Below are 65,013 nucleotides of genomic sequence, written 5' to 3' on the forward strand. Positions count from 1 at the left end.
AGAGAAGATATATGAATTCTTAATATAATTATGGCTACCATAATATATATTAATTGTGATCTACTCCTATCTGATTGACAAACAAATCCACCTCTATTTGGATGTTGTGTGATCTAGGTCATCAAACTGTGAAATTTTAGTAGGAATCAACGATCATTAATTGGTCCTCTAAACTACATGCAGAGTTATATATGCCACGCACGAAAATAACAAAGTCGAACAGCTTAATTAGTTCTTTTCTCGGCGAACAACTAAATTATTAGTTACCTCACCTTCCATATTCACGGCGGCATTACCTTGACCGCACCTTGATCATAGATGATATATTAGTGTACTACTACATATATATATATTGATCTATAGATAGGTGATTTGGTTTGTGGGCAAAAATGATCTGGTTGCAACGATTGATCGGACGAGGGGGTGAGGCGGTACGGCGCCGGCCCAGTGCAAAGCGAGCGAGCGTGGCCCAGCGTGGACAGAAATGATCCGGTTGCACGCGATTGAGTCATGTGCCTTGCGCTCAAGTTCAGAACAGATTCGCTTCATAACCCGATGGATAATGCAATTAACTAATTAAAATTTATATATATTAGTCCCAAACTAATGTTTTTATTTGTTATAAATTTTTTTACCAAATATATTAGACAAAATAGATTGTAAATTTTACGCTAAAATTTTGTCACCTAAATATATTCTCAAATTAAATCATTGTTATTGTAATTTTAGGATAGATTATTTTGATTGTTGTATAAAGTTGACGAACAAATGTATTTCTACGTATTAATATTTCATTTATGTATAAAGTTCATGAATGGAAATATTCTATTTATGTTTAAAGTTATGAATACCTATGCATGAAGTTTATGACAAGAAATATTTTATGTATGTCTAAGGTTTATGAATGGACATATCACTTTTTTAAAAAAATCGTATTATAAATACAATTAACAATAAAACTAGAATCACAATAGCGTATGATTCCATTTCTAGTTTTTAAAAAATAAAAACAAACCAAGCATATGCTTCTCCTGACTATGATGTGAAATTTATGCTCAATCCAGATTTCAATCCGTCGTTGCAGAATTGCACGATTTATAAGGTTTATAAGGCTTGCATGAGGAAAGGAAAAAATTCAAAAATAAAAGTTTATTAATAGTTCGAAATTGAATATTTATATCAAATAAGAATAATCAAAAGGAGTGGAACTCAGATAACTTGTTGAAAATGACACAACAGGTTTTAGTGCCTCTTTCTCTCTTCGTTGTCGAAAGACCAATCACCTTATTTAATTTATTTATGATGCTAAGCATAACTTACTATTCTCAATTATAATCATTCAAAATTACGCTTCCCAAATCAATTATATGTTAATCATAATTTACTATTTTTGACTCGGCGCACAATTTATTTTTAAAACTTATCAAAATTTATTTTAATTTGCACAACTGAAATTAACTTAATCTGGTGCAAAGTAGGGACATTTAATACTTAATTTATTCATATGTTCTATAATCCAAATTGCCATTATCTCTACTATTATAAAAATTGATAATGTTTCTGTTATTTTTTTTTGTCCGTGTCGCCTACATCACACACATTGCATGGGTCTTCGGTCAGTGCGAGTGGTCTTGCATGAGTGGATTGTGATATGTAGAACAGTGTATTCGTTTTGTAAGTGAAATTGGGAGTTCTATCATCGTCGAGATCATGTTTTATGTTTTTTAACATACACTTCTCAAATTAATCATACGTTGATCATAATTTACCATTTCTAACTTGACACGTAATTTATTTTCAGAACCTATTTTAAAATTTGTTTTTATTTATAAAATTAAAATTAACTTGACCTAGTGCAACGCAGAGTATTTTTTCTAGTATAATACAAAGGAGATACTTCACTTACTTTGCACCAAATACAATTCAATACAAAACAAATGAGCTTTTAACCTGACACTGAACAGTGAATCCTGGCATGATCGTAACCATGCAGCCACGTGGCACGAAGCCCGATCGATGGAGCTACCGGCGCTGGCCGAGAAGCTGCTCGGCCGTGCGCTGCAGCAGCTCCCACGCGTCGCGGACGTGCCTCATCTCCGTCATGGCGCCGCCGACGGCGAGCCGGATCACGAACTTGCCGTCCACCACGAAGGGCGTCATGAAAGCCCGCCCGCTCGCGTTCACCGCCGCCACCAGCTCACGGTTCACGCCGCCGTCGTCGCTAGCCTGGTCGGTCGACGGTGGCCGGAGGCGGAAGCACACGAGGGAGAATCTCCTCGGGGCCACCACCTCGAACCGCTCGTCGGCGCTCACCGCGCGCTCGAACCACTCGGCCATCGCGACGTGGCGGCGGATGTAGGCGCGCATGCCGGAGGCGCCGTACCGGCGCAGCACGAACCAGAGCTTCATGGCGCGGAACCGGCGCGAAAGCGAGATCTGCCAGTCCTTGTAGTCGACGCCGGCGGGCGGGGCCTTCGCGCCGCCGGCGGGACCGTCGACGTTCTTGAGGTACTCCGGGTAGGTGGACAGAGCGGCGGTGAGCGTGGCGGGGCTCGCCACCCAGAGGCAGCAGCAGTCCATGTTGGTGAGGAACCACTTGTGCGGGTTCATGCTCACCGAGTCGGCGAGCTCGGCGTCGTCGAGGTAGCCCTGGTACTCCGGGCAGATCGCCGCGCTTCCGGCGTAGGCGGCATCGACGTGGAGCCACATGCCGTGGCGGCGTGCCACCTCCCCGAGCTCGCGGACGGGGTCCACGGCGCCGAGCCCGGTGCTGCCCATCGTGGCGCAGAGGTACAGCGGGACCAGCCCGCGTGCCTCGTCGTCCTCGACCGCGGCACGGACGGCGTTGCCGGTCAGCGCGTAGCCCGACGCCGCCGTCGTCCGGATGACGCGGAAGTTGGCCGGTGGGATGCCGACGAGCCGCGCGCCCTTCTGGAACGTGGCGTGCGTCTGGTCGGAGGCGTACACCACCAGCCTCACGATGCCCTCGTGCCCGATCCTCCTCAGCGCGCGGTCCCGCGCGGCGGCGAGCGTGCACACCACGGCCTCGCAGGTGCTCCCCTGCAGGACGCCGCCGCCGCCGCCGGAGAAGACGAAGCGGTCGGGCAAGCCAACCAGCCGAGCCATCCAGTCCACCACGACGCCCTCCAGCTCGGTGGCCGCGGGCGACGCGACCCACACGAACGGCACGACGTTGAGCCCCACGGACAGCATCTCGCCGGCGAACCCGGCGGCGCTGGCGTTCATCGGGAAGTATGCGAAGAAGGTGGGGCTCTGCCAGTGCGTCAGCCCCGGGAGCACGTCGCGCCGCACGTCGTCCAGTATCCTCTCCATCGGCTCCCCCCACTCCGGCGCGGCGTCCGGCAGCAGCTTGCGGAGGCGGCCAGGCTCGAGGTCGGCCGCCCGGACGGGGTACTTGTCGACGTCGCGGTAGTAGCCGGCGAGGAAGTCGACGACGGCGGAGGAGTCGGCGGCGAAGGTGTCGGGGTCCAGTGGCCGTAGCGTGTCGACTGGCAAGTTACCCATGCGAATATGTTTTGTGTACTTGAGCTGGACGCTAGGGTTCGTTCTCGCGGTAGCTTTATATATATATATATAGCGATAAATTTGCTCAAACTTAATTTAATCGCCACCACTAATTATATATGAGCACCTTTGTGTTTTAGACAAGCTAGCTAGCTGTTAAAAGTTCAACTTTCAAATTTGAGATTTTTCACGTACATTTGATCATTATGTATATATGGATAAATGAGAATATATATTAATTGAAAGATCCAAATACATCATAATAATGTGAGTACACATATGCATCCTGGACTAAAAGTTTTACTAGAGTGCATATCCTGCAAAAAAAAAGGGATAAATGGGAATCTATCCTATGCACAAGAGTTTTCCATGCACACACCAATTAACAAATATTGCCAATTTATTTTAGAAAAGTTATACACACACACTCTTCTAACAATATTACGCTTATGTATAAAGGCACATTTTTAAATCATTATATTCTAACTTGTAGATATATATTTACATGTGACTTTTATATGTATGTATACAACTTGCTGATATGAAAGGATCAATCAGGTCGGTGTGACCTAGTCGGATGAGGGCCGACTAAGTTATCCTACTGTGATAAGTTGACTCTTCGAGACAGTTAAATTTGCCAACATATCTATTTGACTAGAGTTCAGAAGCTATTGTTAGTGTAACAACTATGTGATACCACATAGATATATACTTATTTGGCCAACATCTCTATTTGAGTAGAGTTCGGAAGCTATTGTTAGTGTAACAAATATAGGATACCACATAGATATCTACTTATTTTAGCAGTAGTAGTTTATACCAAGTTCTATATAGAAAAGAAAGCACATATATATAGATAAAGTTCCAAGCAAATAAGGAAATAGTGTTAGATAAGGAAACAAAAGCAGAATCCTACTAATTTCAGATACATCTGACATATATCTACCAAGTAACCAATATTTTCTCCAATTTATTGTACCTTCTTTAAGATTTACTATTTTTACCTAGAATATTTTATTCAATATTTATTTTGCGAGTTCATGTCATATTTTACATCAAGCAATATTTTCTCCAATTTAGTGTACCTTCTTTAAGGACTTGCACTCTTCAATACATGTATAAAATTTGCTCAATCATGGTGATTTTGGTGACAAATATATGATTTGAATATGCTTGATGGACCCTAATACGAGTAGCAGATGTATACATATTATCGACAACATGCTCAATATTTTCTAGAAATTATTTTTAGGAACAATAAACAACATGTTTCACAACAGCTACTGATATCATCTAGGATAGTTGTCAAAGAGTTGCCATATCAGGATGACTTTTTCACTAAAATACTATCTATCATGTTTTGTCGAGATGTTGTCTACCCTATCTACTTAGGACATTGACAACATAAGCATTCTACTCATAAACAGAGGCCTGAGAATATGCTCATGCCATCTACCATGATGACTAAGACAGATACCTCAAATGATGATGTCACCATGTGTCATCACTGTACCATCGAACAATACCTCAAAAAGGTAATCGAGCTGATCGTCCTACATAGTTGATGAGACAATGTTTACGTTATCTATTTCAACTAGTTGGAATTAGGATCGACTAGTTGCAACACTGATGAAAGATGTGCTCCACTATCAAGAGAGGGCCCAAAGCATTTCCTATTACATGTAAGAAGATGATATTGGCATAGACCTTGAATGGCGACAACACATATCATGTTGTTTCTCGAATATAGAAGGCATATATGCAAAACAAGCAATACAATCGGGAGGACATTTCTGACAAAATAATTAAACAAAACCACATCCTTTCAGTATGCTCATGAGTTCAAAAAATAAATTCCAATCCATAATTATCACATGAAAGTGTGCCTCTGACTACTAAGTCGTGTACTAATATACATGGTCAAGGTCTGATTACACAACTGACCTTCGTGAGGCTGGTCAAAAGTCTTTATAGTGTGAATAAGACGTATAAGGGAGACGACCTAAGACTATTCAAAGCCATGGAAAGTAATAGTTTATAATTATGGGCAAATTATACACAAAAATTATTAGGTGTTTCATAATTGCAATCTACATGTTTTTATTTAAATGTCTATATTAAGCCACCTAGCTTGGCTCAGGGGTTAAAATGGTTGCTAATAAGTTTATTCAAGTATTTTAAATAAAAGAAAGAATATACAAAATAAGTGGGTACTCTACTAGAATAATGGACAAAGTTTCGATTGCAAGGACAACTTGCTTGGATGATGATCAATGATGTCAATGTGGTCTAGTTGTATGAAGGCCAACTAGGGGTGGATATCGAGCCAGCTCGGCTCGGCTCAGTCTAGCTCGTTAAGATAATGAGCTGGCTTGGCTCGTCTCGACTCATTATCGTAACGAGCTAGAAAACTAGCTTGGCTTGACTCGTTGGAAAGCTCGAGCTGGTCCGTTAGGCTCGCAAGCGAATGCTCGATTCAGACAGCCGGCTGCGGTGGGAGGTGAAGTGGGCGGCGGCAGAAAGGGTTGAGAGAGTGAGAGATGAGGAGGTGGGCCGGTGGCAGAGGCGGCGCAACGACGGCAGAGGTGGGAGAGTCGGCGGCGGAGCTAGGGGCTTGGTGCTTGGGGCCTAGCCGTCGGGAGGTGGCGCGTCAGGGACGAAGGTGGGAAAGCTGAGTTAGCCGACGGCAGAGCTAGGGGCCTGGGGAGAGCTGGCCAACCAGCGGCGGGGGAGGCGGCGCATTGGCGGCGGAAAAGAGCTGGCCACCTATCACCTCTCACCTAGTCGCCTGTGAGGCCATGATACCCGTCACCAAGAGCCCGAGAGAAGTGTCGCACTATCGCGGCAGCTGCGGTGGGAGTGCCAAGTGCGGTACTAGCTACTGCCCTTGAGTCCTTCACTTTGACTAGGGTTTACTTCTCTTCCTTATTGGGTTGTGGCATATGGGCATGTGGCCTAAGGTTTATGGGCCTGTGGTCTGGACTTTGGCTCGTTAAGGCTCGCGAGCTAGCTCGAGCTGGCTCGTTATCTATAACGAGCTAAAATATCGGTTCGGCTCGTTAGAAAATTGGAATAAGTCGAGTCGAGCCAAGCTGAGCTTTCACGAGTCGAGCGAGCTAACAAGCCACAAGATTCCTGTACATCCCTAGGGCCGACTATGTTAGTTTACTCCAATAAGTTTACTCTTCGAGATAGCTGAACTAGCCGACATCTCTTTTTGAGTAGAGTTCAGGAGCTACTATCAGTGTAATAAATATGGGATATGCCATAGACATGTATTTGCTTTAGCAGGAGTACTACATACCTAGTCTAATATAAAAAGAAAGCCCATATATATGGAGTAAATGCCGAGTAGATAAGGAAGTGGTGCCAAATAAAAAAAACAAATACAAAGTCCTACTTGGTTTCTTCAAGGATTGTTTGTATAGTATCTATACTTGTTTTTCTAGTTTTACTTGGACAAGAGTGCTTCCAAGGGTAAAATATAAGGCCTCACGAGAGGGGAAGACAAGCCAACATAGTAAGGCAATACAAGTTACATTTGATCCCTTTGAGTCAAACATTGTAGAAACCCGATGACGTCTAGCCACTAACAACTATGCGTGAATTCTACACCGTATACTTACATATTAGATTAGAGTTTTTCTTCTCATATGTTGTACTAATTTAAAATCAATATAGTGGCATTATCGACTTTGGCCAACAGAAGTGTGACTATTACCTACCATCACATGGTGAAAACTGCATAAAAAATGTTGTATATTTTCCCTTGCTACGATCTCATGTACAACTTGGCATTGGCCAAACCCTATGTCCTCATATGCCATAGTCAAATCTTGTCCGTCGACAAGTATCCAATCTCCTTCCCTAATCAGTGACACCTACTGACTATGCGTGATCCGAAAAAATCTAGCATCTAAAAATTTCTTTAAAGTTGTTTTGGTTATAAAAACCATATTCATGTTTGGAGTTATCCTCATTTTGTTAATACTATAACTTTATACAGTTCTATATAGAAACACTACAATATGGATTAGGTTTTTCCGTTTTGGGTCAAAGTTGCCATTTAAAGACCATCGTTCAATCAACGTCTAAAATTAGGTTTTTTTTCGTGTTTACGTGGCTGAAAGGGAGCACAAGAGTTAATTAATTAAAGGAGCTTTGTTTAGCACAAGTGAATTAAGTGAAGAACTTGTTAATTACTCTATCTGTTTCACAATGTAAGACTTTCTAGCCTTGTCTAGATTTATATGAATGCTAATAGATCTAGACATATATATATAAATTATATACATTCATCAATTGATATATATAAATAAGGCTTTTACAATATGAAACAAAGTTAATACTACGAAATGATAGCTATGGTAGGTCAGGGACCTAGCCCCTCCTACCCACAACACGAGAAAATGATATAGAGGGACGACCGAGGCAGGGTGACAAATATATTAGTATATATATTATTATATCCGTTTTATAACGTAAGATCATGTAAATATATATATATATATATGCTAATGAATATATATATATATATTATTGATCAATTAATAGATGAATTTAGAGATAGTCACGGTATAAAACTGAGAGAGTATTATACTGTATATGCTTGGAATATGCATCAAATTAACAAAGGGGCGATCGATGTCATTTCATGGTACCTAGTCGGAGCAAATCACGTGAGATGCATGGGACATATTTAAAGAAAACAAATCCATTCTGTGTCTGAAGGAGATCAATCAATGCAATTTGATTAAATTGTAAATTGTAGTGTATTTGTGTACTATATTTTGTTTTTTTAAAAAAAAATGCAAACCAAACGAGAGAGAGAACATTGCAACATTGTGGGAGTCGAACCAAACCAAGAATCTGATCCGAAGAGAATATAAAAAATCGTACGAAGAAGCAGAAATCGTCTTTTCTATATATTTTGTGTTTATGGTATATCAACAATTCTATATATATTTGGCCATGTAAAACTTTCTAGCCTTGGCTAGATTCATATGAATGCTAATTAATCTAGACATATATATAAATTATATAAATTCATCAATTTGTAAATTTAGACAAAGCTAAAAAGTCTTACACTATAAAACTTAATTATTACGATCGAGTAATTAGCAAGGTCATGATCGATCGTTCTAGCTGTCACTATGATACGTAATTAACTTAATGGCACCCCATATGGTGGTTAGTGCTTAATTAAACTTCCTAATGGCTACAGGCTGTTGCCCATATACATAACCTACACGAGGAAAACGTGAAATATATAATAAACTTGTTTCGAGCAAGCCGCCAACACGACGAATAGTCCTTCCAGCTGGAATATAGCCCACACAAGGGTCGACTTGCCCAAAGGCATTTATTATTATCATATATATATATATATATATATATATATGAAAATTAGATTCTACTACCAGGTGTATTACTCTCTACACGTTTATGATAAAAAAAATATTTCCATAACTATTTCTGTTCCCACCCAACAACAGAAAGTATAGACACTATTAAATCTCATGTGAATGATACAAATACATGTATAGAGTTTGTATTTTCTATTAGAGAGAAGAGATAAGTATAGAAGTGTTTCTGCACCTTAGACGTGAAGGGAATAGCTACACCTGGTAGTAGGATAGAGGCATATATATATATGCACACACACCCTAGCATAGTGCCCGTGCTTCGCCACGGGATTAAAAAGAATAATTCCATATAAAATTACATTAAAGCACATATATGTTTCATGTATACATAATTTAATATATAGTCAAGTCTGATAAAAATATATACTCCATATGTATTTTAATAAATAATATTGTTAGTATTTTAGCTCGCATTTAACTATTTTTCTTATTTAAAACTTACAAAATTATTATTTATTTTATAAAATAAATTTTAATTATAACTTATATTTCATATATTTATACAAAATTTGTAATTAATTAAATCTGTGTCAAAAAGTCGCAATGAGAACTACCATACAACTAATTTGAACTACTCACTTTGTTTCACAGTCTAAAAAGCTTAGATTAATATGGATACTAATAAATCTATAAATATAAAAATTATATATATATTAATTAATTAATAAATCTAAACAATAATAGAAAGGCCTCACAACATAGAATGGAAGAAGCGGTATTTTCTTTATTAACTGCCACATGATACCGTGGACAAAATACATGTTTGGGCTTTTCTACCCTAAAATCAAAATAATATAGCTAAAATCACAATAGTAATAATAATTTATTTTTGGAATATATTTAGGTGAAATTTTTGGTTTTATAAAATTTTAAAAACAAAAGGAAAATAATAGGGACCTTTGGGGATCGAATCGAACCCAGCACCCAAACTGTTTGGCGGCGAACGGCCTATCGATTGGGCCAGAAATCTGTTACATTCACGAAGGCACGAATAGCGTAGATACATGGTTGCGAGATATTTTGACGGACACCTAAACAATGCTCACAGTTTGAGCTTTTCTACCCTATAATATCAAAATAATCTACCCTAAAATCACAATAATAATAATTTATTTTAAGAATATATTTAGGTGACAAATTTTTGGTTTTATAAAATTTTCAACAACAAAAGGGTAAATAAAAACAACCTCGCTTCGAACTGGCTAGCGCCGAAAAAGGGGGGAAAAGGAAATAAAAGAACAAGCTAGCGCCGAAAAAAAGATATAAAAACGACCTGGCTGGGGATCGAACCGAGCACCCAACGCTTGGATAGTCTTGGAGAAAGAATCCGATCAAGAGTCTGGAGGGGCGATGGTCGTCTCTGCTGTTGCTGTTGCATACCCACGCGCGCGTACCAAAACCGAGATGCAATTGACCCATGCACGGTGCTGCAGGAGTCTGGACGGGATACGACGTCGCCAAAAATAACCGCGCGTTGCTGCTACTCCTTACCCAAGGCTTTGTCACATTGGAGAAGGAAAGAATAAAGATAACGCCGCTGCCGACGTCATCATGACATATGGATGACGTCACAAACGGACGGAAAAGCTCGGTAGAATCGTTACCGCTTTTTATAATAATATATATATATCCATGTTGATGTGTTTATTTGACTGATCCACATGGCAGAATATCCCTCTTTTGCCCAGCTCTATCTTTTTTCCAAGCATTTTTTGGTACAAGAGTACAACTCAGGATGCACACGAACATACACCACAACATACGCACATACGCGTGCATCCCTATCATCCGCTTAGGATTTTGGATGCGTACGCGTGTGAGGGAATAAATCCCCGGGTAAGACAAGCGAGTTGCGATTCCAAATCAAACTCGCGTGGGCTGCTCGCACCGTTCAGCTAGCCACCCGAGCAACGCATTCTCGCCCAGCTCTGATGAGGGAAAACAAATGCTCTTCTTGTCCGTTGAGGAATCATTCAATTAAGACTTAAACGAGCCCCAAATGAAACGTATTTTTCTCGTCGTCTCCAAAGCTATATATTCTCGCGAAAACTCTAGACATTGAATCAAATTAACCTTAATAAATAGGGTCCATCTCCGGTATATTCTACTATTAGTAAAATTTAATCGACACCGTTAATTTATTTTTATCGAATGACTGTGATTAAATTATACTAAATAATATTAGGTGTAGTACAAATTTAAACGTGTAATATCGTCCTTTTTATTGTGATCTTTATGACAAAATAAAATTATAAAATATTACTAATCAATTAATTAACAAAGTATAAAATTATCTATTTTAATCGATGACTGAGATTAATTCTAATGGTAGTATAACACTAACAGTAAAATATCCCAAAGAAAGACTCATACATAATAATTTGTACTCCAAATTAACCTTATACACATACATTACAAAAACTCATGGGGAAAACACATGGCGAGCGATCATCGATCGAGCGCGAAGTATATACGGCCGGAGACGAAGAAGACGACCGAGAGATGCACCGTGAATCGACGAAAGCTATGTACAGAGTGGCTTATAGCCAATTAATTGATGCACGCCCTGTCCGGTTGCACGCGACGACGGGGCGAGATCGATCAGGAGGACCCCAGCCATTTCGTCGCAGCCAGGCCAGCCATATATGCAGCCGGCCGGTGCACCATACATACAGAGAGAGAGAGAGAGATGGGGCCGGCCGGCGAACAACGACGGTCGGCGACGGCGAGGTGCGCCATATATGAGAAGACGACGAGGACGAAGGCGAGCCAATCCGGCTTCTCTGCCTTTGTTTAGAAAAGACACAAAAATGCACGGTGAAATTAATGAGTCTTTTCCGTATTGTGCAGTTAAACACTGTTGATACAGTAGAAAATAGGAAAAAAATATTGTAGCATATTCGCTGTTCATTGGTCTCACGGGCATTGGTTGCGAATCGAACGGCGGAAAATACTCCGAAAGTCGCAGTACTGCTATCTTTAACTTTTGTGTATTTGAATATTCTTATATTGATTGTGAAAGAGCAAAGGATTAAGATATAAGTAGAGGAGCCCCCACCTCAATAGCTAGCTTTTGGGGTGGGAAAGATCATTTACCATCGTACATTGTGCACAACATTAGAGAATCTCATTTGAAGTCGAGTGTGGCAGGTGATCTCATGCATGTGCCTAGGGGCAGAGACAGGAGTAGGGCAGCTAGGGCTGCAGCCCTACTCCTAATCCTAAATATGCATTGAAATTCAATTTTGAAACTTCAAAAACTAGAAAATAAAAGTAAAATTATATAAATTTAACTATTTGAACCCTATGTTTAAAAAAATTCTGGCTTCGTCACTGATGTGCCAGGACACTGATGTGCCATGACAACGAAGAAGACCCCCAACTGCCAAGCGAATTGAAAGACGAGGGACCGTCGACGGGGACAAAGGTGATCTTGACGTACGTCGTAGCTAGCTAGCTAGGGGTACTACCATGGGAAGAGGTGTTCTACAATGGTGGTATAATGATGGTGTTTAGTTGCCAAAATTTTTTAGCAAAAACATCACATCGAACGTTTGGCCGGATGTCGGAAGGGGTTATCGGGCACAAATGAAAAAACGAATTTCACGGCTAGCCTAGAAACCGCGAGACGAATCTTTTGAGCCTAATTAATCTGTCATTAGTACATGTTGGTTACTGTAGCACTTATGGCTAATCATGGACTAATTAGACTCAAAAGATTCGTCTCAACATTTTTTCCATAACTGTGTAATTAGTTTTTTGTTTCATCTATATTTAATACTTTATTTAGATGTCAAAAATTCGATGTGATGTTTTTGGAAAAAAAATTGGAACTAAACAAAGCCAATATATATGATGCCAACCACGACGACGACGACGATCGCCGGAGTCGAGGAAGATAAATGTGTGAGTGATAGGTCGATTGAGAGGTCGAGAGGAATTAGGAATAGCATATATATCAGATATCCCGAGGAGACAAGGATATGAGCGAATGGGTGATGCTCCTGTCTCTAACTTCGGGCCATGCATATATTGCCTGGTTTTCAACAATTTAGTTCTCTATATACTCCCTCTATCTTTTTTTTTACATCATTGAATTTGGAATCTATGTTTTATCGTCTCATTCAAAAAATATATAATTATTAATTATTCTACTACGATTTAATTTTTATAATAACTTATGATTTTACATATTTTGAATAAAATAAACGGTTAAATATAGTTTTAAAAGTCAATAACATCAAATTAAAAAGAGGAGTATATATGAGTATTTATAAATAACACGCCTAACGAAAGTAACATGGTAATAGATTCCTCGCAAAAGAAAACACAATGACACATCGGATGGCATACATATGGTTTTAACTGACATTTCACACATTATCTTTTCTACGGACATTTCTTACCTTATCTTTCCGTTTCTGCTTACGCTTATAAGTCATTATGTAAATTTTCAATAATTTTAGAATTCTTTTTATCAAAGTTTATTTTTCAGTCTTAAATTTATTTTGCTAAAAATAAATGTTGCACCTCCGAAAATATCCTTCATGGCAGCATATATACGTTGAGTGAATCCCGTCGCATCGTACGTCGTGTTATGCACATATGTACGGCTCAAAATGTTATGCTAGTTCATCATTTATAGTTATTTTGGAAGAAAATGCTCATTCGTTATAGTGTTCTATTTGTACAAAGTATTTTGAAAAGAAATCCTATCACGCTCCCCTCTCGGCAGCTCTGTCGTCGTAAACTTTAACAAACAATTTATTCGGTCATCTAGCTAGTTCAGTAAAATGGGAATCTCTATTAAATTAAAAGTATTTGCAGTAGATCTTGCGTGTTATTTTAAAATGGGTGATATGGAGTATTCATTCCATCTCATATTATAAGGATTATTTTAAGGTATACGGTATGTATTTTACACCCTCCATTATCCATTGACCAAAATCTAGTGTTACTCTATCTCATGGGTGGTAAAACATCATTTATTATAATTTAAATGCTATTGATGGTAATTGTTTTAGACTCATAAGGAATGCAGGGATGTTTCGTTAATTGGATATTCAAGTTCATAATTCTATTAAATAAAAATAAATGTACCCATTTTGAATTAAAATTTCAATATATTTCAATAGTATAAATTTTAAATATATTTAATTTTAAAGATTATTATATTATTTTTTAAAAAAATTAGTACTAGTGTGTGTAAAAGTTAATTTCAAATCCTCAAATTTACATATACGTACATCTTCAATTGGAACAATTTAAAATGTGATTCTTTAACAAAATGATTAAAATATTTTGAAATTCAAACAAATTTTATTTTTCTCACGTATATTTTTTGGATTTAAAACCACCATTTATTTGCTTTATAAAGTTCAATAATTGTTGCACATTCCGCATGGGTTAAATTTGGAAAGAATGATTATGGATATTAATACTTTCCATGGATATTATGTTTCATTAATTAGGACGTAAAAATAAATAAAATAAATTAATGGTCATGTTAGTTCTTACCTCCAGGGAGGTAAGATGGAGTACTCTAGAAGAGCTCATATTATAAATAACTTTACACCAACTATATATCAAGCATATTTAAGTTTTATAAAGTTCATGAAAAAAATAACATCTATAATATATTTTACGGTATATTTATTTTATATTAAATAGATTGTTATATTTTAAAACTTGATTCAATTTAAATGGCTTTTGCCTAAAACAAAATTAAAAGTGACTTATATAATATGACGTGAAATAGAGCGAGCATACAGTACTGCTACCAGCTAGATGACATAATAATGCTCGCGTCTACCTAATGGTCTCGCCAAAAAAAAATAAAGAATGAGAGAATGCGACATGTGCTTAGGATTCCAATTAAAAATGTATGCTACTTAGTACTCTCTATATATATATATCACACAAACATTAACACGTCATTTTTTTTCTCTTACGCTTGTATGACAAAATTTAAATTCTTTAACTTTAAATTTGGAGTTGACTTAGTGGTTCTTTTATAATAGTTTATTTTTTAGCATTTGCTTTTATCTCGCTAAAAAATATATATAAAATTTTTATTAATAAATTATTTTTTATTTATAAATATAATCATCAATTGTCGGCAGCGACAATCAGTACCATAATGTGATGGATTCGGCCATCTATACATCCTTTTTTAATATATCTATACGTGGAATCTCTGTACATGTGTGTGTACTTCTTGGTTAATTAATGACATACTTAAGAATTGATAATCCGTAGCCTCCTACAGTAGCCTACAGATGAGCAACGTCTTCGCTTCAAAATATAAACATTTGTAGCGCAGACTAAGGAGATATCAAATATTTATTAATTAGTTACTTCAGTGGTCAATTTTTAAATTTTAAATTGACAAGATTCTCTTTCTAAATATATTAGATTGACTCTAGAATCATTGCGATGATCGAAATTATAAAACCAGTAAAAAACATTTATATTATAATACCATAAATTCTATAAATACTTTTAAGAGCGGAGCGAGTAGAAACGAAGACCTTGCGTGGACATGTGATTAGCTTTCGTCAGAATGCATGCATGAGTTAATTAATCGGTAACTAATATGCTAGCTTGGCTTTGTCTGTCTTGCGATCTGATCTACATGTGTTTGGGAAATTGAAATTAAGGAGATTTCAGATAAGTTTAATTTCTAGCTATAACATATTTCTAAAATTATATAATGATCTAAATATATTTTGTACTTACGCACCAAGAAAATCACCTGTGATCTTTCTGCCTCCATTTTTCTCGAGGATTTCAGACATGAGCTCGGATCCAGTACTGTTCCCATCGTTCAAAAGAAAGAGAGAGCGACATGTGAGGCTCCACGTTATATACGCCCCCTCGTCTTTTGTAGAGGTGGCAATTTCCCCGGGGAAGGGACCCGCCTCTATGGGAACGAGGATAGGGCTAGTTTTGTATCCGTGAGGAGTCGGGGCTGAGGCCCCGGTTCCGAACGGGGGTAGGGGTGGGGAAACGGGGCTGAGGCCCTGGTTCTGAACGGAGGTAGGGGTGGGGAAAGCATATTACCCGTGGGGCACCGGGGAGGTAAATTAGACTTAGGGGAGTAAATACTAAGGAGCCTAGGCCATTTCACTCCTTATATATAATAAATAAAAAAAAGCTGAAACTCTAACCCTTTTTTCCTCACCCCCTCACGGTCTCTACCTCTCTCTGGTCTCACCCTTCACTGCGTGCGGCAGTAGGCATTAGGGGGTGCCTTGCCAACAGGCGGTGGCGGAGGTGCTGGACTATGGGGAGCTGGGGAGGAGGGTCAGGCGGTGCCGCGGCGGGTGGGCGGCGTGCCGGCATGCGCGGGGGGGGGGGGGGGGGGGGGGGGGTGGGGGAGGCGACGGCGGTGCTGGTCACGTGACAAGCTGGCGACGACGTAGCAAGGCGGCGACGACGCGGCAGGGGCTAGATCCGGCGACGGCGCGGGGCCGCGGGGCGACAGCGCAGGCGCAGCAGGCCGGTGGCTGTGCAACAGGGTGGCAATGGCGCGGCGAGAAGGGACCCGGTGTCTCAAATCGGGGCCCCGGTCAGGGATCGGGTCCCCGACGGGGTCGGGGCCAGGGCAATTTAGCCCCAAAATGCAAATCGGGGCCAGGTTCGGGTAGCAAAGTCAGGGCCAGGGCCGGGGCCGTTCCAGGCAAACCCACCCCCATCCCGCCCCGTTGCCACCCCTAGTCTTTTGGCTCATACTTATAAGCTAAAATTTGAATTTATTTTAAATTTAGAATTAATTTTGGCATATTTTCACTGAATTTTATTTTTCGGTATTGACTTTTAGATCGCTAGGAATATGCATATAAATTTTTTATTTATAAATTATTTTTTCGTTTACAAACACATCGTTTGGTTTTTTCCGTGCAATCACCTCGGACGCCTTGAAAAATTGTTACTCTACTCTATGAATTAACCTCTAGTATCAGTGGATTTGCCCGTGGAACTGCAATGAATTGAACATGTTACCAATAACATATAAGCAAGTGGACATTGTCCTCAAAATTTCTTGCTACCTCCTTTCACATTTACTAGGAGGGATCAGACCGATGTACTATGATGACTCGTCATCAAGCTGACAATAATCATTCATAGACTACTAGCTGCCATTAATCTATGATTAATTAATTTGGGGCAATGATAGGGCTACTAATAAAACCACTGCAGTGGCAGGTAAATCCCCGATTTTCTCGGGTTGTTAAAAACCAATTGAATAAAGACATAATTGTGAAAAATATAGTCTCTTTGGTAAAGCTAAGGATCAACATGCCACATATCTCAATTAATCTCTCCTTGAAAACCAGGCCCAAAACCGTAAACTCAATTCCCATTTCAAATCTTAGAATACGAATTTTGTAGTTCAAAATTCCTCCGAAAACACTCCCAAATCTTCTCCAAAATTCTTTCAAGTGCTCCTCCATAAATTCCCCAAATTTCAAATTTCAAACCCTGAGTTAAAATTCCAAATTCAGGCTTTGTTTAGTTCCCAAAAATTTTCCCAAAAACATCACATCGAATCTCTGAACGCTTAAATGGAGCATTAAATATAGATGAAAATAAAAACTAATCGCACAGTTATGGGGGAAGTCATTTGACGAATTTTAAGCCTAATTAGTCTATGATTAGCCATAAGTGCTACAGTAACCCACATGATAGATTAATTAGGCTCAAAAGATTCGTCTCGCGTTTTCCAGACGAGCTGTGAAATTCTTTTTTTTTCATTGTCCAAAAACACCTTTGTACGTCTGATCAAACGTTCGACGTGATCCTTTTGCTAAAAGTTTTTAGCAACTAAACAATGCCTCAAATTACAATTCTCCAAATCCAGCCTACCTCCCTCAGTCCCTCTCCTTCATTTCTCTCTCTTCCCCTCCATTTCTCTTCTTCTAGCCCAACCCATTTCATCTCCATCTCTTTCTTAAGTCGTAACTCATAATTATTTTTTGAGAGGGATGATCTTGTTATAATTTGTGCTAAATAATTTCTAGATATCTGGACGTACCAACGTTTTTATATAAAAAAAATATAATACCTTAAGTACATTCATTCTTAATGAAGATAAGAAAGCTCCAACAACAGAATATATCAAAACATGCATCTTCCATACCTGAATATAATCTTGCATACATGGGCGGCATATGCTACCTGCCACTGAATATAATTCATAGCTAGAAAAGTTATCCGTGTGTTGCATCGAAAAATCGATTTTAATGGTAAATTATAAAAGTTTTCATTCCTTTTACCGGAATGAAGGGTCGACCGAATTAAACAAATCGTGTAAGGAGATGGGTGCCGCCGCCACTACCATGGGTAATTAAGCCACCTCCTTCCCGAGTTATTAATAAAAATAAAGATAAAAATATGAATAAAATAATAAATATAAAAATATGAATATACTATGTCTGAATTTTAATTAATGGGCTCATGCTCACGCTGGCTGTTAATTAATCATAATACAATTAAGCTAACTAACTAATCACGTCGATCGACGTCATCGTCGTCCTGCTGGTGACCGGGCGGTATATATATATCACAAGAGCTAGGGCTCCGTACGTGCTCGCTCCCCTCGCCCGAGCCATGTGCCCTAACCGCCCAAGTCCGAGATCCCGCGCCGGCCGCCGCCCGGTCAGCCGCGGCCGCCAGCGCACACGGTTTCATTTCTAGGTTTCCTGTGGATCATCGTATCTATGGGTCGGGTATACAAGAACTAAATTAGGCCGCATTCTTTTCGTCGTTAATATAGGTTTTCTCGTTTTCATACACGTTTTTTAAACTGTTTTAAATAATATTTTTGTTTTGAAAAATTTCTGTTTTACAATTTTTTATCAATTTAAATATTAAGTTTGCTATAGTTAATAATTAATTAATGAAGTGACAATTTATTGTCTGACTAAAAGCTCATGCTAGTTTATCGGATTCTGATTTCCTACAATCTGTTCGAATTGTACGATTTTTTGGAAATAAGACTAGCATAACTTTTGTATTACCAGTTTCGTTGTGCTTTAATATATTTCTTCTAGTCATCCGTATCAGATGAATGCACAACTTTCTCTATTGCTATACAGCATCAACACTCTGGATGTCCGATGGGCTATTCTCAGTAATCTTCCAATCTGGAATCCTGGATGAAATCTTTTGGAGGATACATGGGTTCATTAATTCCCATCAGACTAGAAATAAATTAATTAAAGTAAGCAAGTTTTATAGCGAGAGAAAATAAGAATTAAAGCTACTCCAGATTACGAAAGATAGAACAGTGGTTGACAACAAACTAAAAGAAGGTTGGCATGTACTCAGATAGTTAGATAAGTCAACTGTAGTGGTCGTACCATATTTATGCATTAGGACTTATGACATCCATTCTATATATATCAACTTTGTTGCTATCTACTGCCTCTGTTTCATATTGTAAGACTTTCTAGCTTTATCTAAATTCATCAATTGATGAATGTATATAATTTATATATATGTCTAAATTCATTAGAATCTATATCTATATGAATTTAAACAAGACTAGAAAGTCTTACATCGTGAAACAGAGAAAGTAGCAATTATATATGCACATCAAGTAAGTGGTAGGCATCAAACCAAAAAAGAAGGTTGGCATGTACTCCGTATGCTTTTTTTTATTTGACATAATTGATTTTTTTCATCTACGTTTAACCATTTGTCTTATTTAAAAGTTTATATAATTATTAATTATTTTGCAATGATTTGATTTATTTATAAAGGAACTTTAAGAATGAGTTATAATTTTGTATAGTTGTACAAAAATTTCAAACAAGACAACATATACAAAAGGTGTTAAATAAAAAATCAGAGGAAGTACTCAGATGGTCAGATCAGACACTTGTGGTGGTGGTACCATAACATAACGTAAGTATGATTTTTTTTATCTCTACTATATTATATTTCAAGTATAGGCAATTAACTACTTCTAATCCTTGTTCTATTATATAATGTCCATTAGAAATATTCATTGTAGTTATTCAAATTTATGATGTAATTATACTGTAAGTTTTGGAATTTACAACATAACTAGAAAACAAACGCAAGTCAATTTCAGGTCCTGTTTGGATCCTTTAATCCTATGACTAAAACTTTAGTCATAGGACTAAAAGATGACTAAAGTTTAGTCCCTATTTTAGTATGTATTGTTTGGTTCAAAGGACTGAAGGACGATTAATGAGCAGTTAGTTAAAGTATAGACTTTTCAGCACGTTCTTCTCTCTTCCAGGTGGTTGGGTGGGTTTGGCTGGCTTTTAGTCCCTTTAGTCCCAAATAAGCACCTCATTTAGGAACTTGTTTAGCCCCTCAAATAGAGACTTTTTAGTCCCACCTATTTGGGATTTTATGGACTAAAATTTATGTATACATCGCAACATATTGTTTTATATACACGTTCATATTTATTAACATCTATCAATTTAGATAATATCAGAAAGTTTTATCCTATGACACAGGGCGGTAGTATAATATAGAACGGAGGGAGTAGGGCCGACTTGGCATGGGCCAACTATACGGGCCTCCCAGCCGCTAATCTGTTTCTTCCGCCCAATCTCTGCGTGGGCCGTGCATTGGGCCTCCAAGCCGTCGACGACCTCATGCTGAGCCCATCAGAGCCCTAAAAGCTAGACGGGTCGCCGCATCTCATCCAAACCGCCGATTCCCATTTCCCAGTCTCCTCGCTCCTCGCCGTCGATCGGCCGGTGGGCGACGCCGACACCGCGAGCTCCCCCCACCCCGGCGGCCTGACCAGACTCCCCCGCGGCCGCGACCATCCCCACCCCGCGCGCGTCCTGTATGTTGGCGTGATCCGGCCGGTGGAGCCTGGATGAAGGAGCGGAACCCGGCGGCCGTCTCCTCCTCTTCCTCCGCGCTGACCCGGATCCTCGCCGCCTGCGCGTCCCAGGTACGGTGCCGGTCCCCTCTCGCTCGCTCGCTCTCTCCCCTGCCGGTCTCTGTCCCGTGATTGCGGTGATGACTTCCGGGGTTCTCCCCCCCCCCCCTCCCGTCGAGTCCATGGCTGTTGGTTGTTGTGCTGGTTGATGTAGGTTGTGGAGTTGTGCGGTTTGCTCCGTTGGTAGATGTGATGTGAGGGTTTGGCTGGTTTGGCCTGGATAGGAACGAGATTGCAGATGCCAATTTCTCATTGTAGTGGGTGGCCTTTTCATATCTAGTTCCAAGCTAATAGTAGGTGACTTCATGTTAAATTTGTGTGAGGAACTTGTTGTGCTTGCTAGTTACAATACCATGTAAGGTGCAGCTAACTGTGTCAGCTGTGTTCTTCTTTGCTTGTTTTCGTATTTGGGCTACAACGATGATGGATGCCTACTGTGTAGTTAGCTGCCTTGTTGTAGGAATTCGCTAGTACTGTTTGGATCTAGGAGCCCTAGTTGAAAAACATGGCTTTATTGGAATAGATATATGCAATTCTGTCCTGACAATTAGCTCAATTGCCTATCTATTTTATACCTAAGTAGCGATGTGCTTGCGGTCTGGCCAATGGTTAATATTCGTAAATACCGAAGGATTTTGCACCTTTGGAAACTAAGTCATAACATCATTTGCAATCCATAGCATTAACTTTCACTTTCATTAATTGTTTGAAAACATTTGAAAAGCTAGTTCCATTTAGCCTTCTGAAGATGACAGAATAATCAGTGAGCGTTCTATGTAATGCAGGCAAAAGATTATGGGAGGTGCATAGCAGAAAAGGTCCCTGAGATTGAACATAATATGTGTTCTAAGGAGTTTCTAGCACTCAGATCATGCATGCAGACTGTGGTAATTTTTTGTCATTAAGCAAATAGGGTAATCTCATACAGTCATGCTGTTACATCCATATATGCAAGCAACCAATTTAATGCAAAGGGTCTTTTCTGTTTTATCCAAAAATTATTATCTTTGTGTATAGGTCCTGTAGTATAATTAGAGTTACCTTCAGTATGCGATTCAGTTGGGTGTTCATGCTGTTTAACTGTCCAGTTGGGTAGGTGCTATAGCTTTTGTTGCAGCAGGAGATAGTGCAACTGGGGCTTTAGTTGTTAAAAGATATCGTGAACAGTTAACTAATTGTTGATGTTAATACTGAAGTTCTTAGGGGGCATGGTAGATTCCCACTTCTCCATCGAAGAAACAAAATAAATTATGTTTCTCCAGACTTATTTTGCTCTCCCCTCTGGAAATCTATCCCCTATCCTCTGTTCTATTTCTAGTTTTCTACCCAACAAACTAAGGTTCATGTCCTCCCCCAAAGTTGCATCTTCCTCTCATTTAGATATATTGCCCCTCTATCCATTCTGTTTCTACCTGATGAATTAAGTTTGATTTGACTGATTTTGGACAGAGTAAATATGATGGTGAAAGAGGCTTGGATGCATGACTTAACGGATCGGGGTACTGGGAGAATGATAGGAAGAGATTGGGGAAAAGCTGACTTTAGATGGAATATATATTCATTTCATTCTTTGCTTCAACCGCATGCAATCTGTCTCCTCTTAGAGTACATTCTAACAACTTAATCTAACCAGATAACAATAGTAATTGATCTAATGGTTCTACGCTCTTAACAAACAGATAACTGTGCATTGTACTTACCTAATAAAATGGCTTTTAAAAACACCTGCTGAACTATTGGCAGCTGTTGTGGACTTTAGCACTGTGATTGCTACTATGTGGACATCTGGGACATAACAGTATCTATCATACATACATAATGGATCAATCTGCAATATCTTAAGAGCTCTTTCCTATCTTTAATCTCTATATAATCGTTTCATGTCTCAAAACTGAATTTGTCTTAGCCTAGTTTTAATGATTTTGTAATTTATATGCTATCCTGTGTGTCTTGAAAGGTCAAGCGCAAGGCCTGAAGTTCTGGAGTTAAAGCTTTCGGACTTTGATATTTGTCGCTTCCAGTGTGATTACTGCTGATTTCAGGTGAGAACCTGGGTCTTGGTTTTGTAATCATAAGTGGTGCTTTACTATCATATCATTAGAAAAAAGAGGTAAAGTCCATTCTTAGCCCATGAAGTCTTCTCCAAGTCCATTTTTCATCCTGAATTCAGAGCATTTTGTTTTTGCACCCTCAACTTTCAGAATCAGACAAATAACATCATTGACTACATTTTGTAGTGATATTCACATTGATGTGGCAGTGGTTTCCAGTAGCATAGACTCATTTTATACTTTTTTGGTGACTTGACACTACTTACTCAGGCGGTCAGGCCTATGTCGATGAAACTTACTTAATAGGAATTTATATCAGCAAAAAACAACCATCATGTCATTCAAAATCATTGTAGGTGTATGTTTTGTGTTGTTGTTTGCCTTTTTCAAAACTTGAGGGTGAGAAATTAGCGGTTTTCATAGTGTGAAATTTGGATTCCAACAAGAGTGAGGGACAAAAAAGACTCTATCCTCTAAAAAGAACCGCACAGCATGCTGAAAGCAGCTCCTTTCCTTCCATCATTTAACGGAAGCTCTATGTCAAATAAACAACCTAGCTGACCTGTTTGAAAAAATTTATGCCATCCAATCAGATGCAAGGAGGTTTGGGTAGCCCTGGTGCTCTGTCTCATGCTTATGTACAACATCCACCACTACGATGTGACATACCAGACATACGTGGGCTATTTTATGATGATGCTAATAAGTTCCTTATAGCTCCAACAGCTGACCGGGTATATGATCATCCAATCAGTAGGCTTCCATTATTTTTCCCTTTTTATACAATTATGGCTTATGAGGTATGTCCCATCATTACAGATATTATACTGGAAGATAGCTCCATCTACTCAAGCTAGACCTCCGAACTCTGATCCCGTAAATGATGGACCTGTCTTATCAGTTCGATATTCCCTGGATCAGAAAGCCATAGGGACACAACGATCCAATCATGAGGTTGAATTTAGGAACAGGGAAACAGGACAGACATGTATTAAAAAATGGAGAGCAGATTCTGAAACTATACTTGGCTTTTTTTGGACAGACTGCCCCACTTGTGATGTCATAATTGTAAAAACAAGGTACTACCTCTGTTCTTTTTTACTTGGCATTTAGGACATCAGCAGAGTCTCCAAATGTACATGTTTGATCATTACTTTCTCTAATCTTATATCGTAAAAATACTAAAAATATAACCATATGAAGGTGTTTTTTCATGAAAAATCTATTAATGCCATTTTCACACACCATATCTTAACATCTTTGTATATACGAATGATTTATCATTTCAAGGTTTGACTGCACATTCTAAAATACCATTCATTTTTCAACGGAGTATATGGAATGTGTTGCTGCTGCATTATCAATGGCACTAACTTGTCATATAGGGGTAGTTGTACTATGTGCTGCCTATTATGATAACTTTTGGAAATTGAGCTGACTTTGCATGCTGTACTTCTGCATTAGTTTGTACAAAGATCACAGCCATGTTCTTCATTTCATTTACAAAATGGCTTATATTGCAGTGGCCTAGATCTGTTTGCTTATGAACCTCAAACAAATACTCTTCACTTGGTGGACTCAAAAAAGTTCAATGTGAGCTGGTATCTTTACACACATGAAAGTAGGTTGATTCTTCTTGCTTCAGGAATGCAATGCACGCAGTTCACTGGATATCAGGTAATGGCACCACTCTAGGGACAACCTGCCCCTATAAACGATAAATTATCTTTTATAATTGGAGGCAGAAAATGCTGCCCTAGCGCCATATTCTCACTGAATACACGAACAAATAATCACAATGAAGAACTCCTGTTTATCTTTAAGGCAAGCTTGTGATTGAGATTTTCTTTAACGCCTTTGTCATCTTTGTGTCCAACTTACATTCTTTACATAATTTATGCTGGTTATTTACTGAATATTGTGTACCTGAATTCTGAAAATATTTTGGACAAAATATAGGGCAAACTCAAGAACAGACATGCCAATAAATTTGTGGGATATTATTTTGTCCATCGAACCTTCTTTTTTTATTGTGAATGTTGCCTGATTTTTTCCGCTGGCTAGATTTTTGTGCATGTATTAATTGAAGATTTTTCCTTGATTCTGATATCTAGTTTGGATATAGATAATTTACTAGGGTTGAATATTTGCATATAAAAAATATTATCTGTTCCACTGATACTATTTATTTAACAAAATAAAAGTTTTTATTGTTAGTTGCCTGCTGAATTTTTCCTCTGTTTGTTAGTTTTCTGCTGGTGGGATTGTCAAATTGCCTAAGTTTGAGATGACAATGTCTAAAAGTGAAGCAAACAGCAAACCTGTTTTAGCTGCTGATGATGTTCATACTGTAACAGTGTATGCCCTTTTTATCCTTACCTTCTTTTCAGACAAGTTTTCACAGAAATGTCGTCTAATCATTTCTCGAATTTTGCAGCTATGGTAGGATTTACTGCCTGCAGCTTGACAGAGTTAGTATGACGTTGAATTTGTATCGTTTCTATCGTGATGCTGTTGTACAACAGGTCTGAACTACAAACCAAGTTTTCTTTGCACCCACCTTTTTGGTGATATATTATGATGGTTATGCATGTAGGATTGACATAAATAGGACTTCAAAGCTGCAATATGTTGCCGGTATTATCTTTTCTTGGCTATTTTTTGTGAATCCAAGCCATTATGTTCTAATAGGGATAGGCATGAGGAATTTCCTGCCATGGAAGTGTCAACCTTGAGAAGGGTTGAAATAGTAGGAATTGAAGTTGATATCAAGTTGCAAGAACTGTTGGCAATTGGACATCTTGGACCTGCCTAGTTTCCAGGAAATTTAGGGAATAAACTGTGGTGCTATTATTATAATGACATAGATTCTTAACTGGGTTTATGTTTCACTGAAGTTGATGAAAAGAGGTAAAACACACAAGCATAGCATGCTGTGCTGAAACTGGTGTTTGAGTATTAACTAAGTTCTGGTCTCTTAGTCATTAGAAAAATAACATTCCAAAAATCCAAATCTTATACTCAATTTGGTAGTGACACTAACTATCCATCAAGCATGAAGTAGTCTATTTTAGCCATCAGGCATCCTTTTTTCTCTGCAACCAATCAACCATAATTCCCTAACTAACTGCATATCATCTCAGGGTACTCTGCCAACTTATTCAAGCAGAATTGCAGTTAGTGCAGTTGACAACATAATCATGGTCCACCAAATAGATGCTAAAGTTGTCATATTATATGATGTTTTCATGGACTCTTATGCACCAATTTCTGCACCACTCCCGCTGCTAGTGAGGGGGCTGCCTATCAACAATAAGCAATCAGTTCAAACTCCAGATAGCCAGAATGCATATGGTGGGACTCTCTATGGTGAAGGCTGGAACTTTCTAATTCCTGACCTCGTCTGTGATGTTGAGAACGGGCTCTTATGGAAACTTCATTTAGACCTAGAGGTAAAGAAATTTCTTTTCTCGCTTCCCTAATCAAAGGATTCTCTGTTTATAATTTTCTATGCTGACATGCATAGCTGATTGTAGGCTATTGCCGCTAGTACATCTGATGCCCCTTCTATTTTGGAATTCCTTCAGAGACGAAAGTCTGACCCAAGCATGGTAATATGATTTCACTTCTTTGCACGTCAGCACATGTAATGATTTAATTTTGCCACTTGAGTTACTATAGGAATCATTCTATACTTAAATTTTGTAGAATCCATACCAACTCTTATTATGATTCAGGTTAAGACACTAAGTCTTGCTATAGTCCGGACGATCATCCTGGAGAGGAGACCAATTACTATGGCTGCAAAGGCAATGGATGTTGTTCTTGATTCCTATTCTCGTTTGATGAAAATGGGTGGTGGTCTTCCTGGAGTAAGGACAACATCTGAGCAAAATCAGCAGTCTGGTGTTCAGCCTGTTGCGAACCCAGATTCAGTAAGTGGAGATGGTAATAGACCTGCGCAGAATTCAGGAGTTGAACGTGGAATTTCTAACCTGGCAGCACATGTAGATAGGACATCGTTAAATACATCGTCTGATTCTGAAGAGATTACCGATGCATCAGGAGAGGCAAATCAAGGAACATCAGGTTTGCAAGCATCTGATGCTGCTGAAAGAAAACCACAAGTTGCGGGCGAGGATAGCAGACCATTGGCTTCTGGTACATCAATGCAGCAAGGATCACATTATGCTAATGTGGCTGTTTCACCAAGTGAAATGTTTGAGTCTGTGTTTGTGCTTGTTGAAGACGAAATGATGGCTGATCCTGCATATCTTATTTCTATCATCATGGAGTTTTTACGGAGGTATTTCCTGTTGATTGTGTTGCATATAACTAGCCAGGAAGCATTAGATTTCCATTATGTAGAATATTTGCTGTTGATCAATCATTGCAATATTGCAGGTACTAGAGCAGTTAAATTTCTATTTATGATTAACTTGATCCATAGTTTATACTTTATAGCATGGCATAGTGCACCACTTGTAAAGAATGACCATATCACTGTGCCACGACTGGCATATTATAGGAATGCTTCCAGGCAACATGATAATAACATGATACAATCACATGCTCGTTTTGATCAGACCACTTAATGACAATAGACATTACTTGAACAACTGTAGCCATGAGCAACTTTCCTCTTATGTTTTCTTCACATTAGTGGATCATTTATGGTGGGTGCTTTTAAGATTTTAATGCAGGCACTCCCTTTCTTTCCACAAGGATAACACAAGACAATAACATAAAGTACTCTCTTGCTTTATTTGCAGTGTCTCAAAGGCTGGGTTGAAGGCTCCCCCTAACCTTTATGTGATGATGACAACACTGCTAGCCCGCAATAACCGTTATCCTGAAATATCCTTGTTTGTATCTAACAAGGTCAGTATATTATTACATCATTGTTAGTGTTCAGAGTACCATTCATAAATTGTTTGTGAACAATGCTACGAGCTGAGGATCAATATGCTTAAAAAATTACTCGCACAAGGTCTATATATTATTATTTTAGCTTGTAATTTGCCTTGCGAGATTCAAAAAACAGTCGTGGCTATTCATAAACAAAATTTATATAGATGGAGGAATATTTTGCAGTTTCCTTTAAAAGATCGTCTATGACTACAAGAGAGAGTCTGTGCATAAGAATTTTGTAAACGTACGTTATTTCTGCTATTTACTGTTGTTCAATCAGTTCACAGCTGAACTTTGTCTGATGATCTTTTTTACCTGACTCTATTGTATAGGGTGTCATCTTTTCGCTTAAAATAAGTATAAGTGAGATGGTTTATTAGCGTCTAAAAAATAATATGGGGATAAAACTTTTATATACGTGTTCTTGGTGATCTAAAAGAAAATATTAGAAAATAAACTATGATGAAGAAGCCCTGAAATTAACTCTAAATTTAGGTTTTAAGGCTTATAAGCATAAGCAAAAAGATGGTGTTTATAAGCATGAACTAGCCCCTTACCAGTCATAGTTGCCTAATTGAGCACCCTCTGGTCCATGCGGCAGATTAAAATCAGGTTGCCCGCCAGATTTCAGCTTAACATCGAATACTAAGCTTGTGTTTTGATGCTAAACAAAGCTTTCGCAACATTTTTTTTTTAAAAAAAGATTTAGCTGGTACCGCAGTACCACAACATACCATGCAAGAAAGTTCTAGCTAACAATTCACACTCTAGTGTTACAAGCCACACTCCAGCTATGGACACTTATATTTTTTTTGTGCATCTGCCAATTCCTTCAGATCCTAGAGCCCTCCAAGGAACTTGCGATGCAACTGATGGAATTGGGTCGACAACACTCTCCAACGAGGAAGCTAGGTGTGGACATGCTGAGAGAGCGGGGCTTGCACCACGATTACGTGACTGTGTTATTGCAAGACGGGTACCACCTGGAGGCTCTTCGCTACGCCAGAAAATACAAGGTACTTCTTTTGGGCAATCGATGCTCTCACATTTCTCCACACTTTCTCTACGTCATCATGCTTGTATTTCCTATCATTGCAACTAATCAAAAATAAAATTATTTGCCCCTAAATTTAGTAATACATGAAGGCATCATGGAGGCTTTGCATTGCTATAAGAAGCGTTGTGTCACAGCCTTTTACTATTTTTTACTAACAACTTGGACACGATGGCTGCTCCAGGTCATCACCGTGCAGCCTGCCCTGTTCTTGGAGAAAGCTGTGGCCATAAACAGCGCGCAGAGCCTCGCCGCAATGCTGAGCTTCTTCTCCGACTTCACGCCGACCTTCAAGACAACATCAGACTATGGCAGATACCGGCATATCCTCTCTGAGATGATCTGAACAAATTTCAGTAGGGTAAACATATCTGTAACGATTTGGCACGGTACTCGACGTCATGCAAATCATCTCGTATAGAAGAAACTTGCTATATGAAAGATCAAAGATGGTGTAAAGTTTGAGACAATTAGGTATAGTTGAACTTTGTTGGAACGAGAGGTTGCTCACCGAGGATTGTGCTGAACATGGTAGTTTCGAACTTTCGATGAGCCACTCGACGATCGACACTACGACCGAATCGAACTCCTGTGGACTCAATGTGGTGATTTATATTCTTTTTCTTTGAGAGTTCTCGAATTTATCGTGAAAATTCGAAAACTGTTGATGTGAAATTCCTCAGTTGGATGGAGACTGTTTTCTGCGCCGGGTAGCAGAAAACGTTGGATCTGAGGTTGTTCAAAGGCTAGAAAATTGGATGTTTTTCTTTTGATGATTAAATAAAATCTACATCCATATAAAAAGACTTCATTTTCTTTTTTTTTTAAGAAACATCATATTCTGCCATCTCATCTACACTCGGTCTACAAATGGAAAAGTTTTGTTCTTTTGTATACCTATTATCTATATCACTTTATAATCCTATCGTGCAACATTTTGGATTTTACCCTTACCAACATCTCAGCGCAATAATCACTGATATCTTTTGCTTATATTTATGTTTGTATGTCAAATTTTAAATTTTTAATCTTAAATTTAAAGTTAAATTTAGGGTTTTCTTAGCAAACTTTATTTTTCAGTATTGGTTTTTAGATCATTGTAATATGTATATAAAAATTATATTCATTATTTATTTATTTATAAATATAATGTTTAGTTCTTTCCATAATAAATCAAACAAATAACCTTGCACCATGGCCGTTAACATTGGTCCCCATCTTTTAGGATTAGCAGCAAAACCATTGATGCTAAAGACTTATTTGTAAATATGTTATCTTGTAGTGTAAATATGTTATCTTGTACTAACTAGGTTCTCAGCGATAGTGTTCGACGCCTTGGACCAAATTTTGAAGACTGTGAATGGTAAAAATGAATTGATGGAATGGAACGGACGAACAGTGGCGGTCATGCATGAGAGGATTTTCTTTTATGTTTTAAACTTTTTAATAAATAAATTTATTGCTAAATCTCGAAAAAAAATATTTTTACCGGATGACTTGTGGTCAAGCCTGAAATGCCAGGCAGTGTGGTTAACGTGGCTAAGACAATGATATCACGTCACTTACAATGATAAGCCTGTCACACAATAAAAACTTTGCGTAAATGTTGCACTAAAAGGTTTATTCGTAAAAATATTTAATATTTTCTCTAAAGGTTTAGTAATAAAATTATTTATTAAAAAGGTTTAAAAAATAAAAAAAATCCGCATGACAGTCTGGTTGCTGCCCCGGTGGTTTTGCCTAACCTGAAGAGATGAGATGCATCGTCCCTGCCTGAGTTACGTAAAAGAGTAAAATTCTGCGCGTTTGTTCACTTGTCCAGATCCACTTTAATAAAACCTGCAGAATTACTTATAGTATTTTAGAATAGAGAAAAATACGCGAAAATGTTTATATTCTGGAACTCGGCGATGAACAGAGTGATCAGTTAGTCGACAAAAGTTGCGATTTTCTTTTCAGCAGCCCATATGTACATCGCATGCTGGCAAAGACGTAAAGAAAAAGAAGATCAAATCAAATCCTCCAAATTGGGCATGTCCTGCTTCACCAAATTGGACGTAAAGAAAAAGAGAAAAAGAAAAACAAGAAAGAAAAATCAGGCGGAGAAGAAGCCATCGACGGCGGCGAGCCCCTGCGCGGCGGCGGGCTCCGCCGTCACCGCCTCCTTCAGCGCCGCCACCCTCGCCATCACCGCCGCCGTCGCCCAAGAACCCCACTCCCCTGCCCGCGAAGAAGGAGAAGAAGCCGCCGCCCCTCCTTCGCCCGCGCCGGCAGGCATCATCTCCTCGCCCCGGAGCTGCCGCCGCCGCTGCTGCTCCTTCAGCCTCTTGGTCATCTTCTCGAACTCCTCCACCACCAGCAGCGCGATGTCCGCCATTGCTACCGCCTCTTGCCTTGTTGCTGTGCTGCTTCTCTCTCTCTGCTCGCGTGATGAGCTCTCGAATCCTTGCGTTAAATACGGCGTTGGATCGAGGCGAGCTGGTTTTGGATAAGTCTGACACGCTTGGGGTTGTGGCGGTCGCCGCATGTTTGTTTTTTGGCTGGTTTCGTTTGGTCGGAAAGGGTGGTGGTTTCCGGTATTGATTGGGTCGGTGCAGAGTAGTGACGTGGCAACACCGTTAGGGCCACGTGTCCGCGTCTATATGGGCTGACGACTCACGTTTTGATTCAACTCTTTTGTGAATACATATAATCAGAGGTGGCACCGGGTTTGAAGCAGGTTAAGTTATTAACCATGGATTTAAAGGCTACGGGCAGTATTTTTTACATGTATTTGTGTCTGTAGGTAAAATTTTATACTTGTACTCGTACTCACTGGTACTGGACGAGTATCAGGTACCCGTCGGATTTGTCATTTCACGTGTCAAACTAACTAAACATACTGCTCATAATAAAATATTGTATACACATGAAAAGTTTGACAAATACAACATATTGCTCATAATAAAATATTCCAACAAATACAACCAACTAATCATAACAATAATAACTACACATAGCACATTATCTGATGTTCAGATTCAACCATTGCATCACATATCAAAAGTTTAAAACAATGGCCACATTAAAGTTTTTAGCTAAAAGGAACTAAATCTCAAATATTATTACATGAATAACGTAAATAAGTTTTTTAGCCAAAGTCAATTTGAGAACTATGTTTGGGTACTCGACGAATTACCTGCGGGTGGTAAAAAATACCCATGTCCGTACTTGTGTCGATTCGGATCGGGTACGGATACTGCCCGTGGATAAAAAAATCATATCAGTATGTTTTCAAGTTATAAGATTGTTCTTACCCTCTGTGGTTTGTTATTAAAAAAAGGTTTACCTTTATGTGACTATTATATTAGTTTGTGAACGTAGGAAATACGTTTAATAGACCTAGATAAAGTACTATTTTGTTTTCTATTGAATGGTACGGGTGAGTGAAAAAAATAAAGGAGTAATTTGCATTTTGGTATCCAAGTTTTATTTTGGACCATAGTTAAACATATCCTTTACTTTGGACTGATTAAATTTACCATTGGTATGGTTTAAACTACACTGAAGGAACTTTTCCATCCTTGCATGTAGATGGGAATTCACATGTTTATCAAATCTGATGTGTTTCAGAAATTGATGTATACTAAAAAATTGTTTGGTGGTTCAAACCGTAACAATAGTAATTTACCTGGTCTAAAGTAATTATATTTGTTTAAGGATGATCCAAACTTAAATTTAGTTAATAAACTGTTGCCAAAGTGTAATTTAGTCTAAATAAAGTTATTTCAGGATGAATGTAGTAATTCATTGAGCATCAGTTGATTTAGAAAAAAATTTAAATAAGACGAATTACGAATGGTATGTTAAAAAACAATGGCAGCAAATAAAAAATGGAGTTTTATACGTTAAGAATTATAGAGTACGTGCCAATGTAAGGATGGATTTGTTGGTCGATTTCGGGTGGCCAATCTGCTTTTATTGTGACATTTCTCGAATTACTTATGGAATTTTGTGATTGCTTAGCTGCAGACCTGCGGTACCATTTACCCTTTTTTACCAGAAACATCAAAGCCATTCTATATTTTATAACAAGGAAATCCCTATATATAATAGTTTGTTGTTGGGAAACTCTAAAATTAAATCCTTAAAATAGGTATAAGCATGCTCCACGGTGCTCATAAATGTATCCCCAACTTGCCGCTCAATCATCCTGATGTTTTAGGTTTATGCTTATGCTTATTAGCTAAAATTTAAATTTAAATTTTAAATTTAGAGTTGATCTTAGGGATTTTTTCACCGATGTATATTTTTTAATCTTAACTTTTAGACTGTTAAGAATATGTATATTAAAATTTTACTAATTAGTTTTGTTTACAAATATGTCATTTGACAATCACTCCTTTATGTCCTCTCTTTCCACCTTCCATGCAATTTGTCCCTCCACTCACTTGCGCAACCATAGTAAGTGGTACTTGTGAGTAACCTAGTAAAGTGGTACTTAATCCGCTATTTCAAACTCTTAGAGCATCTCCAAGAGATGCCCAAAAACACTTCTAAAACTAAAATTTGGGAGTGAAGGATAAAAATCAGGCTCCAACAGCTTTTTAAAACAGCTTCCAAACTTTTGGTGCTGCCGAAACTGGAGCCAAATGAAGCCAGATATTGGTGTAGGCTTGGCGTTCCCAATCACGTCTCCATGTGCACAGATCATCACCATTTTTAACTTCTATCATATGATTAACTCTCTGAAATTCTGTTGCCTGAATACCTTAAAACTTGCTTTGCTTTGATTATTTAAAATCTAGTCTTAGAGCATCCCCAACAGCTCATCTATCCTGAAAATAGAGAATGAAAACTATAAATTGAGCTCCAACAGAACAACTATCCTATCATCTATTTTTAGATGTCATCCATATTAGGAGAGAGAACCTTCATATTTAGATGATCTCTCTATCCTCCAAAGAGATGTAGAGGATGTCATATATGGATGATCTAGTAGAGTACAAGGAGATATGAAGGATGAAACTAGTTTAGATGATCATCCAAATGAAGATATAGATGACCAAATTTAGATAAGCTGTTGGGGATGCTCTTAGATAAGCACATTTAACCAATCACCACGAGCTGAACAATCCCACACATAACATAATTAGGAACTTCTTTGACTGATGAGCTAAACGTCTGAACACACTCTCTCCTTTGCTTTGTTATTTTTGTTCTGAAGAGAGAACTCTTTAGTTTTTTAACATATTCATTTGTGAAAGAAGAATTTAAACTATTATCCAATCCTTTTACCACTCCACTTGTAATTTCCGAATCAATGAAACGACTAGTCCCAACAACTAAAATATTGGCATGAAAAACATGGGCATTGTTGGGGAGGGGTTGGTTTTTAGGCCTAAAAGCTTTTAGGATGCTCCCAATACAAGATTATTGAAAATCAAATTTTAGAAAGCTCTTGAGATGCTTGTCTCTAATCGTATGACATGATTTATATATTACTTCATTCGTACTATATTATAAAATATTTTGGTTGGCTAAAGTCACGGGTAACTTCCAACACGTATTATCCTTGGAAGACATGTATATCGAGGCACATTTGTTTTATTTTGAGTTGATGGATGCACGTCCCTGGTTTATATAAGATTTCCCGAAGTTACTGGTTAATTTCTTGCCAGATCGTGTATTAGGTGACACCTACAATTTTTAATTTTTCTGAAGACGTCGCACCATGTGCATATGCTTGGTACGTAATCCAATCTGACTCATCCATGAGTATGCACACATTTCGCCCCTAATCGTCAGAATTTGGTGAAAGGGATTAATTAGTGCTATATAGTCAGCCATAATTATGGAGAAAACAAATATGTATCGAAGTCGTTGCATCAGTCAAGAAAAACAAGACTGCAAACCACAAAGTCTGGTACTATAGTATTTTGATTATATATATCCACGCATACTAATCATGCATTATCTCTATCGTGGCGCATTATATATATTTAATCTCTTTAATTTCTTGATGCCCAAGGGTTAGGGAATTGTAACGAATATGCATTTGATTCGTGCTTATCCATCGAACGTTATCAATTAGTACAAGACCAGAGAGTGGACTAGTTTTTTTTTTCAGACGTAAAGAGACTACTTCAGTTTCGTGGAAGATGTTTTTCAAAAAAAAAAAAAAGTTTCATGGAAGATTCAGCAAACTTTGTCAATAATCGAATCAGGTGTGTTTCCGTCTGACCTATTTTAACTTCAGTTTATAACTTCATATCAAAAAAGAAATTTACTCTCTTTCCTTTCCCCTGAATGACATATATCTCTCCTATGATTTGAGAGATTTGCTTCTTTTTATTGCATACAAGAATAATTAACAACCGTATACAGGAGAAAATATTTCGTTTCCTTCAGAAACAGTAAGTTAAAGAGAAAACATATATATCCATGTGTGTGTACTTTTGTGCAAGAAGGATTAACGAAATACGTTCAAATCCTACATTTGATGTTGGCAATTTTCTGCTCAATTTGATACGGTCATAGTTAGTTATTCGAAAACGGAGGGAGCAATATTCATGTTTGATTTATCCTAAATTTGTAGAGAGTCATTTTCCCTGAATTTCTGGGGGAAAAGGTTCAACTGGCCGGACAAATTATTGGAGGGAACAGTGACTTGAGTCACTCGTTTTCATCAGCTAGCACATAAGAAAATAGCAGGATGATGTCGTTGATCGATCGAGGGTGATTGTTTGGCTTTCTAGAAAAAAATATAAATAACATATTTATAAATAAAAAATAATTTTTAAATATAAATTTTATATATGTTCTCTTATTGATTTAAAAGCAGAGACTAAAAAATAAAATTAATAAAAAAAACTTTAAAATCAACTCTAAATTTAATATTAGAAAAAAAAATTAAATTTTAGGTTATGAAAATAAGCAGAAGTGTGACGGTGCTAGATAGACACACTGCTGGACCAGTGGAGAATGTCGCCATCTTGATCACGCCATGGAAAAAGATAAGGGAAACAATGTAGTAGCTCTCACCCAAAAGGACGATGGCCCTGTCCACATCCATCCATCCATCTCAATTGTTTCCCCCTTAATTATTCAGTGGATATGGCTCACTGGATGCTGCTGCACATATTGTTGTGGTATTGCTTTATTAGCAGCAAAGCTAGACTATTATTCCTACTTGGTGATCTTGCTCTTGCCAATCTTGATTTGGAATGTTTGAAATTGGAACAACTGTCGTGCCTTCTTGGGCACAAAGGCCAATAGTAATAACTCACCTGCTAGCTATAAAAATTGATATGATATCTACGTCTAATACAATATACATATACTACACTACTAAATATCTGATGTCTTTCTTTCACTATTTGTAGAAGTTTGTGTTTTCGTTGGCTATAAATTTATAGTTTGACTATCTTTCTCTCAACTTATCTCATTTTTATCTAAATACAAATCTGATACATAATTTGTATAGATCACTTACATTATGTTTTTAGTCTCTCTCGTAAGGAGAAAGTATGTGGGAGTGACAACTTGCATTCTCCTTTTCAAAATATAGCTGGTTTTACCATATAAATTTTGTCTAACTAACATCCAACCACTTCCACAGTATGAAGGGTGTTTGTGGTGACAAAACATACAAAATACCCCTTGAAGCATGTAGGCCCCGATGTTGTCTTTTGTAATTAATGAAAAATTACCAACGTGACTAATTTACTTCACAAGAAATAATTTGAGTTTGGTCAATGTGCTGGGGGTGTCATGCCAGACAACCAAGGATTAAAATTGATGGCACAAAGCAAAAGGAGCTAAAGGTGATGAAACTAGTTTAGGGTTACTGATCAAGGCGTTGGAGCTGGTCAATTAGACTAGCTCTTTATTGTTCTAGGTTTGTCGGACCATCAACAAGGGTTGCTTGGGTTGGGCCAACGGTTTCTTATCTGAGCCCAACCCGGCCCGCTTCCGGCCCAGGCCCAAAAGAACGCGGCCTTAATCCTCCTAATTAGGGTCCTCCGATGGGCCCATCGGACGGCCCAGATCATCCCGGATTCAAATTCGGAAAGCCATCAAACCCCCCCAAAAAAAACCCACCCCTTCCTCTCCTCCCCCAACCACCATGTTCTCCCTCTCGCCGGCGACGGCGGCGGCGGCGGCGGAGGGGTCCTCGTGGGAGTGTGATCCCTGCGCCCGCTCCTCCCGCCCGGGGTTCCGCTGCGGCTCCTGCGGCGCTCCGCCGCGGTGGGCCTGCGGCGGCTGCACGCTCTTCAACCCGAGCGGCACCGGCAAGTGCGCCGCCTGCAGGGCCTCGCGCCCCGTGGAGATCGACGACGAAGAGGACGGGGACGGTCCCGCGACGCCGCCGCCTCCGAGCGGCCCGAGGAAGAGGGCGTGCGCCGGCGAGGAGGGCGAGCGGGTGGACGAGTCCGATGCGCCGCCTCCCGCCGCCAAGAAAGGTAGAGTTTGGGATTGAGCGCTCCGTGTTCCTGCGAATCACATGATCAGATGATTGCAACCTTTTCATGTTCCCAACAGTCGATCGTCCTACCATTGCTTTGAATTTTGGTGAAAATTGACAGCAAAAAACAATCACTTAGGCACAATGTCCTGTATAGATTTAATGTGAGGATAAGAAATATTGATATGAGATCCCAACTCTATTGAATCCCCTGAATTTGTGCCACCAATAGACTGCGACAGCGTACATATTGTGGTAAAATGGATTGAGGGTAATCGGGAACGGGTAATAGTGTGTTAATGGCAACTGCAATTGGCTAATTCTGTCGTAAATCGTAATCCACTTAAGTTAAAACAGTAACCGTGCACGTCAAATTCATGATCACAGTTGAGGAGGATAGAAGGCACTGTGGAAGGAGCGACGGGGACATGAATACATGGAATTGATTTGATTATGGTTTGTATTAGTAAACAAATTAACTGCAATTATAGGATAGAAGATATGCAAAATAATGGCGAGGTACTACATGGAATGGAATGGCCATTTGGTGTAGTCAATCCAACCGATCGGAGCATTCATTGTACAAATTGGTGTGCAAACTTCGAGAAAGAACAATTTCTCCGTTTTAGGTCACTCTTTCCATTCCTTTTTACTTGTCATTTAGAACATCGTCACAATATCCAATAGATATGTTAATTGATGGTTTTTAATCATATATTTATAAAGTTTATTGAAAATCTTTGCACTTATGCATATTTTAGTGATTTAAGATTTCCTCTGACTGTATGCAGCCTAAAACATCTACTTGTGAACTGAAGTAGCATGATGAGACGAATACATTGTTTGCTCTAAGTTTGGCAATTCTGATCTGAATTTACAATTTTCTTGATATAGAATAATGTTCACCTGGTTCATTCTGCCATTTGTTTTAAACTAAATTACCATGATCAAGCAATTGTTCTTTCAGTGCTTCATCTTACTAATTGTTGAATGATTATGTAAGATATAGTCTGATATGCAAATTGCTAGGGTATTTTGCATCTATATCTTGGAGTTGCAGCTGTTCATGTGAGCAACCTTCGTAGCTAGTTTTACATATCTGTGATTGTAATTAATCTATCCAGCTAATTAGATGTTTATTTCTTCTTCGAACCTGTACATTTTTCTATTCTTCGTGGCTATGACCACATTAAGAGCTGGATATTCTCGCACAGGAAATTTTGAGAATAAGTGGGACAAAAAGACCTTCAAAATCATGACATACAATGTCTGGATCCGAGAGGATATTGAACTGCGTAGAAGGCTTGATGCTCTTGGAGAACTTATTCAACTTCACAGCCCAGACCTTATATGCTTTCAGGTACAGAATTCAAAGTATGCATCATCTCCTTTCCTCTTATCAATGAGTCTCGTATGTGGAACTACAGGAGGTTACACCTTACATGTATCAGCTTCTGGAAAAATCTGACTGGTGGCAAGAATATGAATGCCTGTTGTCACGTCAGATGGCTATGCGGAAGTCACATTTCTGCATGCAGGTAACACTTCTCTTAAACTTCAAGTATTACATGTGTTGAAGCTTCTGGAAGTTACAGTACTCTTGTTACAAATACCCAAGTTTATCACTCTCTATCTCTGTCTCTCCCCCTTTTAGCAGCCAACAAGATCCATTTTTTATCATGAATATATGCAATGGGCTGCAAAAAGTATGGATAATCATGCAAGCTCTTTAACACTTATCTTGCATCATTTCCCATCCTGTCAAGTCTAAACATCTCACATGGTCACAGTTGAAGTGTCGTGAGTTCAAGTGCAAGTTCTGCGTTAGTTTACTACTTTTTAGATAAAGTGCATTAATTATTTAGTTTACTTATATAGGTGCCACCTCAAGTTTGCAGTTGTATATCTCAAGCAGTCTAAACCACTATCCTTCCAAAATGTTTTCTTTTAAAGTGAATTATCCTGCCATGACCATCTATGCTCAGCATGGATGACCTGGTGCTACACAGTTTACTACTGTTAGGGCACATAGTAAACTGTTCATATTTTAGATCTCTGGGACCATGAGTTTATTTTTTGTTCGTAGAGACTCAACTTTTTCTCTTCCCTAAGAGACCACTATGTTTTTCTTTTCCTGATTTCGATTACATTTTTTCTTCTAGGCTTCTTTCACTAATGTTATTCAGCTCAAATAAATGCAGATGACCAAATTGCTAGTTAGTTCATCTGCCCGCATTCCTTTTCCGAACTCAACAATGAGGAGGGAGCTATGCATAGCAACCATCAAGACAGGAGAGATGATCAATTTGGCCTTGGGCACAAGCCACCTAGAGAGCCCCTGCCCTCTACCTCCTCGGTGGGATCCGAAGTACAGCAAGGAGCGAGTAGATCAGGCAAAGTATTCTCTGAGCATGCTGGGAAAATTCAACGATGCAATCTTCTGCGGTGACATGAACTGGGATGACAAAGTGGATGGTCCCTTCCCTCTACCGGACGGCTGGGTTGACGCTTGGGTGGAGATGAGGCCAGGTGACAATGGATGGACCTATGATACAAAAGCCAATGCCATGCTTTCAGCCAACTTTAAGCAGCAGAAGAGGATGGACCGGTTTGTGTGCAAGCTGTCGAATTTCAAGATCGACGACATTGAGATGATCGGAAAAGAGGCGATTCCAGGCGTCACGTACTACAAGGAGAAGATTGTTCGCAAGGAGCTTCATAAGCTGGACCTACCTGTCCTACCCAGCAAACATTTTGGGCTTGTTCTGACCATTACTCGTCAGGACGACATTTTGTGATCACAAACTCACAATGATCCTATGTTTTCGTGATCGATGTGTCTCCTATATGTTTAGCATGACAATAGTTCCGTGGATTGACAATAGTGTGAAAATATGAACTGACGTAGTTGCCACTGTTAGGCCTATGTTCATCTATGTGATGAAAGCACCCGTGTGGTGCTAAAAACTGGAGAAGATATGTTACAGTGGTGGTTCCATTTGTGATTATGGTTGCCAATTATTGTAAATGGAGATGATTGGCAATTGCTTGCTTCACTTGAATGGCATATTGCAGTTTTCATATGGTTGCTGCTGTTGATACATTCAAGCATCTATACCCCTAAATAGTGGTGATGGTGGGCGGTGTTTATCCTCTACTATTATGCTAGTATCATTACAAACCACTGATATATATAGATTTTACTATCATAGGACCCCACATATTAGTATTTATAACCCTACCATTAACTCCCTATTCCTTACAAGAAAAAATAACTATAAAACCCACGTGTCAACCGCTCCCACTAATACTTCGCTTTTTGTGAGAAGAACAAAAACTATGGAAACAATAGGCCTACATATCAATAAAAATATATCATTAATTAAAAGATGATATATATATATATATAGAAAATAATGGTAATAACATGTTAATGATGATTCTTTAATAAAATCTCATTGCAACGCATATGCAATATAATATGCTAGTTAATCTAAATTTTCAAAACATCAATTACAATATATCAATATTGCTTCTACAAAACTTGAAGGGCAGCCATTGTATTGATTGTTTTGTGTCAGAATTCTAATACTCAAACTAAAAAGGTTACAAACTTGATGAGGTTGGTTACGTTAACTATACAGAGAACAAAGCAAAGATAAATGGTACTGTCTAAAGACTGTTCGAATAAAGACACAACACTATGCAGTATTGCAGTCTGCAGCACAAATGGACAATGGAAGCTGCTTCATTTTGCCGGCCAAATGTCAAGCTTCAAACAGTCATTTTCATTAGTTTAGGATGCACCCACACAATGATTTTCTGCATAATCCATAGCTCCAAGATTTGCAGGATAGCACATTAACTCGATGCAATCAGCAGCAACCACAATATGCAAGCTGTAAGTGTTGCAAGTCTGAAAACGCTGGAAGGAGACATGTGGCTGGGAAACTACCTTGCTGAGGCTCTGCCATTCCAATCTTGCCTGAAAACACTGAGGCTGTCATTGGGAGCAAATTCTTTGCCACACATTAAAGGTTTCAAGGGCCAAATGCAATTCTCTGCACAAGATCTGGTCTCCTCTTGCTTGGCATCCGAAGAAGTCCCGTAATCTGTAGCTCAGTGACAGCTCTGCAGAACCTTGCTCTGGAAACATATGTCAAGGATTACTGGAGAAAAATGCTTACAACCTCGCATAAAAAAATGTTTACGAGAAATGATGGCGTAGTATATGTAGAAGATTGAATTGTAATACAAAGAATAAGCTCAAGGATACTGGACCATAGCTTCACTCTCGGCAGCGATGGATTTTGATTTCTTTTTTGAGGGAGAAGTGTGTGGCTTCCTTTTGACTTTTGAATGTGTGCTGTTGATAATACCATCAAAGGATAGGTACCAGTCATGAAGGTTTATTACATCACCATATTCTTGGGCTAGATTACACCTGAGGATTAAGAGAGATACAAATCAGCAAAAAAAACTTCTCAATCCAAGAGAACTTGGTCACTAGTCTAAATTGTTTGCTCAAAAATTCCATTTGCTTTTTCTTGAACCCTACACTAAATCACAAATGAACTTGATGATGTGGACATTAACACCACATAAGGATAAAAGACTTAACGTGGTATGCTATGTAAAAAAAAGAGGAAATTTTGCCATCCTTAAGAAAGTAACCTCTAGGTACCAAAATTTACGTACCTCCTAGTAACTTCTCAAGGATCATCGAATTGCTCCAAAAAAATATATTGAAGAATGCCATTTAAAATTATTTAGCTTGTCATGGCAATAGCAGGATAGTCTCAAATTGAACTCAAACTAATAGCTTTTGGACCATATTTGTAAAATTGATAGAATAAGGATCAAATGATGTCAAGTTATTTAGAGCTTTAAACATCAAGCATCAGTCTTAGTACATATTTTTTAGGTTTTCAACATATTTTCACCAGATATGTCAGCCAACAAGAATAATCTACTGGACTTACATAATTGATGTATCATGCATGGATGCTAGCACAGCAACTCCACTCTTCCTGCAGCAAGAGCACCTAAGATGTTTGCGTGGCTTCAGTAGATCAAGCTGGACCATTCGTCTTGGATTTCCAATTAAGGCCTACAGTGATATACAATAGAAATCAAAACTGTTAACTTAATATTTACAGATTATTACGTAATGAAGTATTCCAAAATGGTACCAGTTTTCTTGTGTAAAGGAAAACTTACAGATTGAAGAATGCTGACATTCTTGAAACAGATGATTTCATGAAAAGGTAAACACTCAAAAGGCACCAAAAATTTTCTGTTTGAAAATATAGACATTAGATGCTGAAAAACACTTTAAAATGACCGAAGTTTTTGAGAACCAACAAAATGTAAAAGATGAATGCATTTTCTGGATTCAACTATACAAATTAATGCATCAGTTCTTAATGTCATATAACAACTAATCTAGTAAGGTATACAAGATTAAAATGATACTGAGTTTATATAACCTTAGAATAACATTTGAGCAATTTTACCATTGTTGAGAAAGTACCAGGAGGTACCACTGATTTTATGTAAATTTGTTACCTTTTAGTATCTAAGATACCAAGAGATACCAAATTTTACATAGAAAACAGTGGTACCTTATGATACCTCCTTAAGGATAGGAAAAATACTCATAACATTTACCTGGTAACATCATCCAGCAGCATCGCCACTTTATCATTCAGTGGTGCTGTAGTATTTCCAGTACTATTTGTCGATCTCCTGGTAAGCCACGAAAACAGTTTTCAGCCAGTTTCAAACAGACAAAACTGAAAAAAATGCAGTACAGATTCATGCACTGTTAGATAATCAACCTCACTATGTTACTGTGACTAAAATAAAACCTCCAAAGAACTGCTAGTACTACTTTAACTTGATGAATTAGTAGGTGCACCCTGTGAATCAACCATACTAGGCATTTGAGTATAGTGATAAAAAAGATAACTCCAGAATTGTTTGACATTCTTAGCATTTGTTTGATTAATAAAATTATGCATGAATTAATGAAATAGGAATAAAGCAAGAAGTACCTAGGCCACTTATCCTTTGTGATCCTCACAGCGTCTGTACTGATTGTGGTGGACTGAAGCTCTTTCACCTTATCACTTATCTGGGATTAGAATGAGCATCCTCCTTTCAGTATGTCAATAAAGATTGCAGACAACAACCAAGTAAACTGGTCATCAGAGACTTGAACCCTATCATACGCAGGTCTAAACTTCATTCAAAAGATTTTTCAAGAGGAAAATCATATTTCCTTATTGTGTACTCTATGCTTCTTTATATCCAAAAATTGTCTAACAAAATCAGTGATAAGAATACCTTATCCATTCCCTTTAGATGGATACTCCAAACTTCAAGAAGGTGAAACAATGTTTCTACTGGCAGGTACCTGATCCAATAAACACATTCTCATCAAGAGGAAATTAGCATTTTGTAAGGTACACCTCTGTCATCACTCCATACCATTAAGTTTCTGGTCCAGAATTTTTACAGAGCCATTTGCTTCCATAGTAATTATAAAAATACATATTGTATTGACAATGCACTAATAACTCCCTCAGGGTAATATAAAGGTATGTACAATAAACCAGAAAGTTTGCACATCCAACAAACTTAAACCAACTCCCATGGTCATACCTTATTGTATCGATTGCCTGATCTATAAATCTTCTAATAGACCCTGACTTCCCCGTTGGTGGATTGGGTATCTTCTGAGTTTGCAGCTCAGGGTTTACTGCCTCACAGAAAATATCCAAAAGTTGCACTTTGCCATGCCTTCCAGCTTCATACAAGCACTGGATAATCACAACATATGAAATGAATTATTCAACATCTGGTCCTAGTCCACTAACATTAAGGTTAAGCAAAGAAAAAAGTAGCTTCAGATGATATTATCCTTGTAAGTATCAAGGAAGTTCATACTCCAGAATTCCATTGTGTCTGTAATTTCTTATGGAAAAATGTTTGCTGATGAAAAGTTTAGATCAATGAGTAAACCACACAGTAACTACAAATTTTTGTTAGTTTTGGTATATCCATCAAAAGGTCGGTAGACATATGAACTTGCAAAATCTGAGGAGCATACCAATCAAAATTTAATATCATATCAGGGCAACTGCCTTTTTATTAGAAACATATCCGTGCTGTGGAAAATGGAATACGGGTGTCAGACGGAGAGGGTGCCGCCAAACGATTATTTGAAATACGGACGATTAATCAGAATTATACAGAAATTTAACGTTTGTATTAATATATGCATGCATTGATATTACTATTTGTTTTGAAGATATTTAAATGTCTAAGATTATATAAAATGGATGTATTTATACCATTATTAATAATTTGAGCAACCATGAAAAATATCATAATGTGTGAAGGCTACAATTCCATGCCAAATAGTAGTAAGTTTAGATTATTTTTTATAGATAAAATATAAAAACTTCAGGTGAGAAACAAAAACCTACCAAGAGAACTGAACTCCAATCCTTTTGAATCTTCATCAGCTCAGACAACCCTTCAACCATATTGTTGCTAGATTTGATTGAGTCCTTTTCCCTGCAGTATTAGTTTTTAGACAAAGCATATTACTGGTGAAAATCTGTAGTGCCAAATCTCATACCTTGTGCATGAGGGTAGACCAGAAGCATATTTCCGCAATACTTGGGGTAGTGCATCAAACTTATTACGCCAAAAGTTCTGCAGGACCAAGTCAGAAAACAAACATATCTGTGTTAATAGGAAAAAATAGTTTCCTATCGGAATATATGGCATATTAAATAATATTGATTTTCTACTTAGTGATAGAAGTCATAATTAGCTAACATTGTTATCTCTGGAACAGAAAATAGCAGAGACCTCACAGTCCTCTTCAAGCATTCCCATGCACAAGAAGCTCAGAGGCTCAATGGAGAAGTGCTTACTACATGCAAGCTGCAAAAGGATTGATTTAGTGTTATTACCCATAAAAAATACGGAAAATACAAATTGGTACATAACTAAAAAAGAGTAATAGTTTAACATCAAGAACTAACCTTGAGGGCACTAATAAAAGATGTTATGGTCCCATCATGCTTGAAAAAGTAGTTTCGGAGGAAAACTGCAACTTCATGGCTGATACAGAATCCAGTGCATGGTTTGACAAGGATGGCCTCAACAAGTGCATTCATTCTATCAGTAGCAGACCCCAAGGTGAGTTTGCAGGGCTCTAATCTTTGAAGAGCTTCCGAGGAGAGCAGCTTCCTTGGCGCATCAATGGTAGTTGCTATCCCCATTACAAAGAAGATTGGAATTTTAATCACCCACTCACTGCAACAGACGAAATGGTCAAGGTAAAATCATAGTAAAGCATCTAATTTTATTAAGTGAAACTAATGATACAAATGAAAGATAAAGCATGTTCTGTTTCATAATTGACAAGGATTTGTTCTAAAAGAGGATTAAAGAAGGCTCTATAGAGCATGGAACAATACCAAAAGAGAGAAAACAACTATCAACCAACAAATATATAAGCCTCTATGCTATCCCAGATACAACCGAATGTATGTTGAGCAACATAACTAGCATGGGAAAGTGATTAAACAATTTTTATGTATTTGTTTGATCGAACCACAATTGCTCAAGGTTTATACACATCTCTACCTGGGTCATCATGGAAAACATTCCTAGAGGACACATCCTTGAATGACATGGAACAGAAGTTTACCTTAGCATCATTACAAGCTCTCCCAGGACATCACCAGAACATTGCTCTAAATCATCAATTACGACAATAATAGGCTGATCATAGTTCTCTTCTGCAGAGTACCAAGACGCAAGTGCAAACATATCCGCTACCTAGTGTAGTGACAGCAACAGGAGTAGACCAAAAGGAGGTGAGGGCATGCACTCTAATCTTAATTAATGCTGTACAGTTTAATGATTTGAGCACCCACATCTGGAACATCTGAAAGCAGCTGCCTCAGCAAGCTTCTAAAGCAACCACTGACTCCATGCTTTTCGGACAATTCAGTCGCCGACAACTTGGCCAAGTGACATCCATTGGACCCAAGATGCTCCGCGAGATCCCTGAACGTCGTGATGTCGTCAACAAACTCCGCATTCTCTGCAAAATCAAGAACCCCAAAGCCCAAACACCAATCAAACCAAGCTCATTCTTTGGCACTAAAGCCAACCAGCCAGCATTCGATGAAGGATTCTCGGTTTCTCACTGGTCAGAACAAAAGCCGTCGGTATCTTTCTGCAGATCACATCGGTCAGGAGAGGGTACGGCTGCCGCACTTGCGCGGCAGAAGGCCTCACGACGGAGCGGACCGCGGAGAAGGATTCGTGCGCCCACTGCAGCACCTGGTCGAACAGTTTGAGGCTGATGCCTCGAAGAACCTCCTGGCCACAGCGAAAAAAAAATTGGATCAGCCCCAAGAGGAGAAGCCACACTCGCCAACGAATCGATGGATGATAGAGCGGGGACAAGACGTCGATGGTGGACTGGATCTTGGACCAGACGCGGCGGAAGGCCTCGAGACGGAGCCGCTCGTACGCCTCCGCGTCGCCGTCGTCGTCGTCAGCGGCAGCGGCCTCGCCACGGCATCTCTTCCCGACGGGCTTGGGGCTGGGAGAAGCTGTCCCGGAAACGTCGATCCGCCGCCGCGCCCGGCCGGAGGTCGGCAGCGAGGATGCGGACGACGACGACGCAGAAGAGGCGCCGGCGCCCTTGTGGAGGACGTAGAACGGCTGCAAGAAGAAGAAGAAGAAGAACGCGGGATTAATTACCGGAGCAGGCAGCGCCGGCCGGCGAGACGGGCGGCAACTGTTCCGTCCTCTCCCTCACTCACCTCGATGTTGGTGGCGGCGGTGAGCGGAGCCTCGCCGGACGGCGCGGCCATTAGCGGGCCAACCAACGCAGCAGCAGCAGCAGCACGGCGGCGCGGAGAGGGCAGGGGGAGACCGCGGGTTCGGGGCGGCGATCTGGCGGCGGGGAGAGAGGGGGTCGTGGGTTAGGGTAGCGCCGCGCGGTGGTGGTGGCGGCGGGGCGGGCTCCTCTTGGCGGGAAAGGTTCGCGCCAAAAATAGAGAGAGATGGAAAAAAAAAGAAAAAAAATCCGTTTTGGACCGGGGGTTTGAACCCGACGTGAATCGAACACGCAACCTTCTGATCTGGAGTCAGACGCGCTACCATTGCGCCACGGATCCGGGTGATATTACAATCACCAAAAACTTTGTACGAACTGTTTTATTTAGGTGATAAAAGGATAAAAAAGTATCAGATTTTTTAATAACTATTTAGTAGTAAAAAGGATGAAATTAAATACGACAAAGCTAAGATATACTCTAGAAATGTAAGATAACGAACATCTATATAGAAATTGTTTTTGTAAAAGTATATTGTTTAGCAGTTGAGAAAGTGGTAAAAACGATGAAATTAAATACAAGCATATGACTAATTTTTAGGCTACATGTCATAGTTGATAAACATGCATGTAAGCAGCAAGTTTATTCATAGGCATGGCCTATTGACATTCATACCCCTGACTATGGGTAGCAAGTATCGGCTTGCGAGCACACTCCATTTCATCCCAAATTTTATTGTACCATAGATGAGGGATTATTTGGAACAGAAGAATAAAAAAAAGATAGAAATAAGAAAAGAATAGAAATAGGATATGATTGCATATGGAAAACATATGATTGAAAAACATAGGATTCTTACTAATTGAATATAAAATATATATTTTGTTGTGTTGACGAATGTATAGATTATGATTGTTTGAAGTCACGTCATTGATTTTGCTTGGACTTCTTAGAGGAAAACAAAACAGAGCTTCTAATGAATGTTCAAATTGTAATTCCTATGAAATCATGGGCAAATGAAATTTTGCTCCAAATTTCCTATGCCCTTTACCTCCAATCCAAAGTAGTGAATATAGTAAACAAATCCTATTATCTTTCATTTAAAACTCCTACAATCCAAAGTAGGCCAAAGTGATCTTGATAGGATCACAAAATAAACTGAATCCACAACACATGGTACAAAAGCAACACTTCAACAACACAGAGTAAAAACAGTAATTAGCCATGCTAATTCATTTTATTCTTTTTTTTGTAATGAGCACTAAATTATTTTCTTTTAGTGAAAGCTACAGATGAAAAAACTACTTCGAGCTATCATCATCCAACCACAAACATGTCGCGGAACGCCGACATATTGTCCGCGGCGATCGCCACCGACGCCTGGACCGACCCGCGCTCCCTCCCGGCGACGAGCACCATCTCGCCGTCATGTTTCATGGACGCCAGCTCCGCCCTTGCCGCCGAAGTGCCGAGCCCGAAGTCCAGCGCGTACGCGGGGAACCACGGCGACCCGGCCAGGATCACCGCGCGCCCGGGCGGGATGCCGGCGAACTTGTCATGCCACCGCGCGCGGGTCGCCGAGCGGGTCGCGCCTGACCGCGCCGACGGTGTCCCCGACGGCCGCGGCCGCCCTCGCGTGCGCGTCCGGCCCGGCGAGCTCCGTCGCGCCCAGCGACGCCACGCACACCGCGACGCAGTTGCCGACGTAGGCGTCGGGCACCGGCGGCGACAGGTGGGCGCGGACGTCCGCGAGGAAGACGGCAAACACGGCGCCGCCGCCGTCCTCCGCGAGGCCGTTGGCGCGCGCGATGGAGACCCACCCGTGCGCGGCCATGCCGCGAACGTGGACGGTGGCGCCCTGCCGTCGCCGGCGACGGCCCGCTGCTTCAGGAGCTTCACTGCCGGCGCGGCGAACGTGAAGGTTCGCCGGCTGAGACGGCCGCGACGGAGCGGCGCATGAACAACCTGCAGGAGAATTGCTTGTGTCTGAAAAATGCTAACTTGGATGACGAAAAGATCCCCTATATCATTTTTGCAGAATTACTACACCTGTAATTTAGGTATGCTTATCGATATCATGCTCCCCTGTTACAATTTTGTACGCCCGTAATTATACATTAATTTCTGGTATAAAATCACCTGTAATTATAAGTATTTTCGAAATGTGATTTTCAAGAGCAATATTAGAATTTTTTTTGGCAATCATGAAACACAATTGGGTAATAAAAGCAACCAATTAATATACATTAATTTCTAAAATTCAAAAGGTGTGACAGGCGAAGCTGATCCTTGGTCCAGAGTTTTTTTAAAAATCCTTTTTTAGTTTCTAAAGAACATAATGCAACCTTTCATTTTCATAACATTATAAAGAAATCGACATAAATTCTTGACATCACATACAAATGCTACAAGCTCTATTGGCCCTGTCTCTTTCAAACCAAACAGTTGATTTCCGATTTGCAAATCATGCCAAATCACCCACTTGGGAGCGACAAAAAGTTAATTTTTTTGCAAAACTTCCTGGTTGAATGCAAACACATCGATGGACCGTACACTCTAAAGTAACCAGAACTACAACTTCCTGATTTTTCTTTTCGAAAAACTGTAGGCCAAAATTTTGGACAGAATTCACTCAATACGATTTATCTCGTTCCACATAATTTTTCTACGAGGGAAGATGAAGTACGCATTAGCACCTGCTAATACCAGTAATTATTGTTTGAATTGATCGTGGCACAATAATTTCGATTTGATCCCTTCGATTGATTCATGGTGGAAAGCTCACCTTGGGCAAATCAGGCGCGAGCTGCCGCAAGAACAGCCTGGACAGCTCGCCGTCGCCGTCGAACCGCACCAGCGTCCGGTCGTGGAGCGGCGGCGGGGGCGGCGACGGGAGGAGCTCCCGGACACCGGCAGCCACGGCGGCGGCAGACCACGTCTCCAAGAACCGCCACAGGCCGCGGCCGTCCGCCGCCGCGTGGTGCAGAGCCACGCCGACAGCCACGCCGCCGGAGTTCCCGAGGAACTCCGTCACCTGCGCCGCCATGACGGGCGCGGGGAGCTCGTCTCGGCGGATGTCCGGGACGAGCCGCCCGGGCGCGTCCTCGTCGTGGTCCTCCCATTCGTCGGCGAGCCTCCCGAAGTCGAGGTCCGTCTCGGCCTCCACGAACGCCACGCCGCCGCCGCCGCCGCCGCCCTCCGCGTCGGGGGACACCACGATGGACACCGACCGCTCCTCCGGCGAGTAAACGAGCGCGCCGGCGAAGGGGTAGAACGACGGGAGCACCGCCTCCAGGGAGTCCCTGAGCGCGCGGACGACGTCGCGAAACGGGGCCTGGGCCGCCGGCGGCGAAGCGAAGAGGAAGACGCGGCGGACGGGGGGCAGCGCGACCCAGTACGCGTCGAACGGGGAGAGCGGCACGCGGCGGCCTCCAGCTTCATGCGGCGGGAGCGCGACGGTGGAGACGGTCCTCGCGCGCACGGCCGGAGGAGGCGGCATCTCGGCGGGCGAACTCCGCCGCCGTCTCCTGAGCCTCGCTGAGGTGGGGTTTGGTTTCGCGACACGGTGGCGCTCCCCGCCGCCTAGAAGCGAACTCGTGGCTGAACTATTTATTTGGGCCTATAGGCCCATCACTACGGTAAAGGCCCATCACGGCCTGCCTACCTGGTGGAGAGCGCCGCCATGACGGGGTACCAAAAATGGGCTGAAGGGCTCAATTCTGTATGCCGGCCTGTTTCCTACCGTGTCTTCCATGCAAGTCCAGCAAGAACCTTCAAGGCCTTTGCATCTTCTACTACCAATGTCCAGGTATATCAAAATTCCATCCTTGCACAGCCATTGTTTCATTGCTTGCGTGCGGTTTTTCTTATTTTTTTGGTACCTTTTAATTTTAATTTTTAAAAATGATATTTATAAAAGTTATTTTTAAATCTAAATATTTTGTCATGCAAGTCTAGTCAGCGTGAGTAAATAATACTATCAAGCCAGTCTGGATGGCTTGGCAGGTTATTCCGTCACGCTGAACTAGCTTGGGGACATACAATCACGCTGACTACTTATAGCATAACAATGTTATTTGGTCATGCCATGTGGAGTGTCATGGACAAAAAAAATATTGAAATATTAAATATAAGTCTTAGAAGGATTAATTGTTAACATTTTTAAAATAAAAATGTTCAAAAAATAAATTTAAAAAACCAATGAGTGCTTACCTATAGAAGTAATTGCCATGCCTGAATAGCATCTCTGTTTCACCTATGTAAGCACAGTCCCAATGAAAAAAACTAACACGGTTACCATAATATAAGAAATCATCTATAGAAATTATTGTCAACGGTGGAGATGTCTTCAAGTAATAATTGTTTTCTCTTTCTCTACTAACTCTATATTCTTTCACCAATTGTGAGCATGACACATGCCCCATAGAAACTAATGGTTTCTCTCCAATGGCGAATTCATGGTTTCTTAGTGTATTTGGTGAAGAGAAGACTTGGTTTCTTCACGAGGAAACCATTTTCAAGTTTTTTTCCTCTCTTTCTTTATTAATTACTTGCCATATTATCATTTTGCTTATGTGACAAGCTATTTAATGAGGATAGAAATCACCATTTATATAGAGAAGACTTGGGACTGCCCTAATGCAGTGACTTGTTTCTGTTATTTAAATCAACAATATGGAAGAATATAGTTCCACTTGTTCAACTATCCCGTGGATGCAAGGCAAAGTGCTCTTTGTTGTTGTATCTCGAACTCTAGACACTTAAATTTACTTCATTAGGGCATAAATTTCTTGATCTGAAGTTAGAGCACGGACAACATCTACTTGCAAAGAAAATTAAATGCTCTAGACTTTGGATAATATGCTTGTCACCCACATCTTTTGGCTTATGTTTATACTTGTAAGCCAAACTTTAAATTTACAACCTTAAATTTAGAGTTGATTTTGGGATTTTTTTTGCCAAAGTTTATTTTTCAGCGTTGACTTTTAGATCGCTAGGAATATGTATATCAAATTTTTATTTATAAATTATTTTTCACTAGGTAGCTACATTATTTAAGTATAGAAAGACTGGCGGTGATAGCATCTCAGCGTCATGTTCTCAAGACTAGTGATAGTGTGACAGAAAATCAAAGTTAGATTATATGGAGCTAGAGATTTCTGGTTAGAAGTAACAGGGGCTGAAGTGTCTAATTCCTTATGTGTTTTGTGAGTGCGCCTGCGGGCACGGAAGGGTAGGGACAAGGTTGCTTATGGCGGCACGTGTTGGGGTGCACAAAAGGGAGATGAGATCGATGGCGGCGACGGTGTTCCTCGTCCCAGACGAATTGGCCAGAGAGGGAAAACGAGTCTGACAGGCAAGGACAAATGTGAGTGGTGTGGGCGAGTGACCGTTGGACCAACGCAGGCCGAGGAAGAGGGGAATCGACTTGGGCCAAAGAGGGAGAGAGATGATGGGTTGACCCAGCCGAAGGGGAAGGGAGGATGGAAACGGGCCGAGGCAGGCTAGGGAGGAGAGAGGGATGAGGGAGGAGAGTGGGTCGAGTGAAGATGGGCCGAAAATGGCCTAGAGCTAAGGAAATGATTTCCAGGTTTCTTTATTTTCTCTTAATTCCAAAAATGGTTCTTAAATGCTTAAAATTGCTTAATTTGCTTTGGAATTTCCTACAATATAAGAAAAATATTATTGTCCATATTTAAGCCTTTTAATTCTAATTGTTTGTCTTCCGATTTAGTTAAATAATTTCTAAAATTGCATTTCTTTTATAATTTAAGCGTCGGCTGAAACATGGGATGTGACGCTACGACGTCACACTGCTACTGCTACCTGCCTTTAGGTTTCACTGATACAAAACCAACCGGGGATGTTTGTGTCGGTTTTATCAAATCCAGAACCCATAAGTTGTTTTCCATCTACACGAGGTTTAAAATAAAGACTAGCACGTAATCACTTCGTTCTAGATTACAAGTATTACTAAGTTTTAAATCATGTACCAAGATATAAGTATTTCTAACACTATTGATATTACTACTTGTTTCATCAATCAAGTCTTAATCAAAATTATTCTCATTTTATACCCACCTACCCTCAAAACCATAATCATTTTTTACTTATTAAGGGGTAATATAGTATTTTCGTCCTAACCTTAATCTTTGCTAAACGACCTAGAAAAGATTATATTTTGGAATAGAGGTAATATAATATATTATAGGTGATATGGTTTTTTATTTAACTGTTATGTGATTTGAATGATAGATAGGAGCGAGCCCGTCTTTATTCAAGGGTATTCAAATGTATACCCAAGATTTCTGGCATACACACGCTATGTTTTCCATATGCATATTCAATAAAATAGAAAAAGGACCTATTTCCGGACAAGAAAACGAAAAGAAAGGCTAATTGGGCTGTCTCCCTACTTTCCCCTTTCTTTCGGCCCATTTACTAGTAGGCCCACTGGCCCATGCTTTCCAAAACCCAGTTTGACACTTTGATTGCCAGCCTGGGAGTTGTTCGTGCGGGACAATGTGTGGGAATATTACAAGTATGAGCTATTAATTGTGGAGTTTTGTGTATTGTGCAATGTATCGTAGGATCAAACAAGATCAAACAAACCTACCAGAGGGGGTGAATGGTAGGGAAAAACAAAACCCAAAAATCTTTTGCGGAATAAAGGATTACCTTTGTCGAAGAAATTGACGCAGGCTTGCTACCTTGATCGCGTCGCTCGTGTGTCGTCGTTATCTTGATCGCGCCGCTCATGTGCCGCCAAACAGATCATCGAATCGCGTCACTCTTATGACGTCGATCGGATCGTCGGAATCCAAAAAAAATCACCAGTAGATGAAAGCCGAAAACGTAGATTGAATGATCTTCACTTTATTGCATCAACTGGTATTTACAAAGTGCACCAACAGCATTCCTATCAAAATCGTCGATCTAGAATCAACAACTAAGTCTCACAAAAGCACACCGGGGGCATACCCCTCGGTCTTTATTTATATCGAAAAGTCTATCACCAAATAGGAGTAGGACTCCTTATACTAATATGACTCATCTCTTTGTTTTGTAATCAAATCCAACATGCCAAAATCAGACACAGCCGCAGAAGTCTAAACGTGCTACAGTAGTCCGTCTGCTACAGTACCCGCTGCGCTACAGTAATCCGGGTCTGCCACAGTAATCCGATCCGGTTGCTACAGTGCCACGCGCTGCAGTAATCCGGGTGCTACAGTACCATGACGCTACCGTATCCGACGCTGCTACAGTGTCCGAACCTATAGCAAATTCCTTTCCTTTTCTCATCCAGTTTTGATCCGATTTACTTCCCGATTTTTCCGGCGCTTACACACACAACATGTGAAGCCCGTTACGATTCCATCCTACACGGTGTTGCTCCACCATGTGCCAACTCGTATTCAATATCGTCACCTGGCATCCTCGATCGTCCGGACCTCAGCTCCTCCCTGAATCTAGTCACGATCCCACCGCCATTGACCGATATTGACCTCAAGTCACCTGCACACCTAGAAACAAACCAACCGTTTCCGAGCACAGATATCGCAACCTAACTCACATTAGTTACACACACTCGCACCAACACCTTAATTGTTTCCAAACCAAATTCAATTTATAAACCAAATGGCAAGCCAATTGTTCATCAGAAAATATTAATCATACTTATGATCTTACAATCTCCCCCTTGATGAACACATTGGCAAACACTTCAAAATTTGTTTTGTTGTTTTTGTGAAGTAACTCCAAAAAGCATGCAATGCAAAAATCTCTCACTTTTGAAAAGAAAGAAAATCCTTTGAGTATGACAATTATGCACAAATTTTTTTTTGTTATCTTGTTCTCCCCCTTTTGACAATAAATTCATCAATGAAGGTTTTTTATTTTCATTTTTTCTCGGAGAGCTTTGCAATGTACCAATAGTAACTTAAGAACTTGTCTTGCAATAACAAGATAGAAAAAGTGACTAGCTAACTAACAAGCATGCACTAAAGTAAAACCATGAACTTGAGATATGGCAATTAAGATCAAGTCAACATTAAGAATTCATGATTTCAAAGAGTTATAATGCAACATCGGTACAAGCACATAGATTGAAAAATAAATACTGTACATATATACCCATTGTATTTATCACTCTTTCTCAAATTAGCTCTAGCACAAAATTACCAAGAGAATTTTTAACCTTTTTACTTGAGCCTTTTTGCTCAATTTTTTTTCTCTCAATTATTCCGGGTACGTCCTTGTCGTCAGGACTGTTTCCAAGGATTCGGCACCGATTATTTTTGCTCACATCGAATACGTCCTTGTTGTCAAGACTGTCCAAGGATTCGGTATTTATTTTTTTCTCTCATAGATATTTTTTATTCTCTTGAGCAATTTAAAAAGCTATTGAGGAATAATAAATCAATAAAGCATATATGTAAGCATTTAAAAACAACCCATATGCTAGCATCAATATTGCATATTTACTTAATTCAAGTATAGAATTTAAGTGTCATGCATCATCTCTCTTAAAAGCAATATCAAAAGCTCATGTATAAACCAAAAATGCAGACAAGCTAGATTACTAATCATATTCTCTAACAAGTATTGCAAGCAAGTACTACAATATACTAAAGGCACGAAACAAAGCTCTTCCTTTTTTTGATTTTTTTTTGGTTTTAAAACACACCATGCATTAATTAAAACATGTATGCAAAAACAAAATCAAAAAAGAGGAAAATACAACACGGAGCCAAAAACTCCCCCTTAATTGATGCCAAAAGGATGAATAACTCCCAGTTCTCCCCGAAGAAAAGCAAATCGAGAAGAATCCAAAGGTTTCGTGAAAATATCAGCCAATTGCAATGTAGTATCAACAAATTTTAATTCCACATCTACATTTTCAACATGATCCCTCAAAAAGTGAAAACAAATATCAATGTGCTTAGTGCGTGAGTGTTGAACATGATTCTTAGCAATATTAATAGCACTTGTATTATCACAAAAAAGAGGAACTTTCTCAAAAGTAAGACCATAATCTCTCAAGGTTGAGATAAGCCACAAAATTTGGGAGCAACAACTAGCAGCAGCAACATATTCAGATTCAGCAGTTGATTGAGCAACATTAGATTGTTTTCGAGAACACCATGCAATCAATGAAGTACCAAGAAAATGGCATGTACCACTGGTACTCTTCCTATCAATTCTACAGCCTCCAAAATCCGCATCCGAAAAACCACTCAAGCATATAGAAGATGAAGTAGAATACCAAATTCCAAATTCAAGAGTGTGTTGTAAGTACCTCATGATGCGTTTAACCGCTGGTGATGTGAAGCTCTCTGAGAAGCTTGAAATCGAGCGCACAAACACACAGCAAATTGTATATCCGGTCTTGAAGCAGTGAGATAAATCAATGATCCTATCATACTTCTGTATTCCTTTTGATCAACCGCTTCACCATCTTCATCAGGATCCAACACAGTAGCAGATCCTATAGGTGTAGTCATCGGTTTGCAATTGTCCATCTTGAAACGTCGTAAAAGATCATTGGTGTATTTTGTTTGATGCACAAACGTACCTTGAGGTGTTTGTTTAATTTGCAATCCCAAAAAATAAGTCAACTCGCCCATCATACTCATTTCAAATTCCCTGTGCATCGTTTCAGCAAACTCCACAACCAAAGGGTGAGATGAACAACCAAAGATGATATCATCCACATAAATCTGAACAAACAGTTGATCATCATCATGCTTAAGAACAAAGAGAGTTTTATCAATTTTTCCCATTATAAAACCTTTAGCAAGTAAAAAGTTTTTAAGCCTATCATACCATGCTCTAGGTGCTTGTTTCAAGCCATACAAGACTTTAGACAAACGAAAAACATGGTTGGGAAAATCAGGATTTTCAAAACCAGGTGGTTGTTTCACATAAACTTTCTCCTGTATATAGCCATTTAGAAAAGCACTTTTAACATCCATTTGAAATAATTTAAAACCTTTTGAAGCAGCAAAAGACAACAAAAGTCTAATTGCTTCAATTCTAGCAACAGAAGCAAAAGTTTCATCATAATCCAACCCTTCCATTTGAGTAAAAACCCTGAGCCACAAGTCTAGCCTTGTTTCTAACAATTAAACCATCCTGATTTTGTTTATTTTTGAAAACCCATTTAGTTCCAATAATATTATGACCAACAGGAGGTTCAACTAAGTACCAAACTTTATTTCTTTCAAAATTCTCAAGTTCTTCATGCATGGCATTAATCCACGATTCATCAGTTAAGGCATGAGTAACATCTTTGGGCTCAAAATTAGCAACAAAAGCAGAATTCACATGAAAATCACGAGTTATTACCTTCGACCTTGTAGTACGTTCATCCAAGTTACCTATTATTTGTTCCGGAGGATGTCGTCGTTGAATATGAAGTGGAGCAGTGGCTTCAGATAAATTTTCATGTTATGTACCCTGTTCTGACGAACTAGAGGTTTCTGGAGGTCCACCACTATCCGCACCTGAAACACATGAGGAAGATCCTCCGGGCCTGTTTGACCGCTCTTCTGCCTGTGGTCTGACTGACATTGTGCCACCGGTCTGACCAGCTGACACTTCGTCGTCGTCCTCGTCATCACTTTCCTCCACAAATATATCCTCCCCCTGAACCTGTGATATTGTACCTGAAATTTCGGATCTAGTACCTGGACTAGTCTCATCAAAAGTGACTTCACAAGTCTCAACAATTTTGTTAGTTTCTAAAACAAGTACACGGTAACCTCGAGAATGGGCAGCATATCCTAACATAAGTCCATCACGAGAGCGTGATTCAAATTTATCTAAAATCCTAGACTTTAACACAAAGCACTTACACCCAAAAACACGTAAATGAGAAATCTTAGGTGTATGTCCAAAACGAAGCTTATAAGAAGTCTTTCTAAGTTTTGATCTCAAGAAAACACGATTGGAAATATAGCATGCAGTATTAACAGCTTCAACCCAAAATTTCCTAGGTGTACTGTACTCATCAAGCATAGTCCTAGCTATCTCAACCAAAAAACGATTTTTTCTTTCAACCACACCATTTTGTTGAGGAACCCGGGGAGACGACAATTGATGTTCAAGACCTTTTTCATTGCAAAACCTCTCAAAAGAAGTGTTTTTAAACTCTCCACCATTATCGCTTCGGATGGTTCTTAAAGATACAGGAAGTTGAATGGCCAACCGAAGATACAAACTTTTAAAGTGTTCAAAAGCCTCATCTTTGGTAACCATAAAGAAAACCCAAGAATAACGAGAGAAATCGTCAACTATAACCAACACATACCACTTTCCTTCAACAGATTGCACTCTAGCCGGACCGACAGTGTCCATGTGTAAGAGCTGTCCTGGTGCATCCGTCATCACAGAAAATGTAGGAGTATGCGAGCATACAACCATTTTAGCATACGACATGGCGAGCAAACCAAATCAACATCTTTTTTCAGTTTAGGCAAATCACAAATAAGATCTGAACCACTAATCCTAGTTAGATGATCAAAGCCAATATGTCCAAGTCTGCGATGCCAGAACATCACATCTTTAGAAAACTTTGCAACAAGACATATAACTTCAGAAGAAATACTACTTTCAAAATCAGCTTTAAAAACTCTTCCATATCGAGAAATATTAAGCACAACATCTCCAGAAAAATCAAAAATTTTACTTCCACTTTTCTTAAACAGAACATCAAAATTCTCATCCACAATTTGAGAAACGGAGAGCAAATTGTACTTTAGATTTTCAACCAAAGCGACATCATTCAATGTAAATTTGTCACTTACCTTGACAAATCCAGTTGCAGTGATCGTACTAGTAGAAGCATCACCGAAGATGATTGAATCCTTCCTTGATGCCCTCACGAGAGAGGAGAACCAACTTTTATCACCGGTCATATGTCGTGAACAACCGGAGTCCACAATCCACACGTTCTCCTTCCTCGCCAAAAATGCCTATGCATAAGCATATGCCGAAGTCTCAGTAATGGGGTTAGATAATAAACATTTAGGAATCCAGTACTGAGACACACGACCAGATCTAACAGGAACATAACCAGTAGAAAATTCAATATGTTTCCTTTTAGAAAAATGCTCCCAAGGCTGGTTTAACTGCTTAGGAACCTACGGTGTGACCAAAGCTTTACCACCGTTCTGACGGGGGTTATAACACCGGTTTGACTGCTGGTACTGCTGCAGTCTAACCGCCTGCCTCGAGGTAAAAGCCAATTTTTGCCATCTTTGTTTTGCAAAAGCAATTTCCCGTTCCTTTTTCTGCTTTCTAGCAAGTCTAAAACAGAAACCAACAATATGGCCATCTTTGCCACAAAAGAAACATGTATACTTATCACGATGAGTGAAGCACAAGTTGATATAGCAGGTTTAGCATTAACAACCGATGTAGTACTAAAGACAGGTTTGGCATTTACAACAGATTTAGTGTTAAAAGCAGGTTTAGCATTCACAACATGTTTAGCACTCACAACTTTTGATGAAGAAGCACTCAAGGAAGACATGATGCCAGCAGATTTAAATACAGTGGTCTTAGGTTTAGGTTCAGTCAAAATTTCACCATTCTGAACAATACTTAAAACAGTAGGAGGATGTCTAGAAAAGTGAAAACCTAAACCACGATTGTGTGTGCTAACTTTAGATTGATCAAGAATCATGTTGAGGTTCCTTTTTCCATCAGAAAATCTTTGCAAAGAACTTTTTAAATAAGAAACCTCTTGAGTTAAACTAGCACAATTTTTACAAGAAATCACTTCATCTCTTTTAACAACTTCCTCCATTTGTTTAACACATTCCAAAGCATGTTTAAGTTTCATCTCATTAGTAGGGCATGTCAAGCAAGGTTTAGCACTAGATTGCTTGATTCTTTTAGAGCTAATCAAGTTAAACATAGAACTAGCAAACACAACAACTCGACATTTGTTTAAAGCTCTCTTAGCCAAGAACAATTCATCAACCAATCTAGTCTTAATTGTAAAGCTAAGAGCAAGACATGATTCAAGTTTTCTAGATTTCTTGGTTACAACATCAAGTTTTTTGCAATTATTCTGATTAACTTCTCTTACAGCATTCACTTCAGCAAATAAAACATCACACGATTTGCATTCATCATCATTAGAAGCAAGAGATTTTAATTTAGTATTTTCAATATTAAGAGAATCAATAGTAACTTCTTGTTGACTAATTTTTTTCTCAAATTTAGAAATCTTGTAACCAAGTCTAGCAATCACTTCTTGAAAATATTCAACACTAGAAGGACCAGTTACCTCGTTGTCATCGTCAGAATCTTCAAAACTTTTAGCCATGAGACAAACACCAGCAATGTTCATACTCTTGTCTTCTTCTTCATCATCTTCAAACTCAACGTCACTGTTTTCTTGAACAGCTACAAAAGCTTCATCCAACGCCTTTTGATAATACTTCTTCATCTTCATATTCTTGATTTGTTTCTTATTCTGCTTGGCATCTTTGGATGCATCAGGTTTAGCTTCTTCCTGTTTACCTCTTCCAAGCTTGGGGCACTGAGAACGGATGTGATTCGGTTGACCACATCCAAAGCATCGAATTGGTCCTCCTCTGATCCTGATCCTGATATTACTCACAGCTCGAGAAATTCTGTTAGCGGCCAAAACCATGTCCTCCTCACTGATCTCTTCCAGTTGATCATCGGACAAGGCGGTAAAAACAGCAAAGGCCACCAAAGAAATAGACTCAGAAGAAGATCCAGATGAGGATACTAAAGCAGTAGATTTCAAATCAGTCCTTTTTGAAAGAATATTCATCTCATATGTTTCAATTTAGTATAAAGAATATCCGAAGTTAAAGCATTCATATCAACAGACTCTTGAATTGAAGTAACTTTAACATACCAAACTTTCATATCAAGGCCATTCATAAAGTGACGAGCAATCTCAGATTGAGAATAGTTAACATCATAAGAAGCATCAACAGATCTAAGATTACTCAAGACTTTATTGAAACGAGCCAAATAGTCATCCAAGGATTCTCCAAGTTTCATCTCAAATTTTATGCACTCCTTTTTGAAAACATCCTTTCGCAACTCTTTGATATTTGAAGTTCCAGTATGAAAATCATTTAAAGCTTTCAAAATCTTATTAGCAGTTGGAAGATGCGAAACACGATCAAAATCGGAGCGAGAAATCCCATTAGCAGTTTCAGAATAATATTGCGCGCTTTGCAATTATTTTCAAATTCTAATTTTAGAGCCGGAGTATCAATGCGTTCAGGAATCTCATAAGGTTGATTAACTTTAAGCCAAATATCATAACCCTGAGATGTAATATAAGATTCCATCTTTTTCTTCCAATAGTCAAAATCAGATTCATTAAATATGTGAGGTTTGTTTGAAAACTTTTCAGCCATGGCAAACAAATCTAAAGATCGGCGAAGATCAAATAGAAAACGAGGCTCTGATACCACTTGTAGGATCGAACAAGATCAAACAAACCTACCAGAGGGGGTGAATGGTAGGGAAAAACAAAACCCAAAAATCTTTTGCGGAATAAAGGATTACCTTTGTCGAAGAAATTGACGCAGGCTTGCTACCTTGATCGCGTCGCTCCTGTGTCGCCGTTATCTTGATCGCGCCGCTCATGTGCCGCCAAACAGATCATCGAATCGCGCCACTCCTATGACGTCGATCGGATCGTCGGAATCCAAAAAAATCACCAGTAGATGAAAGCCGAAAACGTAGATTGAATGATCTTGACTTTATTGCATCAACTGGTATTTACAAAGTGCACCAACAGCACTCCTATCAAAATCGTCGATCTAGAATCAACAACTAAGTCTCACAAAAGCACACCGGGGGCATACCCCTCGGTCTCTATTTATATCGAAAAGTCTATCACCAAATAGGAGTAGGACTCCTTATACTAATATGACTCATCTCTTAGTTTTCCTAATCAAATCCAACATGCCAAAATCAGACACAGCCGCAGAAGTCTAAACGTGCTACAGTAGTCTGACTGCTACAGTACCCGCCGCGCTACAGTAATCCGGGTCTGCCACAGTGATCCGATCTGGTTGCTACAGTATCGTGCGCTCGGGTGCTACAGTACCATGACGCTACCGTATCCGACGCTGCTACAGTGTTCGAACCTGTAGCAAATTCCTTTCCTTTTCTCATCTAGTTTTGATCCGATTTACTTCCCGATTTTTCCGGCGCTTACACACACAACATGTGAAGCCCGTTACGATTCCATTCCACACGGTGTTGCTCCACCATGTGCCAACTCGTATTCAATATCGTCACCTGGCATCCTCGATCGTCCGGACCTCAGCTCCTCCCTGAGCCTAGTCACGATCCCACCGCCATTGACCGATATTGACCTCAAGTCACCTGCACAACTAGAGACAAACCAACCGTTTCCGAGCACAGATATCGCAACCTGACTCACATTAGTTACACACACTCGCATCAACACCTTAATTGTTTCCAAACCAAATTCAATTTATAAACCAAATGGCAAGCCAATTGTTCATCAGAAAATATTAATCATGCTTATGATCTTACATGTATTAGTTTCTCAAAATAGAAGTATGATTATCCACCATTATATTTTCCGCACTAAAACTGAAGAGGAGCAAGATGGGGCAGCAATATTTGAATGATTGTTTAATTAGTTACATTCACTGAAAGGATGTTCTTCTTGCAAGTAAAGGATATGGACATTATAACTTATTTTTAAAACATGGAGGGTCACAAACTCACAATGTTATTCTCTAAATTGTAAGAATTATAATCACCTTATCGCTTTTCATCCTTTCACATGTTTAATACATTGTCAATTTCTATATGTTAAACAATTTTATGTTATGATCAATTCAGTGAAATATGATCTTGACTCAAAATGTGTTATATATGATATATTGTACCATTATTGAGCGTTTGATGTTATACAGGCCAATTATTTATATTTTGGATGTAAAAAAATTTCTTAATCATTAACATTTGGAATATACAGCCTCTAAATCTTGTGCTGGCCACTGACGACAGAGATATGCTCGATCGATGCATCGGCTCGCATCATGCAGCCTATTTTTTAAAAGAAATCGCGCATCTCTGTTGGTGTTGGTCATAGAATTGTCCTCAATGCGGAAGATTCATGGGTGTCAACAATTTGACTAGCACCAAAGGGGATTTTAGAGATTTCTACAGTGCTGTTGAACCAACCCGTGCTAACCTCGCATTGGACTCCCTCGGATTTTTTTTTGACGCCATTGACCTTTTGAACTACATTCGACCCTTCGTCTTATTTAAAAATATATATATAATTATTGACTATTTTATTATGATTTGGTTTATTATTAAAGTAACTTAAGTATGATTTATAATTTTGTATATTTAGACAAAAATTTTGAGAAAGAGAAGGGTCAAACGTAAATAAAATAGTCAACGACGTAAAAAAAAGGAGGGAGTACATTTTTTGCTACAACTGGAGGTACGTACGTGCGTACTCGACCGGTATATCTGGACTGTGTGTGTAGGAATAATTGATTTTTTGTCACTCTTACAAATAGTGTTAATATATTTACCACTGGACTCACATGTCATAGACACATGAGGGCCCATGTGTCATAGACAACGGATGATAAATCTGTTATGTGCTATTTGTAAGAGTGGCAAAAAGTTAAATGCCACTAGGTAAAACAAAAAACTAATTGTGGAGAAAATTTCGAGACGAATCTTTTGAGCCTAATTAGTCCATGATTAGCGATAAGTACTACAATAACCAACATATGCTAATGATGGATTAATTAGACTTAAAAGATTCGTGATTTCCAGGTGAGCTGTGAAACTCATTATCATTCATACGAAAAACACCTTCCAACATCCGGTTAAACGTCCGACAAGACATTTCTCCCAAATTTTTTTGTCATCTCTGAACGGGGCCTAAGCCTCTATCCACCCGGACAGTAACTACCGGACACGAGCATGCACATGAGTGTATATATATATATGCAGGCTATTGCTAGATTGCTATAGCCAGTACCCCGGCCGTACTTAGGCATGGTTGAACCGGTGAACCCTTGACCGCTTTATCTTTTCACTTCTACTTATATTATACAATAAAATTTAGTTATTTATCTTAAATTTAGTTATATTTTGAGAATCTTTTTATCGCAATTAATTTTCCATGATAGCTTTTATCATAGAGAACATGTAAAATCACTTTTTATATCAATCAAAAAATGTATTTATAAATTATTTTTCATATATGACATGTTTACAAATGTACTCACTCCGTCCCAAAATAAACCAATTTTTCACTTTTTACCTATAATCTTTGACTCTTCGTCTTATTCAAATTTTTTTTGCGATTGATATTTTTGTTTTTTATTCGATGATAAATCATGAATAGTACTTTACGTGTGACTAATTTTTTTCTAATTTCCTGAAAATTTTTCAAATAAAACGGATGGTTAAATGCTGGGCACAAAAACCGAAGAATTGTTTTTTTAGGACAGAGGGAGTAAGGCCTTGTTTAGTTCTTAAAATTTTTCTCCAAAAACATCACATCGAATTTTTGGACACCTAAATAAAGCATTAAACGTGGATGAACCAAAAAACTAATTGCACAGTTATGAAAGAAATCTTGAGACGAATCTTTTGAGCCTAATTAGTCCATGATTAGCCATAAGTGCTACAGTTACCAACATGTGCTAATGATGGATTAATTAGGCTCAAAAGATTCGTCTCGCGATTTCCAGGCTAGCCGTGAAATTCGTTTTTTCA

General features: G+C 39.2%; 4 protein-coding genes, 1 non-coding gene and 1 pseudogene across 6 annotated transcripts; 2 read left to right on the forward strand and 4 right to left on the reverse strand.

Annotated features, from left to right (window-relative positions):
• Positions 1 to 2,022: 2,022 nt before the first annotated feature.
• Positions 2,023 to 3,525, reverse strand: LOC102709875 (tyrosine decarboxylase 1-like). The gene has a single exon (XM_006661690.2). The coding sequence runs from the start codon at positions 3,523 to 3,525 to the stop codon at positions 2,023 to 2,025; it is 1,503 nt and encodes a 500-aa protein (XP_006661753.2).
• Positions 3,526 to 20,660: 17,135 nt separating this feature from the next.
• Positions 20,661 to 29,412, forward strand: LOC102710154 (regulator of MON1-CCZ1 complex). Of its 2 annotated transcripts, XM_040528140.1 has the most exons (14): positions 20,661 to 20,898; positions 21,672 to 21,773; positions 22,844 to 22,928; positions 23,531 to 23,671; positions 23,757 to 24,016; positions 24,461 to 24,614; positions 25,186 to 25,295; positions 25,375 to 25,462; positions 26,081 to 26,389; positions 26,474 to 26,548; positions 26,675 to 27,243; positions 27,710 to 27,818; positions 28,685 to 28,864; positions 29,087 to 29,412. In XM_040528140.1, exons 4-14 carry the CDS (start codon positions 23,531 to 23,533, stop codon positions 29,246 to 29,248), a joined length of 2,157 nt encoding a protein of 718 aa, XP_040384074.1. In that variant the 5' UTR covers positions 20,661 to 20,898; positions 21,672 to 21,773; positions 22,844 to 22,928; the 3' UTR covers positions 29,249 to 29,412. The 2 variants fall into 2 exon arrangements, with proteins under 2 accessions (XP_040384074.1, XP_040384075.1); XM_040528141.1 differs by lacking the exons at positions 20,661 to 20,898; positions 21,672 to 21,773; positions 22,844 to 22,928 and adding an exon at positions 22,975 to 22,996.
• Positions 29,413 to 37,009: 7,597 nt separating this feature from the next.
• On the forward strand, positions 37,010 to 40,404 carry LOC102705849. Its single transcript, XM_015841501.2, has 4 exons — positions 37,010 to 37,346; positions 38,563 to 38,708; positions 38,776 to 38,886; positions 39,550 to 40,404. Exons 1-4 carry the CDS (start codon positions 37,010 to 37,012, stop codon positions 40,144 to 40,146), a joined length of 1,191 nt encoding a protein of 396 aa, XP_015696987.2. The 3' UTR covers positions 40,147 to 40,404.
• A 488-nt stretch (positions 40,405 to 40,892) lies between these two features.
• Positions 40,893 to 47,259, reverse strand: LOC102710439 (origin of replication complex subunit 3). Its single transcript, XM_006661692.2, has 17 exons — positions 47,209 to 47,259; positions 46,850 to 47,107; positions 46,585 to 46,759; positions 46,309 to 46,478; positions 46,080 to 46,210; positions 45,409 to 45,682; positions 45,233 to 45,307; positions 44,997 to 45,073; positions 44,842 to 44,932; positions 44,015 to 44,172; positions 43,697 to 43,766; positions 43,405 to 43,484; positions 43,019 to 43,096; positions 42,569 to 42,644; positions 42,331 to 42,458; positions 41,625 to 41,792; positions 40,893 to 41,494 (listed from the first exon to the last, which is right to left on the reverse strand). Exons 1-17 carry the CDS (start codon positions 47,257 to 47,259, stop codon positions 41,389 to 41,391), a joined length of 2,166 nt encoding a protein of 721 aa, XP_006661755.1. The 3' UTR covers positions 40,893 to 41,388.
• A 234-nt stretch (positions 47,260 to 47,493) lies between these two features.
• Positions 47,494 to 47,565, reverse strand: TRNAW-CCA. Its single transcript has one exon. It is a non-coding gene; the product is annotated as a tRNA-Trp (tRNA).
• Positions 47,566 to 48,315: 750 nt separating this feature from the next.
• On the reverse strand, positions 48,316 to 50,754 carry LOC121055600 (annotated as a pseudogene).
• Between the last annotated feature and the right edge of the window lie 14,259 nt (positions 50,755 to 65,013).

This window comes from Oryza brachyantha, chromosome 10 (genome assembly GCF_000231095.2).
Source record: "Oryza brachyantha chromosome 10, ObraRS2, whole genome shotgun sequence".
NCBI lineage: Eukaryota > Viridiplantae > Streptophyta > Magnoliopsida > Poales > Poaceae > Oryza > Oryza brachyantha.

Bases quoted from the DNA above. Each gene is read 5' to 3' on its own strand.
- LOC102709875 (XM_006661690.2), bottom strand. From the start codon at position 3,525: ATGGGTAACTTGCCAGTCGACACGCTACGGCCACTGGACCCCGACACC.
- LOC102705849 (XM_015841501.2), top strand. From the start codon at position 37,010: ATGTTCTCCCTCTCGCCGGCGACGGCGGCGGCGGCGGCGGAGGGGTCC. The intron at 37,347-38,562 runs GTAGAGTTTGGG...ATTCTCGCACAG, and splicing joins GCCTCCCGCCGCCAAGAAAG to GAAATTTTGAGAATAAGTGG. The intron at 38,887-39,549 runs GTAACACTTCTC...AAATAAATGCAG, and splicing joins AGTCACATTTCTGCATGCAG to ATGACCAAATTGCTAGTTAG.
- LOC102710439 (XM_006661692.2), bottom strand. From the start codon at position 47,259: ATGGCCGCGCCGTCCGGCGAGGCTCCGCTCACCGCCGCCACCAACATC. The intron at 46,760-46,849 runs GTCTTGTCCCCG...CGCTGTGGCCAG, and splicing joins AGATCCAGTCCACCATCGAC to GAGGTTCTTCGAGGCATCAG. The intron at 43,485-43,696 runs GTATTCTTATCA...TTCTAATCCCAG, and splicing joins ATCTAAAGGGAATGGATAAG to ATAAGTGATAAGGTGAAAGA.
- LOC102710154 (XM_040528140.1), top strand. From the start codon at position 23,531: ATGCAAGGAGGTTTGGGTAGCCCTGGTGCTCTGTCTCATGCTTATGTA. The intron at 23,672-23,756 runs GTATATGATCAT...CCATCATTACAG, and splicing joins TAGCTCCAACAGCTGACCGG to ATATTATACTGGAAGATAGC. The intron at 28,865-29,086 runs GTACTTCTTTTG...TGGCTGCTCCAG, and splicing joins GCTACGCCAGAAAATACAAG to GTCATCACCGTGCAGCCTGC.